We start from the raw sequence: 72,089 nt of genomic DNA on the forward strand, positions 1-72,089 counted from the left end.
GGACCTCAGTGAAACCAACATTTACTCATGTGGATTTACCACTCCACAGTTTATGGTTTGTGATACACGTCATAAATCAGCAGACATTAGAGAGGAAATGTGGATGAAACTAACAGCTAATACTGAAATTTTAAAGATCCACATAGCAGCATGTTAACTATCAACCACTGACAATGGGCAACATCAGTGAGCGCAGAGGCTGAAGTCTGTGCAAATTTAAGCAGAATTCACTGAAACTTCACACCGAATTCAACTAAAGTGTTAAATTGTACTATAAAGTTTTCACGTTGACAATAGCAGTAGCCTTATTTGTCTGCAGGGTACTTGGGAATGCTAATGATAGAATTTTGTCTCTATTTTTGTTCTGGTCTTTAAAGATTATCAACACTCTGAACTCAACTCAACTGTTGAGTGATTAATAGTACTAACCTTTCAAGAGTATGTAGATGCCATATTAAAGTGAACTGAAAAAAAAAAAAAAAAAGTGACTGTGTCCAGTGCTTCCTTTAGTGACAACTTTACCAACACCACCGTGACAGGTTGAATTTTAAGCTCATGATATGTACATCTATTTTCTTTTACTTTGGGATTGTGCAAATGGATAAGGTGAAGCTTAAAAATACAATGAATGCATCATCCTTCGAGCTGGAACTGTTGGCAAATCACTTAAACTTAAGTATTATATATTCCTACAATTTAGCTTTTTATTTCTTTCAGATTAGAAGGGAAAACAGTAGGCAGGTCTTCAATAGAAACAGGAAGAAGAAGCATGAAATGTTGGTTTCCAGTTCCATTCATATATTGCTCCATTTTGACTTCATGTTCTACTGCTGGTGATTAATTCAGTAAATACCAGTCAGGAGCTTCACATAATTTTCACACCATGTATCAGACTTTAGAAAAGGTGAGAAAAAAAGTATACTCTCAGTAATTGTGTTATGATTTCTAATATTGCTAGGACTCTGGATATGTCATGCACATCAGTCGATTGATATTTTTTTAACCTGGTGAGCTGCCATTATGTGACTGGTTGGATCTGATAGTACACTAACATATGCGCTCTTTACTTGCTGTGAAAAGAATATTCTTCTTGTAGCACCCATGGCATAAAAAAAAAACAAAAAAAAAAAAAACACATGCTGTTTTGAAGGAAAATAGAAGCTCAAGGCAGTATTGGTATGGTACTTCATGGGTGCAGCTTTCTCCTTAGCAAGATAAGAGTGTTACCTGTTTCTTAGAATTAGCTCCTTTTTCAGAACAAGCTCTGAGATCTAACAGCTATCAGTCAGGCAAGTGAGCACTTTGCTCCTGCTAACAAATATGTTCCCCTTAAAACCAAGGTTAATATTAGTGTTTTTTACCAAATAGAGGAGAGTTGCAAAACACATGAAATTAATTGTGAAAATGTGACCAGAGACTGAGATACCCTGTTTTAGACCTTAATAAAAGGTGAAGTTCCAAAGATACTGCCTCCTTCACATTCAATAGAGTAAGGAGTCTGTACAGAATGCTTCATTATGTTTAAAAGACACATAAGCTTAACATAACAAACTCCTGTTGAAAGATCTATTTCAGCATAGACTAATGTGTTGGCCACAAGGTCAAACTCTGCTGCCAGGCTACCTAACTAGTATGGTGAACCAAAACTCCAAAAATTCTTTTGGTTACAAAGTCACAAAATAGAGAATTCCTTGTATGAAGAAGTTACTTGACTATGCAGCTTCTCTGCCAATGTGAATACAATATTACTTGTCATTGATTTTATTTTTCCACATAGCATATTTTTTTTGATAGTTTTACTTTGGACCATGCTACAACTCACCACATTTAAAAGAAGCTCTATTCACCACACAATCAGTGCAACTTGAAGGACAATGAATGCCAGTTCACAGACAACATTTATGTTGCTGTGTTGGTTATATATTTACGTACAGTGCTATGGAAAAGTATTTGCCCCCTTACTGATTTCTTACTTTTTTTGCACCTTTGTCACTCAGCCACTTCAATCAAGATCAAGCAAACTTAAGTTTATAAGATAACTCACAAATAAACACAAAATGCAGTTTCAAGTGCCGATTTTATTTATTAAGGGAAAAAAAAAGCCATCTGAACCTACATGGCTCATGTAAAAAAGTAATTGCCCTTAAGCCTACTAACTGGTTGAACCACCCCTAGCAGCAACAACTGCAGTCAAGCGTTTGAGATAACTGGCGATGAGTCTTTCACATCGCTGTGGAGGAATTTTGGCCCACTCTTCTTTGCAGAATTGCTAAAAATCAGCCACATTGGAGGGATTCTGAGCATGAACTGCCTTTTTAAAGTCATGCTATAGCATCTCAATTTGGTTCAGGTCTGGACTTTGACTAGGCCACTCCCAAAAACTCATTTTGTTTATTTTAAGCCATTCAGAAGTGGATTTGCTGGTGTGCTTTGAATCATTGTCCTGCTGCAGTCTCATAAGGTTAGCAGAAGGAGTGAAACTGAGCACTGACTTATGAATCCAGCAACTGTCACAATAACCAAACAATGTTTAAATGATCAATTATTAATGAATTAATATTTAATTAATTAATATATTAATTATTATTAACAGAATTTATTCAGTTATAGTTATTCAAAATAAACACTGGATAAATGGCTGTTAGTTTGATTATCCAATGACACACCAGCTACTAATCTACAACAGGTAACGCACATGTAATAACAGATTATCAAAATTGATTGCCTTGGCGATGGTGATAGCTATAGCGGTAACAGTAGTTATATCATATGCAGCAACGCTAATAAATAGCGATAGCAATGACAATCACAATAGCACAGCAACTGTACCAGACTATCTATGGGTCTTTATCACCTGGGTGGTGTCACTGGGGACCCCTGCTGAGGGCGCTGGCATCCAGCCAATGCCCTCCTGTTCAAACTCAGAACCACAGCTTAAAGGTGGGTCCGCCAATTTCAAACAGGCAGACAACTCTGGCCCAGGCTTCAGGAGGGACTCTATTGTTCTTTTCAGAGCACGTGGGAGGCAATCCCAACACTCTCCTTCCAAAAAGTTCAACTTTTGGGTCATCAGTCCACAGAATATTCTTCCAAAAGCTTTGGGGATCATCAAGATGTTTTTTGGCAAAAGTGAGACGAGCCTTTATGTTCTTTTTTTGTCAGCAGTGTCTTTTGCCTTGAAACCCTTCCATGCATGCCATTTTTGCCTAGTCTCTTTCTTATGGTTGAGTCATGAAGACTGACCTTTACTGAGGCAAGAGAAGCCTGCAGTTGTTTCAATGTTGTTCTGGGTTGTTCTGTGACCTCTTGGATCAGTCATCACTGTGCTCTTGGGGTAGTTTTTGTTGGCCGGCCACTCCTGGGAAGGTTCACCATTGTACCATGCTTTCTCCATTTACGGATAATGGCTGTCACCTTGGAGTCACCTTGGAGTCACCTTCGCTGGAGTCCCAAGGATTTAGAAATGTAACCTTTGCAACCTTTTCCAGACTGAGACATGTCAATTACTTTTCTTCTTATCTGCTCCTGAATTTCTTTGGATCACAGCATGATGTCTTCAATATGGCCTACTTCACCTTTTCAGACAGGTTCTATTTAATTGATCTCTTGATTTGAAAGGTCTGGCAGTAATCAGGCCTGGGTGTGGCTATGAGATTGAACTCAGCTTTCCACAATGGTATGATTAATCACAGTTACCTCATCATTTAAGAAGGGGGCAATTACTTTTTCACACAGGATCGTGTAGGTTTGCTTAGTATTTTACTCTTAACAAATAAAATCATCACAGAAAAAATGCATTTTATATTTACTTGGGTTATCTTTGCTTTGATGATCTGAGACAGTTGAGTGTGACACACATGCAAAAAAGTAGGAAATCAGGAAGGGGGCAAATACTTTTTCACAGCACTGTACATAACACTTATGTTCAGTGACTGTCGATTACAAGTCATAATCCACCATGATGTCACTGGTTTGTGAACTGTCTCATTGAATGAGTGGTTTTGGGTCTTTTCAAACTAGTAAAAGTCATATTGAGAGAAAACGTTGGAGATGAGAAGGAGTGAGGAATGACTTCTTGTGTGCTTCTTCCAGCAAGTCGCAGTATTGAACCCTTGCCTCCCTTTCCTAGTCTGTCCAACATCCCCAAAGTGCAACTCTCCAGCATTCTATTGGGTTGGGTAATTGTAGTCTAGGCTGTTTGTCTCTGACTCACCGTGTCAATTCAGGCTCCCAGAAATCCCTTCAACCTTTTGCTGCCAACAGCAAGATTTGCCTCAGTGTTTTCCGTTTGCATGGCTGAAGGGTGCTGAACAGCTGTTTTCTGGTTTGGATTGATTATAATAACCTTTCATACATTCAGACTGCTGAAAGATTTAATCTAGGCCTGCTGGGCATTATTTAAGACCCAGGTCCTGGAACACTTTGTCTCAGCAGTTCTCCCAGTCTGAGCAGTAGGGGGAGTCCGACACCATACTCCCTGTAGCTTGTACTGGCAATGGTTACCAGGGAGGTGGAGGCCACCTTGCCAGATGCTTATCAGACAGAGCCCGAACAAGGTACCAGCCCCCCTAACAATCCAGCAGTGTGCACTTCCAGGTGTTGCAGTGGGGAGACTTACCTGCCATATGGACTCTATTCTTGGTCAGGTGGAGTTTTTGGTGGCAATACATGGAAGCAGACAGGAAGGAGTTGTCACCGCCTGTTGTATGTGCTCGGGGAGATGCATTGCATTAGGCCCCCTATGGCCTGCTTCAACCACTTATAGTTCCTGACCAACAATTGTCCCTCATCGCCTTGGATTTTATTATCAAATCAAATCAAATCAAATCAGATTTATTTGTATAGCGCCAAATCATAACAAAGTTACATCAAATCAAATCAAATCAGATTTATTTGTATAGCGCCAAATCATAACAAAGTTACATCAAGGCACTTTACATATAGAGCAGGTCTAGACCAAACTCTTTATAAATTTATTTAAAGAGACCCAACAGATCCCCCGATGAGCAAGCACTTGGCAACAGTGCTTGCTCATCGGAAGGTTTCTGCCTTCCTTTAAGAGGCAGAAACCTCGAGCAGAACCAGGCTCAGGGGGGGCAGCCATCTGCCTCGACCGGTTGGGTTGAGAGAGAGAGAGAGAGAGAGAGAGAGAGAGAGAGAGAGAGAGAGAGAGAGAGAGAGAGAGAGACAGACAGGCAGGCAGGCATTGGAGGGGGGGGGGGTGTAGGCAGGAACATGTTGTTGCATGAAGTTCATGGAGTTGAGCTGTAATACAGAATTCATGCTATATGGGACCAGCAGGTGTTGCAGGAACATGGGATGGAGATGAGTCACCACCTGCAGGATGAGGACAGGGAGAGAGAGGAGAGGAACTGGGAGAGACAGAGACTTTGGCAGAACATGGTTAGTAAATGCAGTATAAATGCTTAGAACTGGGTGAAACTGTTGTTTTTTTTTTAAGAAGGTTTAAGATGGTTTTTATCAGCGCATGCAAGGAGGGAGTTAGAGAGAAAGAGGGAGAGGGGGAGAGAGGGTGACAGGGAGAGAGAGAGAGAGAGAGAGAGAGAGAAGCTCAGTCCTTCCCCCAGCAGCCTAGGCCTATAGCAGCATACCTAAAGAGTAGAGGACTTTTTAACTGTACGCTCTGTCATACAGGAAAGTTTTAAGCCTGGTCTTGAAAGTTACTAAAGAGTCCGCCCCCCAGACCGATGCTGGGAGTTGGTTCCATAGAAGAGGAGCCTGATAACTGAACGATCTGCCTCCAGATTTACTCTTGGAGACTCTAGGAACCACAAGTAAACCTCCATCTAGAGAGCGGAGTGGCCTGCTAGGACAGTAAGGAACTATGAGCTCTCTGAGATACGATGGAGCTTGGCCATTAAGAGTTACGTTACGTTAAAAGAAGGATTTTGAATTCTACTCTATATTTTACTGGCAGCCAATGAAGAGCAGCTAACACGGGAGAGATGTGATCTCTTTTCCTAGTTCCTGTTAATATTCGTGCAGCAGCGTTCTGAATTAACTGAAGGCCTTTTAGAGATTTGTTTGGACATCCAGATAGTAATGAGTTACAGTAGTCCAGCCTAGAAGTTACAAATGCATGGACTAGTTTTCCTGCATCATCCTGAGAAAGGATGTTTCTGATTTTCCTAATGTTTCTCAGGTGGAAGAAAGCTCCCCGACTAACTTGTTTTATGTGAGGGACAAAGGACATGTCCTGGTCAAAAATTACTCCAAGGTTTCTTACAGTGGAGCTGGAGGCCAAAGTAATGCCGTCCAAACTGATGAGATGATTAGATAGTATTTTTCTGAGGTGCTTAGGACCGAGTACAATAACTTCTGTTTTGTCAGAGTTGAGAAGTAAAAAATTTCCAGTCATCCATACTTTTATGTCTTCAAGACATGCCTGCAGTCTGACTATCTGACTGACTTCATTTGGCTTCATTGATAGGTACAGCTGAGTATCGTCTGCGTAGCAGTGGAAATTGATGCTGTGTTTCCTGATAATGTTGCCTAGAGGAAGCAGATAAAGCGTAAAGAGGATTGGTCCAAGTACCGAACCCTGCGGGACTCCATGACTGACTACAGTACATGAGGAGGAGCTGTTGTTTACATGAACAAACTGATGTCTATCTGATAAGTAGGATTTGAACCACTTTAGTGCAGTTCCTTTAATTCCAATTTCATGTTCCAGTCTCTGTAGTAAAATATTATGATCTATGGTGTCGAATGCAGCACTGAGATCTAGAAGGAGAAGTATGGAGGCTGATCCATTGTCTGAGGCCATTAGAATGTCATTGGAGACTTTAACCAGCGCTGTTTCTGTGCTATGATGGGCTCTAAATCCTGACTGAAACTCTTCAAACAAACTGTTCCCATCCAGATGCTCGTGTAGTTGTTTTGCTACAGCTTTCTCAATGATTTTAGAAATAAATAGAAGGTTTGATATGGGTCTATAGTTTGCCAAAACATCTGGATCAAGATTAGGCTTTTTAAGCTGGGGTTTGATGACCGCAGTCTTAAGTGCCTGAGGTACATAACCCAGAAATAAAGTCAGATTAACCAAATCTAGAATGAACGGCTCAATTACATAAAAGATCTCTTTAAAGAGGCTAGTTGGTACTGGGTCTAATAGACAGGTTGACGGTCTGGATGATGAAACTATAGAAGCTAGCTCTGAGAGATTTAGAGGTGAGAATGATTCCAGATGTAAAAGAGGCGCCGCAGCTGATTCAGCAGTTGCCGTCTTCAGAATGGGATTTTTATCTAACGTAGGCAAGAGCTGATAAATTCTTTCTCTGATCGTGAGAATTAACTAAAAACTAATAAAATCATTACTGCTTAGAGCTAAGGGGATCACTGGTTCAACTGAGCTATGGCTCTCTGTCAGCCTGGCTACAGTGCTGAAGAGAAACCTGGGGTTGTTCTTGTTTTCTTCTATGAGTGCTGAGTAATATGAACTTCTAGCACTGCGGAGAGCTTTTTTATACGTTTTTAGGCTATCTTTCCAGGCTCTGTGAGACTCTTCTGACTTACTGGAACGCCAGTTTCTTTATAATTTCCTTGATGTCTGCTTCAAGGTACGGATTTGGTAACTATACCAGGGAGCCATCCTCCTCAGATTGAATACTTTCTTTTTGAGAGGGGCAGCATTATCAAGATTCGAACGCAGTGTGGCCATAGTGCTAGTCACAAGGTCATCAACCTGCGTATGGGAGAAATCCTCATTTAAATTTAGATTTAGATATGGCATTGTTGGGAATGATGACCAAATGTTCTCTTTAAATTTAGCCACAGCAGCTTCAGATAAACATCTTCTATAGCTGAATTTATTCCTCAATGCTGTGGAGCCCATTAAAGTAAACTCAAATGTAATAAGGTAATGGTCAGACAGGAGAGAATTTTGGGGAAGAATTGTTAGCTTGTCAATTTCAATGCCATAAGTTAGAACAAGATCAAGGATATGATTGTAAAAGTGAGTGGATTCATTCACGTGCTGGGAAAAGCCAATTGAGTCTAGTAGGGAAAGAAACCCAGAACTAAGGCTGTCGCTTTTTACATCAACATGTATATTGAAATCTCCCAGTATAATGATTTTATCTGTACTGAGTACTAACTCTGATATAAACTCAGAAAACTCTGATAGGAATTCTGAGTACGGACCAGGTGGACGGTATACTGTAACTAACAGAACTGGTTTTTCACCTTTCCAGTCTGAGTGGGAGAGACTAAGAGTGAGGCTTTCAAAAGACCTGCAGCCAGATTTTGGTCTGGGGTTGATTAATAGGCTTGACTGAAATATTGCAGCCACCCCACCTCCTCGACCTGTGGTACGAGGGATATGAAAGTTAACATGAGTTGGGGGTGTAGCTTCATTAATGCTAACATACTCATCCTGCTGCAGCCACGTTTCAGTTATACAAAATAAATCAATATGGTGATCAGCTATGAGATCGTTAACTAGTAGAGATTTTGATGATAATGATCGAATGTTCAACAGTCCACATTTGATCGCAGTGTTATTTGAGACTAAGTTTGTGGCTGTTTTAATTACAGTTAGGTTTTTGTTTTTAGCTCCTCTTTTGTTTAATTTGAGTTTATTAACTTTTCTAAATTTAGGTCGTCAGGGGACAGACACGGTTTCTATAGACCTAAACATAGACAACTCTATTCTATTCTCGGCAGATGACCGCTCTGACTGAGGCGCAGAGGAGCGTGTTAAACTGCGGCTCTGCCTCCTGGTCTCGACCCGGGATTGTCAGGGTTTTGGATTTCTAATAAAATCGGCCATATTTCTAGAAATGAGAGCGGCCCCGTCCACGGTGGGATGGACACCATCTCTCCTAATTAGACCAGGTCTCCCCCAGAAAGACTTCCAGTTATCTATGTAGCCCACGTTGTTTTCGGGACACCACCTCGACAGCCAGCGGTTAAATGACAACATGTGGCTGTACATGTCATCACTGGTCCGATTGGGGAGGGGGCCGGAGAAAACTACAGTGTCCGACATCGTTTTAGCAAAAGTACACACCGATTCCACATTAATTTTTGTGACTTCCGACTGGCGAAGTCGGGTGTCGTTACTGCCGACGTGAACTACAATATTAGCATATTTACGTTTACCCTTAGCCAGCAGTTTCAGATAAGACTGGATGTCGCCTGCTCTGGCCCCCGGGATACACTTCACTATGGCCGCCGGTGTCGCTAACTTCACGTTCCTCAGAATAGAATCAACAATCACTAGAGTCGGCTTTTCAGCGGGTGTGTCGCTGAGAGGGGAGAACCTGTTGGAAACGTGAACTGGTCGGTGGTGAACCGGGGGCTGCTGCCTACGACTATGCCTCTTGTCTCGGACAGTCACCCAGCCGCCCTGACTAGATCCCGGCTGCTCGGGAGCCACTGGGGGAAACTATAGGAAACTATCTTAGCTGCCGTATGAGCTCATCTAGGTTGGTCCGCACCGGCTTCAGGGGGGGGGCTAGCTACACTAGCATAAGTTGGGCTAGCTAAAGTGCGGAGCCGGGATTCTAACTCATTAATCTTCGCCTCCATTTCTACCATCATCCTACATCTATGACAAGAGGTGCTATCATAAAAGGAGGCAGAAGAATAACTACACATGAGGCACAGAGAACAGGAGAGGAGAGGAGGAGGAGAAGGAGGAACAGAGAGTGGAGACAGAGAGCTAGAGGACATTGCTAATCGGGTAGTTTGATTAGCGGAGGAACAGAAATGGTTATAAACTTTGGAGAAAGGGGAGATATTGACTTCTAAAACCTAGTGTTGGTGTGAAAATAATTTTCTGCCTGATTACTCGAGTGAATTAGGAAATAATAGCATAGAACAGTGGAAACAACACAAGCACAATAGAGAGCACAACCGCCAGTGACCGGAAATGACGCAACACGCTTACCGCACGCTAACCACGCTAACCATTGGAATCAATGGAATCAATCCATCGGATTGTCCGGATTGCCTCAATTATCGGCTTGTTAAATTCAAAATGTCATTAAAATTGTACCATTTTATGGAATTATCTGGTTTACCTACAGCTGACCTAATCCAGCAGGTTTTCAGCATTCATGGGATCCCTGCCAATATTGTGTGAAACAGAGGCCCCCAGTTTGTTTCCCAGGTTTGGCATGCTTTTTGTGCAGCTCTAGGAGCCACTCTCAGCTTGTCCTCAGGTCATCACCCCCAGACTAATAGCAGACTGAGCAGGTAAACCATAGCCTTCAGGCAGAGATGTGGACAGATCACCTCCCATGGATTGAGTATGCACACAAGTATGCACATAATTTCCCTCTTACTAACCTCTCTCTCCTTTGAGGCATTCTTGGGATATCAGCCGCCTCTGTTCCCAGACCAGGAACAGGATATCGCTGTAACATCGGTCCAAGATCACAGTCGCCAGTGCAGGGGAGTATGGCAGGACATTAAGGTGACGCTTCAACGCACTCACAATTAGAGTGGCAGACTGACACTGGCCCCCGGCCCCTGACAGGGAAAGCAGGTTTGGCCTTCTTCCAAAAACATCCCTTTCAGGTCAGGTCCTGCAAGTTAGCTCGTTGCTTTATTGGTCCATTTTCTATTGATAAGATTATTTCACCCACTGCCGTCCAGTTCACCAGTTCAACTTACAGGCACTATGAGAATACACCCCACATTCCATATTTCCCTAATCAAATATGTTTTCCCCAGTGCCTTGTGCCCACCTTCGGAACCCACACCCCTCCACCTAAGTGATGTACATTCCGCCTTCTTGGTGCAGTGGTTGGTTGGCAGCGGAGCAGGGGGTTTCAGTATTTAGTTGACTGGGAAGGTTATGGACCGGAGGAGTACTCATGGGTCCCTCTACATTTCATTTTTGACTTTAAGCTCATCCACTGGGCCAAACCTGGCAGACCTGGTGCCAAGGCGCACCCATTGAGGTGGGGGCACTGTCAAGAAGTGAGGTTTGTTTTTCCTCTTCCTGCCTCTTGATCTTTCTCTTCCAGTGGCTTGAGTGTGGGTCTACAGTGGCAGGGAGACGTGGCCTGGTGTTAGCAATTGAGTAGAGAGGACCCTATACTACATACCCTCAATACCATTTCTCCTGCACCTAAGTGACCGGCACCAGACCGTTCCAGGTCCTTGCCTTTTTCATCAGTGAGTTCAGCCACTCCAGGAGGAGGTTTTGGTGCCAGTGACTTTTTCTCAGCTTCTGTTGCATCGCCGTACCTAATTGCCCACCAATAACCTTTTTGCGCTTGCTGTAGGTTTTATCTGTGGCTCATTCTTTGTTATGAACGGCTACCTTTTTGAAAATGGTCAAACAGTGTGCATCGGGTACATGCAACTCTGACACAAGAGGCTGGGCGATGGGGTGTATTTTTTTACCCTTTCTCAAACCACATCTCAACAAAGAAAAGTGTTTCCTATGGATTAAACTATGTGGTAGACCACAGAGACAACTCCACGTGAAAAAGATAAACAAAGATATCTACAAAGATGTCAAAGATCTGTTCCAAGGTAAGTCAATATTGTGTTTGAGGGAACATCTTGTCACTTTGCTTGAAAGAAATATAAAGTTATCATTAACATCTCTAACTAACGGTAACCTAGCTAGAGTTATCGTTAGCTAGAAAAGTTAAAGAAAAGTTAAAGTTAAGCTAATGGTAACTTAACAAAAGTTACTGTTAACCCTCTGGTAAAGCTTTGTAAGCTAAGTGTAGATAAAACTAAAAAAAATAAAAAATTAGCTAGTAGCAAGGTTAGCATATTTTACAAGTCCGGTCAAGTTAGGTTAATTCATTGAAAGTGAATTAAATGCTTACCATGCAGTGCATGAACAATGTTAATCCTCAGTGTTGTTGTCTCTGATGGCTTGTAATTTAAGCTTTTCATCGACCTGCTCAACAATCAAATGATTAATATATCCATCCAATGTGTAGTTTAGTCCCTTTTTGAGACTTCTCAAAGATATCGTTCTGTCTCTAAAAATCTTAACCCTTTGAAATGTGTGAGTGAGTGGAAGGGGCGGGGCTTAGCGATAGGTCAATTGTACCACACTCCATAACCCCCCTGCTCCAAGATTGGTGCCTCTGCTCTGTCTCTCTCTTTTGCCCATGCTTACATGTTTATTTGCAGATAGAGCTGAGACGTGACATTCGACTGATGCAGAGCATTGTGAAGTAAATGGGTATGGACCCTACTATCTGTTTTTTGGCCCATGCCCAACTCACCTGCTCTCCAGATATCCCTGGTCTGTGGAAAGCATCCACGGCCATAAACACAACCTTTTTTTTCTTATATTCCTGATCGGGTTCCTGTTAAGGAAACAACAAAGGCCTTTCCAACTATATCTATCCTGCATCTGGAGCTCACATAGAGCTGGTACACATTGATTTCTCTATCCATTTTCAGGGCTGTGAATGGATATGCGTTCACACTGATAGGCTGACAGGCCATTTGGAGTCACCAATAAGCTGATGCGTGTGTCTTTGTGGGAGGAAACCAGAGTACCTTGAAGACACTGGTGCAGGCATGGCGAAAACATAAAAAACCCACACAAGCATCCAATTAAATCCTTTTTGAAGGTTCATTATGGCAGTGTGGCAGCATAGCGGTTAGCACTTTAGCCTCACAGGAAGAAGATGGTAGGTTGTGGTTTCGGCTCCCGGGCCTGGGGACTTTTTTTGTGCAGTTTGCATGCTATGCCTTTGTGGGTTTCCTCTCTCTGTCAAAAGACGTGTGTGTTTAGGTTAACTAGTGACTAAATTGCCTGTAGGTCTGAGTGTGAGTGTGAGTAACTGTAAATGCCTCAATGTGTTGGCCTGAGACTGACTGGGGGCCTGTCCAGGGTGTACCCCACCCTCACCCGGAATGTTGGCTGCGATTGGCTCCAGCTGGGGTGCTCCAGGCACCCTGAACAGGTCACCAGTGTATGCCAGAGTCAATTAACCTTACATGCATGTCTTTGTAGGAGGATGCTGCAGTACCTGGAGAACATATAAACATAAAAAGCAGAAAAGCAAAAGCGCCATGGTTAAAATCCAAAATCTTCTCGTTGTGAAGAAACAGACCACCCAAAGCAGTTTCACAAAAACCATGTCAACGCTCATCATTGACTGCAGGAGGTTTCACAGTGTTAATCTAAGGTATAACTTTCACCCACTTGATTTTGATGATCAAATTTTAACAAGTACATGGACCCAACTGTTAAATGTTCAAATCTGGATACTTTTACTGGTTTGAAAGTTTCTGCAAAATGCAAGCACCAAACTCAAAAAATAGTGCATAGATCTGGTCATTCTTAAATGTTTAAATGTGGAAAAATTACATATTATAACAGTAAACGCTGTTCTTTCCCCTTCTATAATTTGTTTTAATGGCCCCTCTTTAACACTGTTAACACTGCTATTCCCAATGATTCCCACGTTGCCAATTTTATCATTTTTTTTATTTCTAAAGTTATCATTGGACTGATAACCATTACTGTTTTTTATGAACTTGCCTACTCATAATGATGGGATTGTATCTAGGGATGGAGCTCCAATAAAAAAAAAGGAAAACTTTCCTGACAGCTTTATATCCCTGGCAGCTGTCCAGACAGAGCATATTTCCACCATAATGTCCCCCATATACACTGCTGTCATGCAATGGCTGGTATATATATTCTGTCCACACACTCACCTTAATGTTGCTACCATTCTCTCATCTATAGTTCCAATTCCTCATGAACGAATGAATATTTCACGAGGTTTGGCTAACAACAGTCAGACAGCGCTGTCCCTGAAGGCACCACATGCCATTTGCTATATAGTGGAATATCTGTGAAATAGACTCATCATCACACATAAATATAACCATAAACACTAAGAATGATAGCAGCAGTCATGAAACTGTGCCAATTATTGACATAACAGAATGGAACAGAATCGTTGTAAGTTACAAATTTGCATTTGCTATTGTGGCTGGTCCTGCACTGCACTACTTTCTGCTACACACAGTGTGCTCTTTGTGGCTGATGAGGAATGAGGCGAGAACAATTGCTGCCTCCAGGCTACAGCATGTAAAACAATAACAGAGCAGCAACTTCATATACCTGGATCTCCATCTCCTCTTCCCACTTCACCTGCTACAGCAGCATTGGCTGAAGACAAAGACAGTTTAGAAAATGGAAGTAGATGATGGTTCGGCAGTGCACGCATTAGGGTGTGGCTACTTTGTGATCCTATGATAACAGCAATTTTACACTGCATCAACTTTCACTGTTAAATGAATATTCAACTGTAGTTCAGATTTTCTAAAACTAAGTGACATACTATACAGGATTTTGTTATACTCTTACTTCAATAAGTTTGTGCTCAAAGATGCAGATGGCTGCCTTGGTGTTTCTCTCCACCCTATGGATGATTTGTTTCGATTTTTTACCCTTTTCCCATTACTCATCACAGCTCACTTCCGCAGAGATGGACTCTTAAACATGAGAGACACATCTCTGCTTCCTTTTCCGCAACTTTTCACAAACTTCGAAAGTTTTTCTGAGATTTTGGTTGCAGGCACAGCAGCTCTTTGCAGAATTGCCAGGACAAGCGGGGGAATGTTGGTAAAGCTGAGGGAGTGAGGTCTATGCACTGCGCTTCCAGTGACATACCTGGCTAATGTCCGCCCCCTTGCCAACAAGATGGACGAACTGCTGCTGAACTCCAAGAACTCTGAATTTCACCACTCCACCACCCTGTGCTTCAGTGAAACCTGCTCATTAAGCACATCCCAGGTTCTTCTCTCCAGCTGCCGGGCTTCCAGCTTCTCCTAGTGGAACGTGCTTTCACATTAATGAAGGTTGTGTACCAATGTCACAGTGTTGGGTTAGGGTTAGGGTTAGCCCTCACTTGGAGTCCCTTTTCATAAACATTTTATTCTCTGCGGGAGTTCTCCTCGTTTATCCTGGTCAATGTTAACGTTCCACCTCAGGCCGGTGTAACAGAGGCGTTACAACACCTGGCTGACCAGGTAATAGCAATGCTGGTGCTCAGCTATATTAGAATTAACACTGCTCTCAAAAAGCTGTAAAACCGTAGATATTATGGATTATGTATTTTGTAAGTTTAGCCTGGTTATTTAGCATGTGAGTCTCTATGTTGGAGTGACGTCAGAAGCTATGTTACCGGGTTGGTTGGTTGGTTTGCGGTTTGGATGTTGAGGTGAGTCTGAACCACAAAGGAGGCATTTGTTTTAAGGAAAACCCTAACCCTAACCCTAAACCCTAACCCTAACCCTTTTGTCCCCCAAACCTAACCCTTCGGAAATGGATGACGACGAGCTGGACAGGCATTTTGAGCCCCCCTGTCCCTTTGAGCCCATTCGGTGAGTTAACTCACCAGTAGTATGGAAGGAAGAGGCAGCAGGGCCGCTGATTGTTTGGGGTGACCCTAACCCTAACCCAGGCTGTAAGCATTAAAATTAAAAGCAGAGGGTGCCGCTTCAGCCTTTAGTCTATTGGTCCGGCGGACAATTAGTTTGCCTGACACAAAGGTCTTAATCTCTGTATAATCTTCCTCCAAAAATGTTCACTGTAAACCCTGGAGTCAGCGCCCATCGAAGGATTCTCCCTCTTCATTGCCACTAGCCAGTGCCGCAGTACAGCTCTCCGTTCCAGTGGCAGTTTATGGAAATTGGTGGTTTTGCCCTGAGCTTTCAAATTCTAAATTCTAATTCAAACTTTATTTATAGAGCGCATTTCATGCACAAGGCAGACTCAGTGTGCTTGACAGCATACAACAAACAATACAAAGCACAGAGTAAACAAGTACATAAACACACACACACTCAATCAATCAAACGCTGTTGAGAAAAGAAAAGTTTTTAACCTATTTTTAAAAATATTGACTGACGGGGCAGTCTTTACTGTCTTAGGCAAGCTGTTCCACCTGTGTGGGGCATTAACAGAAAATGCAGCCTCAATTTCCTGAGTTTTTGTGCGGGGAATGACTAGTGTACTAGTGTTTATAGACCTGAGGGTTCTTGCTCGTGTGTAAGTAATTAGCATGTCTGTTAGGTACTGAGGTGCAAGACCATTTAGTGCTTTGTAAACTAACAGGAGGACCTTAAAATCTATTCTTTTTTTGACGGGTAACCACCCTATAAAACTCATTTTGACAACCAGGAGGAATACAGTAGTGGCCTCCCTTTTGTTTTCTGTGTTGTGGCTCCATATTTAACGATCTCTCATAAACAACCTCTGCTAACCAACCACCAACCTGGTGACGTCACAGGTTACAGTGGTGAAAGATGGCGGCGTCCATGCTGCAAAACACATAACGGAACATTCATTTTTCTTCTATATGTTTACATTTTCAATCTTTTTCAGATATTTTTTTAAGAGTGGACTTTCATTTAGCAAATCATATTAACTTGATTCATAGCTTCACCTCCCCTTTAAGTGTCCCACCATGGGCACTAACACTTTGGACCACTGCTACACTGCTCTGAAGGACTCCTACCACTCTGTTCCCTTGCGGCTCTTTGATCACTGCATGGTCCATCTCATCCCAACCTACAGGCAGAAGTTAAAATTTGCAAAGCATGTAGTGAGGACAGTGAAGAGATGGATTGCTGAGTCAAAGCTGGAGTTACAGGCCTGCTCTAACCGAAACCTTTAAACTGGTCCATTGCCTGGGGTGCTTTTGTTTTTGATAGCTTTTGTTGAGGTCAGAAGTCAAACAGTTAACATACTTTTTCAGACCTCATTTAAAGAGATCACGTTCACTTATCTAGAGCTTATATTACCCACATACAGTGGTCAGAAAGGAAGAAATTAGGTCGCAACCAAGCGGTTTTGTATGCTACAAATACCTCAGTTTCTGCTGTTTTAACATAGGAGTCCATGGGAACTGACAAATTATTAGAATTACTCTTGAGTGGTAGTTAGAGGAACTGCAGTTTTTGGCAGTATACTTAAGCCCTCATGACTCATAAACAAATCCCAATGTGAAGAATAGATGGAGTATGCCATAAAAAGATTTAATAATGTGAAAAAAAAAAGACAGACTTAATATCAACTTGAATGTAGCATATTAAAGATTGTATGCAACATTCATTAGCTTTACATTTATCCTCAGTTCAGCAGAGTTAGTAAAGGATTAGTTGGAGGTGTTTCCATAGACAAGCAGTCTGCTCCTGATTAATGCAATTAAAATGCAATCAATCAACCTGTGTCATATCCACCATATGAGAGAAGGGTGGTATTACGAGCTGATATTATCCTAATATACTATAAGACGCATTCAGCCTGATATACAGCTGCAATTCCAATCATATACTATAAAATTCTGAGAAATTGCAGGAGAGAAACAGCTTCTCTTAAATGATGAAATCTTGACTGGCTTTAATCTGGACTAAGGTATAAACCATCAAGGGTCATCTATTTAACACTGATTCCCCGCCCCAACCCATTCAACCATTCATCACCACCAGCACACATATCTGCTTGTGAAATACTTTATATCTCAGCATTTTTATTTTTATTTATTTTTTTTTGGGGGGGGGTCTTGTTCATTACAGTGCTCATCAGCTTCTCTAAAGACCATTTGCCTCACAAATGAGAGCTCTGATAGCAGCAGGAACACATTTGTATGCCACAAAATATCAACAGAAGTGCGGGGCAGCCTCGCAACAGCTAACAGATGTGAATGATTATTCAATGACAAGCTGAATGACTGTGTGTGTGTTTGTGTGTGTGTGTGTGTTTGTGTGTGTGTGTGTGTGTGTGTGTGTGTGTGTGTGTGTGTGTGTGTGTGTGTGTGTGTGTGTGTGTAAGCACGTGCACAATACTGAGTTAGTTTATGTTTTGTTGGAAAGACTATAAATGAGTGGGTGCATGAGTGGATTCTGCATCATCAGTGCTGAATGCTGCTGAGTGACTCATTTCTCCCCCTATCTGTTTGTGGTAAACGTTAACTTTTTCTTCCAGTGTCGCTCACTCTGTGAAAAATACATTTACATGCACACTTTTTTGCTTGCTCAGTGCAAGGATGTGTAAAGATGTGATCAAAATTTTGACACTGCCCAGTAAAAATACAAATTCAAAAGTGTGCATTTGTGAGTGCAAATTCATGAAAACGCCATAATTCTTTTACCTTACCTGAAGCATTTTTGGTGAGTCACAGTGGAGTTGTTAATAATACCTCTTATGTAGTGCCAATTTCTTTCTTTTTGTTCAATAATATCCCCCTGTGAGCTACAAGTAATGCACACAACTATCAGCTTTCCCCTTCCACCAAAGCTTCTCTCATAGAAGCTTCTCTTTCTCCACTGACCTCCACTCATGACACAAATCCACTGTGCACTGTCTGTATGCTCTTCTGCTCAAGAAATCAAGAAGATGGATGAATGGTATCTAAATGTTAATGACCACTTTAAAGTTTTTCACTTTCGTATAGTCAGCATGTCAGTAAATTGAACTTGATGTGAAAACATGTCCACATTCCCAAGAAAAGATGTTTCATTTGCAAAGGTTCAATCTCTGATGTGTCCAGACTTGTTGACAGGAAGCAGTCTGATACAAGTGGCATCAACTGTATTTAATGACTAAAGAGGGTCTTCTATGATTTAGCCTGATGTGAGTTAAAACTAGGTATTGGCTTCATGAAAAATTTATCGTACATAGAAAAAGAGGTCCCACAACAAGAACTGCTGCAATTGCTCCCAATTCTGTGAATGTGTGAAGTCTATGTGTTGCAAATACATGTTTTTGTGAAAAAATACATGCAAGCTATTACATAATGTGGATTTTTTTTAATTGATGCATATACACATATATATGCTTAAAACAGCTTTAATTGATAGATTGATAGATTTACTATGTTACATAAATAAATGACCATCCCAAGTGTTAATACCTGCTGAGGCAGGGTTGGGGCTAAAATATACAAAAGCACATACAATTCATGTTTTTTAATACATTCACATTATATGCACATTAACTATGGAAATGTCATATATATTAACCTTCTGGCTTCACATTTGCAATTGATGGAAATAGGTAATAATATCTCCCCTCATAGGTGACCTTTATGGCTACAATATATAAATGTAATGTGTTACATTTCTTTTTGGAGAAAACCAAGCAAAATATGTAGGAAGAAAAAAGAATACATCAGATTCACTCACATGCCTTATATTTAAATTCATTATAAATATATTTTGTGCAAATTCTCCAGTTGTGTGAAATCGATCATCAAGAAGAAGACCTGCACTGGAAAAAAATAAAAATAAAAAAATCACTATACACATACAGATGGCAACATGTTTAGGTTAATTGGTGACTCTAAATTACCTCTTCATCTCTTTCTGTTGTCTTTATGTTGGCCCAATGAATCCCTGTCCATGGTGTACCCTGCCCTCGCCCAACGTGAGCTGGGATTGGTTCCAACACCCCCCCGATACCCAGAAACTGATAAGTGGTAGAATGAATGAACACACAAACACACACACACAGACACATAGTAATCGTTCATTAAAAGTGACAAATGATGGATTGTAAAATCTTAGTCAGCATTTGTACTTTGTGGTTTCTGTTTGTGGCCTGTGAATGATGACAGTGTACTTGCCTTGGGAAGGTTTTGTTCACAGAGGATCTTCGCAAATTTAACAAGATGTCATAGTATTCAAGTACCTGATTGCTTGTTTATAAGTGTGGTAGGAATAGTAAGATCACATTAAGATGTGGATAACTTTGTGGCGATAAAGAGTGTGGTGAAGGGAGATGATTGGGTTCAAGTGGTCACAATATATACCTGGCTGTGTGACATTTGAATCAACCTCAAATAAAGTTTGTTTTTGAGTGTTAACTGTCCTCTCTGAATAAGAAAGCACTCGAGCTATAGTTCTCATCAACCTTCAAGTGTTAGAGGGTGTTTTCTGCCCTCTGGCCTTGGGGCGCAGTAATTACCCCATTACAGCTTGGTGCACCACAATGAAGCAAAAAAGCACTGAAAACATGATATGTACTGACCTGACTAACGCTGTCTTTTTAACTTGTGAGTCAGTTAGATGGCAGCCCATTCCCTGGGTGCCAAGTTTGTGACCTCACTCATGTCTATCAATAAAAATGCTATTCTCGAAATGGATAAATGTATATGTTTTGCGTAGCTTTTTCTGTGTAAGTGTATCTGAATGTCTCACTCCTGTCCTTGTAAAGGCTTGGTAGTTCACAGAAATGTACAGCCAAGAATGGGCCGTACAATAACCCAAGATAATAATCAGTCGTGTGGAGAGGCTAGATCAAAGTAAGAAGGAGGTGAATTCATTTTCAACACTTTTCAAAGATGCGCTTGAGTAAAAAAAAAAGAAAAAAGATATAGATCAAACCATGTAAGAATTGAATGTAACAAGGCCAAGTCATCCATTTGCAAATGTGTACCATTACTGAAAGAGGAAGTTGAAAGGTCAGAGGAGCTAGTGGCGATAAATCCTACACAAGGGTAACCTGAATGAGTAAGAACCTTCAAAACTCGCCATGTCATTGTTGGTTACAGAAATGCATGGATGTAAACAACTCAGATGAAGAGGATTAGTAAATTCATCTATTTTTGAAATTGTTTCAATATAGCCTATTGTAGTTAATAGATGGTTGTTTCTATATGGAGATAATGTCAGATTATGGAGCTCAGACCAATAAACACTTACCGGCGTAGCCCATCAGACTGGCCATTGTTTAATTAATATCAGTGAGAGCTAAATGCTGATCTTCTACTTCCATGCATCCACTCATCGTATGGTCACACAGATTCCTGGGATAGAATTACAACTGGCTGATGTGGAGATGGAGATGTGGATTTTATGATCAGCTACAAATGCACTGTTTGCCGGACCAAGCCCAACCACTTACAGTTGCTGATGTTTTGCCTGCCAAGCTTTTCATTGTAACAAAGCATATATACATTTCACAGTGATAACAACAGTGGACCGCAATGCATGATGGTCTTTCTGAGTCAATCCAGTGTACAACTTGTGTACACTATACTTATATATACTATACCGTGTACTTAAATGGAATCAAACAGAAAAGTCTGAGGTCAGCCAGCACTTATTATATTTAACAAGGTGTCAGCAAATAGTGAAATGTCCTTGTAAACTTTCCAGATATCAAGGTGACAGAGTCAAAATGATTGTTTTCACAGCCCTTGTGACTTAACTGGGGCAGCACGTACCATGAAGGCTTAGTACTAATGGCAGCAACTTGGGTTTGAGTTTGGCCTTTTGTTGCATTTCATCCCAGAAATGACATGCAACAAAAGAGTCTTGTTTTTCCAACCATAACACAGTTTCTTTTTCGATTTTTATAAGAGCTGATCACTGATTGAAATATCCAAATTCCCTGATATAGATACGGGACGGTGATAAGCAACACAATTGTCCCAAATTAGCATTTCACACCACTTGCACTTATTTAATGTCTAAAAAAACATTTACCCTTTGTGTTGTGTTGTGTAAATGTGAGAGAACAGTAACAGGTCTCCTTTTTTTTAAGGGATTATTCGGTTCTTGCATCAAAAAGGAGGGAGAAGTGGTGGCTCCACTACGGAGGGCCCTTAAAGACTGAAACCTCTTGAAATTTAAAAATTTTGTTTGTCCTTTAACTTTTGTTCCCTACATTTATCTACTACAGTCATTGTCTATGCGCAAAGCAAAATAAACCAGTCAGGATAACTGGCCTTTTATTCCAATACTGTGTACTGTGACAAGGAAGCAGGGATTGTTCTTTCTTGTTCTTGGATTGAATTTACATATATAATCGACAATAACTTTCTCACAGTCTCTTAATTTCTTTAATTTTTTGGTCTGCCTTTCGTTTACATATTATTTATTTTCTACAGTGTCTCTCTTCTCTTCTTCTCATCCTCTTCCTCCTCCGCTGCCTGATGTCCGTATCCAAACGACAAGCTGACAAGATACTGAAAAGATTTTTAAGGCCAAAGTTGCATGGATTTTTTTTTTATTTATTATTATTTTTTTTATTGTTTCATTGGATATTGTATGCGTATATTGCTTCTTTGGCCTTACCAAGTTTCTGCTTGATGTGTGAATGCTGGCCAGAGAAGCGTGAGTTGTGCTTTGGAAGAACCATCAAGGCAAAACAGAACTGCTAAAATCTCAGCAAATAATAAGCTACTTACACATCCAGCATACAGCTGGTTTCTGTTTTTAAGCCTTTTAAATTAATGTGTGGAATCTGTTAGCAAATGTGTTATTCCAGCAATTTCAGAAAAAGAGTTGATGAATACCCTTGTGTCTTTCTTCTTCTTTTACCTTTGATATTTGTATACAAGCCTTTCACTGCTGTTCCTAGCTTTGTCAGTGTAGTTTGGTCTGCTTCTTTCTTTCTAATTACTGTTTCCTCAATCTCTCCAGCTTGACTAATATTTTAGCCTCTGGCTCAGACATGCTATGGTTAGCTACAGTCATCCCAGGAGTCCGACTTAAAACCCTCGTGTTGACTTGCCTGCTCGACCCCTTGTTTCTGCTAACGTAAGCCACAGTGAAATTATATGGTTTTGCCCAGTTTTCTGCAGTTTTTTTTCAGGAATTTAGTAGTTGGTACAACAGTACATAATGACACACTCACTTTTGAACTACAGGAGCCCAAGGGAAGCATCTTCAGCAGGGGTTAAAGAGAAAACCAATTTTCATTTAAAAAAAAATTGTCCTATACTACAAATTCAAATCATTCGATTAAATTGATTTATTGCCCAGCCCTGGTCTCTATCAACTTCAAGGAGAAATAACAGCAGACAGAAATAAAATGCTCCAATATGTTCGCCAGCGAATCTTTAACTGTATCTGTCAGCTGTTTGGTGCTGAGCAGGTTGTGCACGTTCAGTTTACTAGACAATGAGCTGCATATTCAGATAATAATTTTTTGGTCTTGATCTCTGTGTGTCTCTGTGTGTTGGCCCTGTGATGGGCTGGCAACCTGTACAGGATGCATACCACCCTCACCCGGATTGGCTCCAGCACCCCTACGACCCGTAAATGAATAAACAGTAAAAGATGCATGGAGCACTATAACATAAGAACTCCCCCTGAGGTATTAAAAAAGTATTTCTGATTATGATCTTGACTTGTTCTAGGGTTTTATGGACCACTGGGAAGAAAAACTTTGTCAATCAATAATGGTTTAGTGTTATTGTCTATTGGATGTTTGTTAAATTTCATTTACTGTGGGCAAAAATATATTTCTTTCTTGACGCACATTGCTTCAGTGATGAATTCAATGCGATGCCTAATTTAAGTTCAGCTTTGGCAATTAAATTCATCTATGTTCTCACACCAAAGGTATTAGGTCCAGTAAAATACAAATAATACGATGTAATATAAAAGATCTACAATAAATTTTGCCTTAATAAGAAAAACCAGAATCGGTAAGAACAGAACATTCAAATTCCCAGGAAGGGATGATTTATTGCCAGTCTGTTGTATTACACTGCATTAGTTTCATCCAAGTGTACTTATAGTTTGGCAAATAAGTGCATATTCACAGCAATTGTTTTTTGCTCAGCTAACTTAAAAATAAGTACTATTCATAATATAATGTGAACAATTAGATTTGATGATGATGTTTTGATGATTGAATATGGAATGAATTGATTTTGATCAGTTGGTGTGGTTAAAAGAATTCTGTAGGGCGTTGATATTTTGTATAGAGAGAGGGTAACTCTCTCAAACCCTCCTTGCAAATCTGACCCAATCATCAACCCATCTCTACATATTTGTCACGTAATTGGCTGTAATTGGAAATTAGTTGGCAATCAAGCTGTTTAATAACCCAAGCCCCACCCAACATTTTTGACTTCCTTGCTACCTTTTTGCCTGGTGCCATGCTGTGCTTGAATTTTTGTGCACTTAAGATAGAGACATTCAAATTCATAATTGGAAACTTGGCATGGAATACAACACAGGTTTGTTTTGTGCTGTGCGCTGTCTTTTGTGCGCCAGAGCTAAAGCAATATTGATTATCAAATACAATCGTTATTGACCTTGTTGTCTTTGGTTGTTGCTGGTGTGCGGCTAAAATCAGCATCTTGATGCAAACTGCATTCAGTGTCATTCATTTTTGGCATTATATCTAGTCATATATCTACATCCCACTGACACTTAAATTTTATACATTTACCCATAAATGGACAATTATGAGTGTGATGGTAATCATTTCACTGTTTGTCTGTTGCTCCTTCTATTTCCTTAACAGATATATATATATATATATCTATATATATATATATATATATATATATATATATATATATATATATATATACAAATTATGTTGCGTATATATTGGAGAATATTAATTTCTGGATAAAAAAAATCCATGCCACTGCTGGGATTCACAACCCTGCAGGATTAAAAAAGACAAAGCTCTCCTCTACTTATTTATGCTTTGCATTTACTGTCAAGTCTACAATCAGAAAAGCGAACTCAGCAGAAAAAGATTACGGGTCATGATCCTTCGCAAAACCAAAATGTTGTAATTATATAAAAGAAAAAGAAGTAAAGAAAACAAGAAAAGTTAATTAACATGTCTCGTTATTATTTTCCCCTTTCTATTGTGCTGCTTTTACCAAAATCTCCTTTTGATTATTTCTGTTATTTAACTTCTCCTCCCAAATCCCTCTCCTATTACATTATTTTGGGAAGAATAGTCAATGAGGATAGTTCTGGTTTGTTAAAACCATGCAGCTCTGATTACCTTGATATCTTGTTCTTGTTTTGTATATATATATATATATATTTTTTTTTTTTTTTGCAAACTTTCATTATCTACTAGTCTAACCACACAATATCCCCATAGGGTATTTAGCCTTATCCTGCAATGATGACAAATTCAGCCAGTGAAGTACACTAAAATGTTTGTCTGAGTACCCATTTTATTTATTTTATAGGCAAAGTAATCATATGCGACAGAAACTAACTGTACACATATATATATATATATATATATATATATATATATATATATATATAAAATCTTGGAAATTTACATCACACATTACAATCTGAAGGAGAGCATTAGTTGTTATTTTACAATGAAGAGGTATAAAAAGGGAGAGCAGCAGACTAAACAGAGGGATGATGAGAGATAACTATGTGTTCATGAAGTGGTGTAATAAGACAAGTAAAATATATAAGTGCATGCCAAGACATACGCAGGCAATGTAAAAAAATGGTGATGGTCAAATTACAGATTCCATTTATCTATGTCATCCATCCTCTGTCCACTCAGTGATCCACTCATCCATCCATTATTCTCACTGTCAAGTGGATCAGATTCAGATTTCAATTTAAAGCAAAGTTTTAAGTTCAATCTATGTGAAGGCTATCAGGATGCTTTACATCTCATGTTACGTCAAGCATCGGCACAAACGAATTATGAAAAATCTGGCATCTTTATTTGATTGTGATCAGGTATCAGAGAGGTGTAAATCTTACACTTAAACATGTCTGACCATGTTCTTGAGAAAAGAGGTCCACCCATCATATCAAGAAACCTTTCCCGTTGTCTGCGGTCATATATCATATATTTTCATGATCATTATAATTTTTCTGGACCAGACAGAATGTAAGGAAATGTATGATCCTGTATTGTCATAAAAAGGAACAGTACAATGTATATGTTTAGTCACTCTTTGGTTGTTGAAAAGTACAAAAAAAAGTGTATCCAAATTCAAGTTGGATATAATGGGAATCTTTTTTCCACACATGGTAACTACTAATAATATGTAGAAGTTGTTTTCCTTGAGGCATAAACGTGTGAAGAATAAAGCTACACACAGACAGTGCTGGGAAAAAAATGTTTTTGAGTAAACTTTTTTCAGTTGGATCAAGATCATATTATTCAAGCCCCATGGCCTCTGTGCATGCTAATGGTATTACCTATGATTATTTTGCCCTTTATTAAGGTCCCCATCTGGGCTGTTGTCTAACCCCATATCTGGTGAATAAAGCAATTGAACCGTTGGCTAAGGTGATTATATTTCAACAGCAGATTGCAGTCGGTACATGGGACAAATATCCTTTTACAAAGCTCTAACCATAAAAAAAAAAAAAAAATAATCAAATCCTACACTGTTAAAAATGTAAGTCAGCAGATAATTTATAAATCATTTCCCCTTTGGAGTGAAACAGACAACCAGGCTCCAAAAAGCCTGGAGTCCGTTCAGACGTGTTATATATATTTTTGTTGTTGTTGTTGTTGTTGTTGTTGTTGTTTTATACAGGATTTTGATATCAAGATTTCAAAACGATGTGGCTTTATTTTAGGTGTTTCCCATGGCATCTTCTCTATCCTGCTCAGGTTCTTTCTCCATCCCTTTACCGAGTCCTCCCACCCCTGCCCTCATCTCCTTCACACTCGCTCTCACTGCCCCTACTTCTCTCTCTGCCCCCCCACCATCTCTCCCTCTCTCAACCCAACCAGTCGAGGCAGATGGCTGCCCTTCCGCTGCCTTGTTGCTTCGATTCGATTTTAACATGACATACTTTGAGAGTCGGACTTTAACAACCTAATCAAGGACTTTTCTCCAAACTAGACTAGAAGAAAGCACCTTTAAAAAGGTAAAACTATTCTATTTACTGTTTCCAAGTGGATTTTAAGATTTCATTACTTTTGTTGTGCACTGTGAGGAATACTTAACTGAAGTAATACAACTTAGATTTAGACTATTTTGTTCAACTGTAAATATTTATTAGGGTCATTTTAAGATGCCTGGCATGTAGGCCGTCCGTCGTTCCTCTTATATATGTTGTTAGTGCTCAGTACAGATAAAATCATACTTTCATTATGCTGTAGCTTAGCCTGCTGCATTTCTGAGGGTAAAAGCTTTGATGTAGTTAAGCTGCAATTAATGTTAGAGTAGCTACGCTCACTACACTTTCCAAGAAGCTTGCCCAACACTGGAACCTGTAGATACACCGGGTAGTGTGCATATCTATAAGGTTCAGGCCTGTGTTTGACCCTGTGTCCCTGAGCTGCATATCACCCCTTCTCTAAGTCCAACTTTTCTGTCACCTTTGTCATCTTGAACAATAATCTTTGCACCAACATTGACAGTCCACCCCATCACCTTCAGTGCCACCTTGCTTCAAAGCATATAGTAGTTTGAGAGCAAAGTCCCAGGATGCTGCAATTGAGAACTTTCACCATATACTTACTGCTGCTTTAAATAGTCTCACACTTACAACCAGCTGTTTAAGGGCAACAATAATGCTGGTGTGTGCTGGGTTAAAAAGGACTGACACCCCTCTAACCCTAACCCTAACTCCCAACACATCTGACTTATGGAGTCTGTGCCTCTATTTTTTCACACAAGTAATTGCACTTGTACTGTTGCTGTACTTGAGCGCAATTTTCCAGTACTCTTTTTCATAGCACATACACTTTGTTTTGTTTTGGGTTTTTTTGTTTGTTTGTTTGTTATCGTGGCAGCGGGAGTTAGCTTTTTGAGAACAAAAAAAATCAAACTTATATTAAATATCAAAATATGTATTTTTATAATTCTCCAGTCATTTTGTCACCTTTTGATGTTCATCTGTCTATACCCACCTGCCCCTGCAATCAAGCCAGCAAGCAGACTGGCAACAGACACACACACATACACACACAGTCATATACAACACAACCAATTTAAAACTGTTTTCACTGACAGCCTCTTTAAAAACACATTGGCCTCTTTGTTCTCCTTTCTTAAATAGTATGGCAGACTGAAATGTGACGGGTGGCACTGCTGAAGGAAATAATTTTTTTTTTTTTTTTTTTTGCTTCTTCCCCAGAGATAGAGGGAATAGGGAGGATGAGAGAGAAGGCAGGAAGAGAAACAGCAGAAAAGCTTAAGCACATAATGTGTTATTAAATGGCAAATAAAAGACAAAAGCAGAAGCAAAAAAAGAGGGGGAATTAGTGCAATTACAGCAGCTTGCATTTAATTCAAATATATTTTTGTGAATACTGCAAGTGAAGAGACCCAGTGGAAATATCACAATTTCCAGAAATATTAAAATGTCACTTTTTCTGATATCCATATTCAAAACCCATTTTATCCCAACATCATTGCTCATTGAAGATAAGGTATACTTAATTTTCCACTTGTGGAAATTTGTCTTGGCCTCAATATGCATCACATTTTTCGCCAGACAGGCATCAAAGCATCTTTATTCATTACTTAAAAACCCACATACAATGAGACCAATTAAAATTATAAAACCAAAAACTACAACTTATTAAACCAAGAAAAAAAATTTCACTGGTATTGCACATAAACTAACACTGTGAATGCCATTGCTGCGACTCTATCTTGGAAAGTGCTCCCAGCTGAAGCGTAAAACTTGTTCCTCTGAACTAAAGCTTTACATTTATCTCTGATTAAACTCAAGCTTCTAAACTTGTTAAGGTGTCCATATGGAGTTTTTCTATAAGCTATAAGGTAAAGGAAAGTAATAGTAAACACCTTGACTGAGTCTTTCCATCATGGAATGCCCAACAGCAGTCAATTTCAGACACTCATGAACTAATACCTCAAGATACAGAGGACCCAAAAAATAAATGCAAAACCTTGTGCAGAGAGTTGGCATTAGCACAACCACAAACACTGCTTTAACTCCTGCCAGATGCAAGGTAAGAAAGTGCATAATCAAGAAGCTGACTAGGCTAACAGCTCTGCCAGACTGCTGAATCCAAATCTGGGTCTGACTGAGCCTCCAACATGTGACCGAGTCCGGTTTATTTCACCAGTTACCTGAACCATCTTACTAGAGATTTTGCATTAGCCCAGTCTAGCAATGTGTCACCTACTGCAGGCTTACAGGCTAACAAACAACATGAGCAAATCCATATGTCTACCATTCTGGTACCTCAAGTTGCTTATTTTGGTGCACAGTGGACCGTGCTCTTCACCAAACTGTGCTCCCAACTTTGGATCTGAGAGAGGCTTAAACATTTGTCTCCTGTTTTATTCGCGATCTTGATATGTACTCCATGTCATGTTTGTTCAATCTTTTATTATAGGTCCTGTTGTGCATCTGTTGCCTTTTTGCAGTTTTTCATCATGCTCTTGTCTTCTTGGGATTTTGTGGTTTCTGTTGTGGCCTTGTTTTACCGTGCTTCATTGGCCAATCGACGTACATTACAAGAAAACCCATAAAGAAATTCTGAGGTATCATTAAGAGTCGCTATCAAAGCTATTGTGGGTTCAGGAATGCCTGACAACAAATGCCAACAAAATCATAGGCTGATGGCCCCCCACATTGTCATGGTTGTGTGCTGGGGTGAGGCCCCAAGTGCAGGAACAGGCGGAAGCGTGTTGAAGGTGGTGGCAAAAATATTGAATGAAAAAAACCAAGACTCGGAACACAAACATACAACTAACAGGACTCAAAACAGGGAGGACTAGACTGGAACAAATACAAAAAACATGGCAGGGCTCTCAGGGATACTGAGGTCAGGACTCTCCAAAAAACAGGCTCTCAAAAATACAGAACAGGGAGAACAAAGGGGACAAGGATAACAAAGGACCTGGTCGCAAGGATTCATCTTGACCACTGCTGACCTGTGTGTGACTCCTCTCGTCCGGACGTTTTCGCGGGCTGCCTGTAAGAAACTCCACTGCCTTTTCACCTGCCTTCCTCCATCTTGGCTGCTTGTAAGAAACTCCACCGCCTTTTCACCTGCCTTCCTCCATCTTGGCTGCCTGTAAGAAACTCCACCGCCTTTTCACCTGCCTTCCTCCATCTTGGCTGCCTGTACTTCATCGGTGCCTGACATTAAAGACCTGGATCAGGTAAACGGCTGTTCTTTGCAGTTGAGCTGCACTGGAGGTAACACTTTTTCTATCACTGTTCCTGGATTAAAACTGTGGATTTCATCGCTCTCAAGCCACACATCAGGCCTGCAACAGGGGTTATTTTTGGTTTTTGCCAGCTGTGTGTGCGTGTGTGAGTGTGAGCCCATTGAGTGTTTGAGTTATCAAAGAGGTATTTTCTAACTTCTAAAAGGTACTGGTTATACTTAAAAGGTATTTTCTAACTTTAAAAGGACTGTGATACCTAAAAGATATATTTTTCAACTTAAGAACTAACCCTAACCCTAACCCTAACTTAAAAGTATTAGCAAACTTAAGTATTTGGTGTACTTAAAAAGTATTCATTAACTAGTATTACAGAGTATTTGTGGTATTTGAAGGTTATTTGAGGGTTAGGGTTAGTTAAACACTATTTAAAGTGTTTTATTTTGCAACTTAAAGGATAACTTACTTGATAATTTTTGATAAAGCTTAAAGGGTATTTGATAATTTTCATTGAAATTTAACGGAGTATACTTTTGTTCACTGAAGTGTTATTTGAATAGAAAAAGCAACTTTGTGACATTTGAAGTCATACTTTTGGTTAAATTGCGTAGTTGAAAGATAACTAAATCTGTGATTTGATTTTTGTGATTAAAATTGAAAAGAAGACAACTAAGTTTATTTTTATTTTTTCATATGATGATATTAATGTGTGAAATCATATTGAAAGCTAAATAAATAATTGACTTAACATTTTTTCTAAAAACAGTTTTGTGTATTTCTTTGTGGCACTAAGGTTAAAGGTGAGTAATGTATCGGCCCATCATTCAGTTGTCATGAAACTATAATTACAAGGGGTTTATTTAAGTTAAAACTAGTTGTTTTACAACTAGAGACAACAAATACCATCTCTGCGGTATTTGGGAGAAGTGGGCTACACACACACACACACACACACATATATAGATCGAAACAAACATTTTTCTCTTCGTTAGTATGGGGTATTGCAAATCTTGAGGGGAAAATGAATGGAATAATGCCGTAACATAACAAGATGAGGAAAAAGTGAAGCACTGTGAATACATCCAGATGAACTGTATGTCACAGTTTTGTGAAACTGCCTTGTATCCTGGAAAAAAATTGCCTCTATGCTGGCGAAAGGCTTCTTTTTATGAGATGAACAGATTGTGAAAGAAAAACTTTCATAAAGGTTTTTCTGCTACTCCACATGATTGCAAAATAAAATTTTTATTTTCCTTTATCTTAAAATTTGTCAACACAATAAAAGGTGCTTTTTAAAAAGCTGTAGAGTCCTGTGTTTGTATTTTCGTCCTGTTTGTTTTCTCCTCCCTGTAAAATATTGTGCTATTTAGTGTATTAGACCGTCCTCTTTTTATCAGTGACTTTGTATAACAAAAAAATAAGTGTAGCCACAATACACAAGGTTATGTAAAATGGTTAGGCATTAACAGTAAAAAAAAAAGAAAGGAGGCAAAACTGCAATTATAGTGATTTCTTTACTGGTTTTGTGAGATAATCATATGTGTTTTTGCAATCATAATTCATCCTTCAGTCTGTCTTTGTTGAAAGGTTTAGGAAAGAGGGTGATGAATTAATGATGGACATAAATTATGCAATATAAATTTTAACATGGGGAAGGTATGTCATAAAAAGTAAATGATAAAAAAATATAATATAACAGACATGCCATTATGGTAAAAATGTTTGCCTCTGAAAAAGAAAAAAAGGATGTAATAAAACATCTTTTCACAGAGTAAGTATTGCAAAAAATAAATATTCTAATATATAAACTATGGTGAAATAATAATGCAGTGTTATTGTGACAGTATGGCATGCACTATCTATGTAATATGATACAATAAACATGATTTGTTACAATAATGTGACATATATATAATATAAATGTAAAGTTAACAGTATCTGACTGTAGCTACTGTTGCAAGAGCTTTAAAGATGCAGTGTCATAACACATGACACAATCTGCAATGGGCCATTAACGAATTGTGAGTGGTGCTTTTTTATGTTTTTATTTTATTTTATTTTATTTTTTTTTTTAAGGTAATGCCTCATCCAAAGCACTAACACTGCATTTGTCTAAAATTTTGTTATTCTTTGTGTTGGTTTTTCTTCTGGAAGACTTTACGGTGTATCTGTGGTCCTCTTGGGCCCAGTCAGGTCCAGTTAATATGATAAAATTTGAATTAAGTGGAGATTTGTTCAAGTACCTAGAAATACAATACAGTTGCCTTAACATGACAAACTCAACTTCTTCAGCACCACTTCAACTTCAGTACTAGAAAATAAAAACTCACTTAACTCACAATCTTAAAAAAGAAGAACTCAAATTAAAAATAAGAGCCACTGAAGTCTGAACCCTTTTGCCATGACTGGCTATTGAGCATGGACAGTAATGGATGACAGATTGACAAAGTTGTCAGAGCACCATCAGAATTCACTAAAAGCTACACTCTGGCAGTGAGTCATCGTGCAAGCTGAGGCTGTGTAAGCTGTGGATTGGCACTGTGCTGCTTACTTTGTTGAGAGACTGCTATTATCATATTTGATTTTATCCAAAAAATCATCTTAGGTCATAAAGTAAGATTATGCAACACTTGTCTCAAGAATAGAATGTCTGGTCTCCAAGTCAATATACATAATGAGTTAATGGTTTAACTGCCACAGTATTTACTCAATTTATTAGAATGCAGTGCAATTCCCGCAAAAAGTTGGTGTTAGCGGTTGGCCGTTAGTCTGGTCTAATGAGACGTTTTTATGAGGAAGAGCTGATCTCATAAGCTGGGTAGGAGTCCTTTCCAAGAAGCTTCAGTGTCTGCCTATTAATTGTCAAGCTGCAGACGATGCTGTCTCCACACACCTCAACTCAATCTCACCTCTTTGTCCAACACTCAACTCTTCTCTCTTCATCTTCCCCTCACCCATTAGAATGTGGAGAGACATCGGAAGTTGCTTAGGTTGAGAGTAGGCGGCAGTGCTCAGGGCAAAGATGAGAAAACAGTTAAGCTTCCACTACCCTCTCCAATGTTGTAATTAAGAGGAGGACAGAGCATCACACATCACATTTCCCACTGACGGCACCTCTTTCACCTTTCTGTTTCTTCATCAGTTCAATCATGAGGTGAGTGGAAGAAAATCAAGACATATTTGCCAGGCTGCAGTCCAAATATTGACTTCTATCTGCACTCCAAGCAAACCAGATTCATTTGAGTTGATTGACTTAAATGTTTGCTGGTGATGTGTTTGCCAGCGTTCAAAAAGTTATCAGACATAAATTGAGTGTGCTGAGGTTAGAACAATGCTGTCATCTGAAAGGAAATACTCAGGAGGTATTAAAAAAGAAAATTGTTCATTTTCACAGAGGACTCAAGGCTCTGAGATATTGAAATATCCCTTCTCTCATTACTCCCTGCTTCTACCATTCTCCCTGAATAGCTGTAATGTCATCTGTGTTTTTATGGTCAGCATGCATTCTTTCCCTTTCCTTCATTTCAGCAGCCCTAAAAAGTGTTTCAAACTCAATAAGGGGTTCAATATATCAGTGTGGGGGAGGAAATGTTCCCTTACATTTTTCATGGAAATTTAATTTTGTCTGCATAGCTTTTGGAGAAAATTAGATGTGCATATGCTTTAAAGTCAGCTGACGTGATTGGGTAAGTGCCAGGCATAGCTCAGCATGTACCGCTGAGCTGTATGTAGATTTTAATTTTACAAGGACAGATACAGCCTCAATGACAGATTACAAGAAAGTACAGGGATCTGTATTCAACAAACCCGCCCAAAAAAACTGCGCCTGCAGCAATACTGAAGCAATCATTCCATTTGTAAACTGCAGGATCAGAGCCATTTTGGGCAATGGTTTGAGCACAACCTTGACTGTGAAGTCACTGGACTTTACTGAGTCCAGCAGAGTAGAAGCTAAAAGAAATTTCTTCATCAAAACACTTAGTATGTGGGAGGCAGTGCTCTCTGGTGAGCCACGTGTGATGTAAGACTGCAGAGTCCCATTGTAGCTTCCTTCTAATGTAGACTTTCACAGCATGTGCAAGACATTACATCACCATACTTCCTCCTTTGCACCACTCATGTAGGGGTCAACAACATTAAATGTAAGTATAGTTGGTAAGAACACGCACACTGAAATGAGCCAGAGGTCGTTTTAACACTTAGTCAAATTTACTCTATTCAGTGAGTAGTCTCGTGTATGAAAGGAAACAGGGTTTAAGGTGTTCTCATTCTCTTCCTTCCACACTCAGTGGGTACAGCCAAGAGCCAAAGTATGAACGCCTTTGAGACTCCTCTGTCCAGTAGCCACTGTCCATCCTAATATTAAAAATCTTGTCTCATTTCTCTATATGGTGGTAGGTTCTTTCACACCACTCATCACCTCATACAATCACTTTAGCCAACACCTCAGTGTAACTATTGTGATCCAGACATAACCTGGACTTATAGGAGAACTTTGTGATAAAACCAAGTAGGATCAACATCAAAGATCCTCGAGCACCAAAGAGGAAAAAGTACTAATATTTAGTTCACCCCTGTTTTGCTCGACACCTGCTGATTTCAATTAATTAATTAATTTATTTTTGCCTAAATTTGCACAACACCCAACAGTCATTTTGTTTTCTGGTTTTACGTCTGTCTGTTCCAAAAATGTGGACATGATATCTCAGCAATGCAGTGATAGAGGTTGTACTCAAGTCGTGTTGTGTCAGTTTACTTTGAGTCCTGTTCAAACAGTAAAAATTAACTTATTTACAGTCAGAGTTGACAATGCCAAATACAAACTAGTTCACATTAATTTTCCCTTTTTTGGCAGGGAGGGATATATTAATTATGACTCTTCTTGGTTGAACACATCCATCATCAGCTGCAAATATTTCTACTCCAAAATGTAACAAATTATTGTTTATCTATTAAGAATCAGAGACAGGAATTACTTGTTTTATTCTATCTGAGTGGTCATTTGTTTGTAATTTGTTTAACATTCAGCTGAATACGACGTCCACAGTTCCAGTGTGATTCCCTCATGCCCTCAGAGTTTTCAAAAAGTGAAAAAGAATGTCTGTCACTATATTGCTCATATTGGCCTCAAAAGTCATTGTGGCAGCATTTTGAACTTATAATTTGAATTCATTCAAATTTGGCAGAAGGTTTCATAAGGACTTAAAACTGATAATGATGAAACATTTTGGTTAAGGTCATGGTAACATGGTTTTGGCCTTGTGAATGTGACATGGCATTAACACCACAGAGAACCCTGTTGAAATTTTGGCATAAATTTGAAGAATGTCTCTCTAAAACCTTGAGGGATGCTCTTCAAAATTGTTCAAATCAAATCAAATCAAATCAGATTTATTTGTATTGCGCCAAATCATAACAAAGTTACATCAAGGCACTTTACATATAGAGCAGGTCTAGACCAAACTCTTTATACATTTATTTAAAGAGACCCAACAGATCCCCCGATGAGCAAGCACTTGGCAACAGTGGCAAGGAAAAACTTCCTTTAAGAGGCAGAAACCTCGAGCAGAACCAGGCTCAGGGGGGGCGGCCATCTGCCTCGACCGGTTGGGTTGAGAGTGGGAGAGAGAGAGAGAGAGAGAGAGAGAGAGGGAGAGACACAGGCATTGGAGGGGGGGGGGGGGGGGGGGGGTAGGCAGGAACATGTTGTTGCATGAAGTTCATGGAGTTGAGCTGTAATAGAGAATTCATGCTATATGGGACCAGCAGGTGTTGCAGGAACATGGGATGGCGATGGGTCACCACCTGCAGGATGAGGACAGGGAGAGAGAGGAGAGGAACTGGGAGAGACAGAGACTTTGGCAGAACATGGTTAGTAAATGCAGTATAAATGCTTAGAACTGGGTGAAACTGTTGTTTTTTTTTTAAGAAGGTTTAAGATGGTTTTTATCAGCGCATGCAAGGAGGGAGTTAGAGAGAAAGAGGGAGAGGGGGAGAGAGGGTGACAGGGAGAGAGAGAGAGAGAGAGAGAGAGAAGCTCAGTCCTTCCCCCAGCAGCCTAGGCCTATAGCAGCATACCTAAAGAGTAGAGGACTTTTTAACTGTACGCTCTGTCATACGGGAAAGTTTTAAGCCTGGTCTTGAAAGTTACTAAAGAGTCCGCCCCCCGGACCGATGCTGGGAGTTGGTTCCATAGAAGAGGAGCCTGATAACTGAATGATCTGCCTCCAGATTTACTCTTGGAGACTCTAGGAACCACAAGTAAACCTCCATCTAGAGAGCGGAGTGGCCTGCTAGGACAGTAAGGAACTACGATACGATGGAGCTTGGCCATTAAGAGTTATGTTACGTTAAAAGAAGGATTTTGAATTCTACTCTATATTTTACTGGCAGCCAATGAAGAGCAGCTAACACGGGAGAGATGTGATCTCTTTTCCTAGTTCCTGTTAATATTCGTGCAGCAGCGTTCTGAATTAACTGAAGGCCTTTTAGAGATTTGTTTGGACATCCAGATAGTAATGAGTTACAGTAGTCCAGCCTAGAAGTTACAAATGCATGGACTAGTTTTTCTGCAGCATCCTGAGAAAGGATGTTTCTGATTTTCCTAATGTTTCTCAGGTGGAAGAAAGCTGCCCGACTAACTTGTATTATGTGAGGGACAAAGGACATGTCCTGGTCAAAAATTACTCCAAGGTTTCTTACAGTGGAGCTGGAGGCCAAAGTAATGCCGTCCAAACTGATGAGATGATTAGATAGTATTTTTCTGAGGTGCTTAGGACCGAGTACAATAACTTCTGTTTTGTCAGAGTTGAGAAGTAAAAAATTTCCAGTCATCCAGACTTTTATGTCTTCAAGACATGCCTGCAGTCTGACTATCTTACTGACTTCATTTGGCTTCATTGATAGGTACAGCCGAGTATCGTCTGCGTAGCAGTGGAAGTTGATGCTGTGTTTCCTGATAATGTTGCCTAGAGGAAGCAGATAAAGCGTAAAGAGGATTGGTCCAAGTACCGAACCCTGCGGGACTCCATGACTGACTAGAGTACATGAGGAGGAGCTGTTTTTTACATGAACAAACTGATGTCTATCTGATAAGTAGGATTTGAACCACTTTAGTGAAGTTCCTTTAATTCCAATTTCATGTTCCAGTCTCTGTAGTAAAATATTATGATCTATGGTGTTGAATGCAGCACTAAGATCTAGTTATAAATATAACTTTGTCAGACGTGATTATATTTTTGTTGTCAAAGTTGAAAGCCTTTTAATTTTGTCCTGGTCTAGGTCTCAGTGTGTCCCTTTCGTCCTTTTGTTGTCACTGTTTTTACTCTTTCTTTGTGTTTGCCCTGGTTCCTGCACCTCGTCATAGCAGTCTCAATGAATGGACATCTGCTTCCCCATCCTTGCATCTTACGTACATTCTGGCACAACAGCTGACTCGTACCATTGTGGTCCAGTTTTGTTTTTGGGCCCCTGAACATTAAGTTGAGTTACATGATTTTTAGTCATTTAGTCATCAACACTTCACACACAGATTCTGATGTAAAGGCATAGAGTCGCATGGTTTAACGCTTGAGTACATTTTTAAAACACAAACATGACAGTTTGTACAACAGTGATTCCAAAAAACATGTACATTTATACTGAAAACATTATATGTAGAATCCTTGCAGTTCCCCTTTCATAGAAAATTGATTGTGATGTCCAGCTTCTTTTAATCCAAGTTCCAAAAGTTAGCATTAATTATTGTTGTGAAATGTGCAGCCACTTAATGCAAAAAATTAAGAAAGCCATAGTGGTTTGTGCTGTTGCCCCTCAACAAGAAGGTCATGGGTTCACTTCCCAGGGCTTTTCTGTGCAGAGTTTGCGTGCTCTCTCTGTGCCTGCGTGGGTTTCCTCCCACTGTCCTAAGACAGGCATTTTTGGGTTAATGGGTAATTCTAAACTGTTCGTAGGTCTGAGTGTGAGTGTGTACGATTGTTTGTCTCTGTCTGTCTCTGTGTGTTGGCCCTGTGATGGACTGGCGACCTGTCAAGGGTGACCCCGCCCTCACCCAGTGTGAGCTGGGATTGGCTCCAGCACCACCCAAGACCCAGAAACGGATAAGAGGTTGAAGATGAAAGAATGAATGGCATGTTACAACAAACACATTTGTCCCTGATTGCAATCAGTGCACTGATTAGGCCCCTGATTAACCCTTTGTGCATAAGAAAAATTTTCATTGAGTCAAAGCTGAAGCTGGAAATAGATCTGTAAACTAGGATGGATGTTTACAGATCATTTACAGTTTCTCCTTTCCAGGTGAGTTTGGATGAACCTTTGGTGTGTTTCCATCCACAATGATCAGACTTGGTATATTTGTTGTTTGCATATATGCACATCAATACACTCATCTGTTGCACTCTCGTATGCTAGAAAAGACTGTGTGAGTGTAAATATTTAGAGCAATTTCTTTTTCAGCAAAGACAAGATAGGGATATTGGACAATCAATTCTGTTTGGGTTCTCACAAGAGAGGAAGCCGACTGATCCCAGTTGTTGAGAAGAGGAAGCGAATACACATATGGGAGATAAATTAGAAACTAGTAATACCAATTACCTTTATCATGGGAACAATTCATAATTTATTTTTACTGAGAAAAAAGAGTGACAAGAAATGAGCAAGACATGAACTAAAACAGTACTGAAAAATCTGCTAATCTGCCATTTATTGGCAGTGCCTGAGTGTTATGTGGAACCTGCCCAAGAACTGAAGTGGTGGCTCAACATATACAGAATGAAGTTGTGTTATTCTATTGTCTATCACTGATTTGTGTTCATTGAGGCTGATGATTAATCTGATCACAGTATCATGAAAAGGATTTCTACTCCATTTTATTTAACCCTTGTGTGGTGTTCGGGTCTGTGGGACCCGTTTTCATTTTTTATTAAAAGAAAAATGATACAATGAATTAATTTTTCAAACTGAGACTCACTGGCTTTGGCTCATTTTCTGTGAAGAACATATATCAGAATACATATTTAATGAACACACACCATACACCCCCCCTACACATTTCTATTACATGTAAGATGTCCGGGTCCACTGGACCCGGGGCTAATAGAAGTGTGGAAATTGATGTTTTGTATACCACACGCACCCACGCTCACACCCACGCGCACACCCACACACACACACACACACACTCTGCACAGAGGGCCCTGGAATTGATTTTGGAAGTTTTTGATGATGATGTAGAGGGAGAGGATTGAGAAGAAGAGGTTTCAGAATTTGAGGATCACATTTCTGACAGTGACTCTGAAGAAGATGATGAGATTGAGCATCAGCTAGTTCCAAAACAAAGACGAGCCACAGGACCAAGCAGTCAGCAGCCAGCCCCAGGCCCAGAACAAGCCAGTCAGTATGGAGCAAGTGAGGAAATATGGATGTCAAAAAAATCTGAAATTGAATGGTCTTCTCGCCCCAAGAAAAGAGCCACCCCGCAAGGCTGCCAATGTGATAAGGATGCAACCAGGGCCAACACGGATGGCAGTTACTCACACACAGGACATCAAGTCTTCTTTTGAGCTTTTCATCCCAGATTCCATCCAGGAAATTATTCTTGACTGCACTAATTTAGAAGGAAGACGTGTTTTTGGAGAGAGGTGGAAGGAAATGGACCAAACCCAATTACATGCTTACTTCTGAGTTCTCATCCTTGCTGGAGTTTTCAGGTCCAAAGGGGAATCTGCAGAATCCCTGTGGGATGCAGAAACTGGCAGAGAAATTTTTCGTACAACAATGTCTCTGGAAAACTTTCACATCATTTCCAGGATTATCTGCTTTGACAACCGAGATGACAGACCAGCTTGACGGCAGAGAGACAAACTAGCTGCCATCAGGACAGTGTGGGACAAGTGGGTGCACCGCCTCCCCCTGCTGTACAACCCTGGGCCAAATGTCACCATTGATGAACAGCTGATGCCATTTAGGGGCCGCTGCCCCTTTCGGCAGTATATACCATCTAAACCTGCAAAGTATGGTATAAAGATCTGGGCTGCCTGTGATGCCACTTCCTCATATGCTTAGAACTTACAAGTCTACACAGGGAAACCTGATGGAGGAGCCCCCGAGAAAAACCAAGGAATGAGAGTTGTCCTCGACATGTCTCAGGGACTCAGTGGACACAACATCACATGCGACAATTTTTTTACCTTGCACAAACTGGGACAGGAGCTCCTGAAGAGGAAGCTGACCATGGTGGGAACAATAAGGAAAAACAGGTCAGAGCTCCCACCTCAACTGCTGACTTCAAAGAACAGGCCTGTCAAGTCTTCCAAGTTTGCGTACACGGCTGACACATCCCTGGTATCCTATGTGCCAAAGAAAGGCAAGAATGTGGTACTCATGAGTACACTGCACGGGGATGGAAGAATCTGTGACCAGGAACATCACAAACCAGATATCATCATCATCATCATATAATGCCACAAAAGGAGGGGTAGATAACATGGACAAGCTGGTGACGGCCTACAGCTGCAAACCGAGGACTCTACGCTGGCCACATATTCTTTGACATGTTGGACATCTCAGCGTACAATGCCTTTGTCATTTGGATGGCACTGAACCCAGAGTGGAAACGAGTGAAGCTCCAGAAAAGACAGCTCTTTCTTGAGGATCTGGGAAAGGCAATGGTGAGACCACAAATTGAGAGAAGAAAACATATCCCCAGAACCCCAGCCTCTGCAGCCATGGTGAGGAGGATTCAGGAGGAGAATGCTGGTGCCCTGTCCACCCAACCGGCAGAACCACAATCTGCAGAGCCTGAAGTAAGTGTGTGATGCTGTTGCAGTACATGTCTGGCACTCATGTCTTGTGAGAGAGAGAGAGAGGTGTTCGTAAAATTCCTGATCTTTTCATTATTCTAGGTTGTGAACACCAGCAACAAGAAGAAGCAGTGCGAAGTGTGCGGACCCAAGATGGACAGGAATTTTTTTTTTTTTTTTTTTTTTTAGAGAAACACAAGAAACTTGTGCGACAAAAAATGGACCAGACTCAGTGATCACCTTCCTAGCAACAAAATTTCACACTGCTCTATGTTCCCTACAGATAATATCCAACTAGACCAGTGAGCGGTGATAGCTATCATGTCTTTGGGGTCATCAGGTGGGAACCTCCTTTCACCGGTGTTTCGTCTAGTTAGGCCCACAACACCTCCAGAAGGCTAGACCGTGAACACTGGCTTCCCAGAGTCACCCCCCTAATGCCAGCCATCACCACTTCTCACACAAAGACAACTATCTCAAACAGCACTACTATCACCTACTCTGACCTCTCACCAACTGCACCAGTGAAAGCGGGGTAGGGATACAGACCCTGGTTCGGGTAGGGGGGAGAAATAGAAGAGGTGGAGATAAAAGTAGGGATGGGATACAGACCCTGGTTCGGGTAGGGGGCATGAAAGTATAGAGGGCGCAGGAGGTGGAGGCAATACAAGCTGCATTAGTAGATTCAGCAACTAAACTCACCTAAATGGTCCTATACTCAAACGACACTCCAACACAGGCCAGCTTACCTGTACTAACTACATGGTGTCAAAGAGGCACAAACACAAAAGGAACACAAAAGGAACTATCTCAAACACCACTGTCAACTACTCTAACCTCTCACCAACTGCACCAGTGAAAGCGGGGTGGGGATACAGACCCTGGTTCGGGTAGGGGGGGAAAATAGAGGAGAGAGAAAAGTAGGGATGGGATACAGACCCTGGTTCGGGTAGGGGGCATGAGAGTATAGAGTGTGCAGGAAGTGGAGGCACTACAAGCTACGCTAGCACACCAGCAGATTCAGCAACCAAATTCACCTGAACAGCCAAAGCCAACACTCCAACACAGGCCAATTCTCCTAGGCTAACCGCATGGCGTCGAAAAGGCACAAACAAAACTATTTCAAGCAACACCACTGTCAACTACTCTAACCTCTCACCAATTGCACCAGTGAAAGCGGGGTGGGGATACAGACCCTGGTTCGGGTAGGGGGGAGAAATAGAAGAGGTGGAGATAAAAGTAGGGATGGGATACAGACCCTGGTTCGGGTAGGGGGCATGGAAATATAGAGGGTGCAGGAGGTGGAGGCAGTACAAGCTACGCTAGCAGATTCAGCAACTAACCTCATCTAAATAATCCTAGTAAAATCAACACCAAGTAAAATCAACACACCAACCCAGGCCAACTCACCTGGACAAGCTGCGCTAGCAGATTCAGCAACTAACCTCATCTAAACACTCCTATATTCATGATGACATGACAGAGCAAACAGTGGTCTCAGTGAGCGTTTGTATATTGTTGAACTGTCCCACCACAGAATTAAGAAATTACCAAAATTTAAGATTCCTCTGGATAAAACAAACAGTATGATGTGGATCAAATCTGAACTGCATATGGCTCCTAACTGACCTCTACAACTGATTAGCCTGATTGTTGAAGGCCTATTTTGTGAGGGTCCTGTGGAGATAACCAGGAAATGGCGTTTGGCACCTGAGGTCATAAACATGACCACAGGATGGGGAACCTCATGATTCTCTCTCAGGGAAACAGTTGGCAAAGGATTATCAACACCATTTGTTCTCCCAAGAGGTTACAAATATAAAACTAAAGTCACAGGATAATTGGCAGACTTCTCTAACCCACTTAGGTGAAAGATCTTTGTATCTACTCAGCTGACTAGTTAGATACGACTCTGACTTAGTGCTTTCTTGTGATTGATTTATGTTGTAATCTGTGTGGTGTTTTGTTTAATATTTGTTGTATTACATCTTTAAAGCTTGGCTTCATTCTCTCACCTTGGAACTAGAAAATTGCCACCACATATGACTGTTTTTATAGTCACCACAATCATGGACATTGTGTTTCCTGGTTAAATTAATCTAGTGGTGCACCAGCTCGCTGATGGATGACCTGAGTAAAACTGAGAAGGGAGACATCGCGAAAGGCATATAAGTGAGGAAGGCAGAACAAGAAAGAGAACCCAGATCTTACCCACAGAAATTTGGGGTTAAGAAGAAGTTTAGTCATTCCGGTCAAAGTTACGTGTGCAATTGTATAAAATATATGTGGTGAACAATCACCAGGAAGATCTTTTGTAGAGAGGGTAATATCAGAAAGTTCCATTGAAACAAGTTAAGCAAACAGGAAAATTTGTTGAGCACAGGGAGGCAGTGTGAATATACAAATCTGTTTTTTTGACAGTTGACATTCTGTGCTCTGCTTTTCAACATGACCCCCGATAAACATTCATGCCAATAAAGCAACAGAAATGAAATGAGAGAATGACGAGGCGTGTAGGGCGGTGGCGACGTCTCTCACGCTCTGACTAAGGGCCATGCTCCTCCTTCACATTTAATGTTGCTGCAATCTATCAGAGTATCCATTTGTCCGCTGTCACCCTGCCATCTATCCATCAGGACTCACTTCACACACATTCAGACACACACACTCAGACACACCTACATTAGGTAGACAGTCGCTGGCACTGCTATAAATGACTCCATCAACTCCACTATTTTCATTGTAAACACGAGTCCTCCCTGTTGTTTTTTTTTTTTTTTGTTTGTTTTTTTAAATGAGATTTATATTATCTGACATGACTGATGGAAGCCTGTGATTGGCTGGAGGAGAATGATCAGCTGTTTCAGCTTTGATAACAATTTTCTTTTCACATCATTCTTTTCTTTTTCACATTGGAGTCCAGCTTGTGGCATCAACCAGAAAGACTGACTGACTTTCCGTCAGTCTTACTTGATTTGCTCATCAAGTAAAAATATTCCTGTGTGATCTAAGGCGTTAGTTGTCAGCCATTTATTTTTAATGACCAAATTTTATGTAACCTTTTTTAGTTGTTGTTGACTACTTCATTTTTATGACTAATTTTGTAATATTTTTTACCTTCTTCATAATCATATTTAACGGTTTCTATTCTTCATTTCTCTTCTCCTTTTAAAGATATAACTAAAAATAAAGCAACCTTATGGCCATGAAGTCGATATGATTCCTCCTATTTGTGCAGTGATAAAATGCAGAACACCCTTATCTGTTCACGAATCAATCATTTGCAGAATATCACACAATTATTATTATTATTATTGGCCAATGAAATTAGGCAAGTCATCACGCCATTGTTGTCCACTGCTGGAACTTCCCAGAATGGATCTCAGAGACACTGATCTATTGATATCGCCAGGCTTTAATAATGCTGTCAGGTTTTGCAACACTAGCATGAATGATGTGATGGGAAGACCCATCCACAGAGCTTACGACAGTAAATATTGGATGGGTTGGCATTAAATTTGTGCAGACATTTAAGTCACCCAGGAAATAAAGTTTAATGACTCTGAGATACTAAATGTGATCTGATTGTGGATAGTACTAATTTTCTGCTGGGCTGTGTGTGATCACAAAGGCACAACACAACAACAATTATTATAAGATGTCCGGCTTGTAAATATGGAATAAGCAATTATTCATGATGGAATAGTTGCAGTAAATGACTGGCCTCGACCCCAGGATATACTTTTATCCCGCAGTATCTTATTTTGAAAAGAAACAAGTTCCTAACAAATCAAGTAGAAATGTGTATTCATATAAGCCTGAAATATTTCATCAAAACAATCAAAATAAAGTGTACAAAAATGGGAGCTGCCACAAAGGCAACACAACAAACCTCACTGCAAACAAAACGGTGTAGTCTGTATGTGATCCTGTGCACTTCACTCACATGTGTAGAGACCTTACAACAGTTGCTGAAGCACACAAATAAGGGGCTCTCAATGCTTAATGGAAGCTGAACAGGGATATTACCCTGCAAAATCAGCAACAGCAACATCACAACATCAACAACTGTGGAAGCAAAGCCTCCTCTATGCTAACAGACATCGACAAGAAGGTGAGACTGGGCTGCATTCACAAGAATTCAACCACTATATAAGGTTCAGTGATGTCAGAAACAAACCTTTCGGCGTTGCATAGTTGATATTACTACACACTGATATTTACACTAATGACAGCTTATGTTGACTGAAAAGCAAGATCAACTTTAGCAGAAACATTATAATACCATTCACACATAACCTACTGTGTGTGTATGTGTGTGTGTGTGTGTGTGTTTCATGCATGCCTGCGATAGAAGTGATCAGCAGGATTTATTGATTCCCATGCTCTCATTCTCATTCCTGGGCATGCTTACTATTTATGATTTTTTATTCAGTGAAATATCAAATCCGGCATTTCAAATGAAAACACAACTATCTCTGGAAGTAGAAAGATCTCAAAATATTTTATTTGCTTCATAATACATTGGCAAATAATGATCCAATTCACATTTTTATGAAAATGAAATGCAATCATTTTCAAGAACCTATCTAACAAAAACTAAAAAAGCAACAATTAGCCAGGTGTGGATAGTGTGGCAAGACGTGGCATTAGGAATTTCCCTTTCACTTATCTTTCTGTTGATTTGAATTGCTGTTGAGACCTCCCTGGTCACCATACCCTTTGTGAAGATCAGTGGTCCATCGTTGATCCATCTCATGATTTCAAACACATCCATCTTCCAGAGAGATCAAGCTGCCCTCAGAAGCTGTACTTCTGTTTGACAGGGTTTAACTGTGGTTACAAAACAAGAAAAAGTGTTGAGCATGAGGGGTTCAAACCCTACGCTGAACTTCTGTTGGACCCAGTCTTGGCAACTGTGTACTCTTGGGATCCAGGGTGATTGTTGTTCATAAAGAATGGTCACAGGTGATGGATGAGCTGCATAATGCCCAGAAATGTTTGAAAGCATCTTTGCCACAAATAAGTCACCAACTACCCCTTTTGTGACTGGCAATGGGCACTCGAGAGGCTTTCCACACTTGAAACTTTTCTGTTTCTTATTAAAACACTCAGCACACAAAAGTGAGACGATGCCAGCAAAGTTATTGGTGGACAGAAAGCACTTACTGTATATCAGCTGGCAGGAGTAGCATAGTCACAGAAAACATAAAATGTGAAACAAGACCAACATGCTGAATAGAGGTTCATTAAGCCAGGGGTTCTTTATCCCAGAGGGAAACCCTCTGGGCCTTCAAGGTATTCAGTAAAGGCCTAAGAAAAAATACTGAAAGAATATTTGTACTACTAATGATATGTATATATATTTATTTAAATATTTTTTCATGGATTTTCATTCAGTCAGTATTAGTAATCATTTCTTGATCATTGTTATAAACTTGGACTAATATTTCTTGGGAAACAATGGGTTAGTAGAATAGAATGAGAAATGGACCAATCACATTTTTTCTTCCAATGGTATCTGGGTAGGCTATCAAATCAGCAATTCCTCCTGTTATTCAAGTCAATGTGGGCATGGATTTGAAATTGACAGGTGTCTTGGCGGGCAGCACGGCGGTGTAGTGGTTAGCGCAGTTGCCCCATAATAAGAAGGTTGCGGGTTTGGTTCCTGGCCTGGGTCCTTTCTGTGCAGAGTTTGCATGTTCGTTGCATGTCTTAATGTTGTGAAGCCAGTTGGGGCACTGCTTTACCCTACCCTTTCAAGTGTGTTAAGCTGTGCAATTTGGCCTTGTACAGATACAAACTGAATAGATTTAATTCAGTCAACCAACATTGAAAATGTTGGTTTTTGATCACCCACCTGCAGCTCATCTCCACCAATTTAGCCCTGTATATAGACTCCAGCATCACACTCACCCAGTTGCCAGATTGCTCTTAGCCCTCATGCAATACTCTCAAGCACTCAATTCCAGACTGAGTCCCTGTCACCAACCCTGCCTGTACCCGACCACGTTTTCAGCCTCTGTGTCTCTGGAGTCTGTCTTCCCAGAATTGCTTGGTAAGCTGCGCCTGAGGATTCTTTACCTTCTCCTACCCTCCACTGAGTAGGAGTATTTATTGCTCTGGTCTGCACCCTTGCCCTCATTACACCTCTCACAAAGGACCCCTGAACCCGTCCACGAATTCTGGACATGCCCCAAGGCCTTTTGTTCCTGCTTACCCTTCATCCGTCTATTTTTCTGCTGTGGTCACTAATAACGGTCATTACCAACTGTCCATCGATGTTTGTGCTGCAATTGGGTTCATAAACAATCCTGTTACATTGGGAACTTTAAATTGCCTGAAGGTGTGAAAGTGTTCATCCATATGTATCTTAGCAGTGTGATGGCAATGCGCTCAGTATATGTTACTGTACCAGTCAATCTGGGATGCTATTCACTTCCTTGTGGAACTTGATGGAATAAAGGACATAAGTAATAGCAATCATCATATCATATATTGATTAATCGCTCAAATGATAGATAGATAGAAAAAAAGAACCCTCAACAAAGATGACCAATATTGTTTTGTTAGCTTTGCAAATTTGTATATTTACATTTTTAAATTCAGTTCCTTTGTTTGTCCCACAGTGAGGCAATTGCAACAGCTTCAGCAGCATGGAATAAAAATCAAAGCAAAAATATGAAATGGGGTACAAAACGGACTGAGGTAAAGGAAGGGTCAAAGTGAAATAACTAGGTAATAAGGAGTTATATATAAGGGTGTATGGGTTATTTACTTTTATATGTATCTTATTTGCAGATGTACATGGTCTGCTTGGTAACAGGTTGTGAAGTCTTAGAACTGCAGCAAGGCATGATCCCTGTGATTTTAAGTTATGTTTTGTAGTGTTGTTGAAGTGTAACTGTCTTGCAACTATGTCTGATTCATCGGTCTACCGTTAATGTTTTACTATATACTGTATATCAATGTGCTCAGCTGGCATTTCAGAGGAAATGTGGATGACGCTAACACGTATCATGTCAGCTAAATGTCACCAATTATCAGCAGCCTCTTAACTACCAAATAATGACAACAGACATATGACTGGAGGCTTATGACCCAGTCAGTTAAAAGAGAGTCAACTGAACACCTGTGACACAATGAAGCAAACAGGAAGCAGCTTTGGCTTTGCTATAATGCCACCACCTCACATGAGACTTGTGGTGAGTTTGATGACACCTGACCGGTGTTGTTAAGATCATTCAGTAAGACAAGACTGATGTGACAAAAGCTCCACTGTTGGCTATTTGTGAAGCGCAGGGCCAAACATTCACAGCAGCAACAAAAAGTGGAAGTGCCATTTCCCTCTATTTTGGGATTCCAGTTTTATTTTTCAGTATGAACAAGTCTTTGCTGCTTTCCACATCCAAACGTGTTTCATTTTCATATGTTATAGACAGTGATGGGGATAACGGAGTTATTATTATTATTATTTTTTTTTTTTTTTCAGAAAACAGTACTTTAGTGTGACTTTGGTAAGCGATGAAGCCGCACCGATCGATGGATTGTATGAGCATTCCACCTGACACAGGGACGTTATATTAACGTTGGTCCTTGGTTGGATATGGGTTGCAACGACAGCCTTAGAAAACTAATTAGTAGAGCTGGCAAGCAACCATCATCCAGCATGTAGTCAATGTTAGCTTACTATAATTAGACGTCAAGCCAACATTAGGTTTTTAACGTAAACCCAATTTTCAAACCCAATTTTTTTTCTTCATCAGACCAACTAGATCGCTAAGTCGACGGGCAACAGCTGTTTTCACTATTCTTCCTTGGTTAATGGGCATGAGACAATCGCATAAATTATGATAATTGGCAGAAGTAGAGTAAAATTTCACGATGAGCCAATCACAGGTAGAGATGGGCAGGCGTTGTTTACATAAATTCAAAAGCACGCATCATCAGACACAAAATGAAAGACACGAGTGAGTCAGTCAACGAGAAACTGGAATGATGAGCCCAAATAATCCAAAAGTAGCCTTCTCTAAATGGAAGTATAGCCATTACTTGACCTCCAAGAAATTAAAGGAACAAATGGAATGGTGGCTCTAAATTCAGACACATTTGAACATTTAAAAATGTACTTGAAAGTAACGCAATAATTACTTTCCACAGTAACTAGTTACTTTTATAATTTGTAACTGAGTAACTACTGTATTTATCGGACTATAAGTCACAGTTTTTTCATGGTTTGGCTGGTCCTGTGACTTATCCTCAGGTGCAACTTTTATATTAAAATATATAATTTCACATGCTTGTTATTTTCACACTGACAGCAGCTTGAGGGCGCTCTAGGCTTGTGTGCCAGTATCTGCTACTCCTATTACTCCTGTACCACTGAAAATGTAAAATTTAAACAAACTCAGAAAGACTAAACAAACTCAGAAAGACTGAATAAACTGAGAAAGACTGAACATCAATGCCCAAAAAAAGAAAATCATATTCTGCAGGTTACAAGCTCCAAGTAATGAAATATGCAGCCGAAAACAGTAATCGAGCAGCAGAAAGAAAGTTTGGAGCGAGTGAGAAATTTGTGAGGGACTGGCAAAAGGCGGAGGATACTCTAACTGCAATGAAGAAAACAAAATAAAGCTAATTGTGGGCTTTAAGCTAGATGGCCCCAGCTAGAGGAATAGGTTCCCAAATGGGTGCTTGAATAACCTGCTGCTGGGAGAGGCTTGTCAAGGTTGCAGTTATGTCTCCATGCCCAGGTAGTGGCCAATATGAATATGAATATGAATGACTTTGCAGGAGGACTTAATTGGTGTTACCGCTTCATGCAACGTAACCGCCTCTCGATCAGAGCACGGACAACGATGTCACAAAAACTGCCAGCAGACAGCCAAGGTCCACAGATTCCGTGAGTTTGTTGAAAAGCAAGTAATTCAGCGCAACGTGACACCGGTTCATATTATTAACATAGACGAGGTCCCCCTCACGTTTGACATCCACATGGGCCGAATGGTCACAGTGAAAGGGCAAAAGAGTGTGAATATAGTGACAACTGGTCATGAGAAATCACACTTCACAGTGGTGCTGGCATGTTGTGGAGATGGATCAAAATTGCCACCAATGATAATTTTTAAATGGAAAACCATGCCAAAAATCCAACCTCGCTCAGTTGTCGTGGCCGTGAATGAGAAAGGGTGGATTGATCAAGAAATTATTCACTTTTGGCTTACCAAGTATGACACTAAGCGTCCGGATGTCTTCTGTTGAACACGTAAAGCCCTGCTTGTGATGCGAGCACATCACGCCACAGTTCAAAGATAAGTTAAAGGTTTTCAACTCCACCCCTGTCATCATCCCTGAAGGCTTAACCAAAGTACTCCAGGCACTTGACATCACGGTGAACCCAAGCTTTCAAGGCAGTCTTGCGTCATCTGTGGGAGGAGTGGATGATGGATGGAGAACACAGCTTCACGGCAGCCGGGAAGTTGCGCCATGCAACTGGATTGATCGACAACCGAAACCATCATGTCGGCACTCAGAATTGGAATTGATGCTGAGTCTAACGCAGAAGAAGAAGCAGCGCGCCGTCTACCTCCGGAGTTGGCGGAGTTGCTCTGAAGTGTCACTGAGGATGAAGAATTCAATGGACTTAGTGATTTGTTGTGAGATCGAGAATTTGGTAAACTTGTTATGTTATGTTGTGTATGCTATAGTTATCTGAATAACTTAATTTGTTACGTTAACATACCAGACACCTATTACGGCTGTTGTTCTCTATTCTATTGTTATAACTTTAACTTGGCTTTTAACATGAAATGTCTGTTCTTGGTCTTTGATTTTATAAAATAAATTTCCCCAAAAAAATGCGACTTATAGTCCAGTGCAACTTATATAGGCTTTTTTTTCTTCTTCATTATGCATTTTGTATACATTTATTTATTTATTTATTTTATGCATTTCTCCGGATCAACTTATAGTCTGGAAAATACAGTAATTTAGTTACTATTTGGGGAAAATAACCAGTAACTAATTACAGTTTTAAAGTAACTTGTGTGACACTGGTTATAGACCTATCCAATAAAACTATCAAAACAGAAAAGGGATTTTTTAGCCCTAACCCTTTTCCATGCAAGCCCTGCACAACACAACTGAAGTACTATCTATGTTTTAAAGAAAAAAAAAGGTGAAGCACTGCTCTAGACTTTTAAATTGATAAAGAGGTTGAAGAGGATGGGTAAAAAAATGGAAACAATCTATAGTGAAGAATGAAGTGAAGAGTTGGAAGATGGATGGAAGACAGGCTGATGTGTTGCTCAGCCAGGACCTATGACCAGGCCATGCAAGACACACAAACACAGAGTCAGAGGGAAAAAGAATCAGAGGGGTATAAGCCCTAACAGTTAAAGTAAAACACCGATTAACATTTCATCTCAGCATGGTCGAGTCAATGTTCACTCATTGGGTCTGCCTCATGTTTTAACACAATCTTTTGAGAGATACCACACATCTTCAGCAATTTCCATTGCACTCTCTGACCTCCTCATTACTCTCCAGTCTTTCCTCCACATTATACAGTAACCTATCAGTTTGATGAGAAAATGCCTCTTCGGCACAGGCCTGATGAGAAAATAACTCAATCGAATGAGAGCTGATCTGGTTATAATGAGAAAGGATCAATGAAGGGAAGATCTTGATAATATGGGTGATAACAGGAAAACATCTCATGAGAGGAGATGTAATGTTACAATGAACTCTCTCTATAACTAACTCTATAGTATTCAGGGAACTTGGATTACAGTGCAGATATTTACATTGCCAGAGAAGCTTATTTCCTTCATGCAGCCACAAGGTAAACAGTCCTTGCGCTGAAGACTCCCCCGCTGCACCACTCACACTAAAGCGTTAAGTGAGATGAGGTGATTCCATGAAATTTTCACATTTTTTTACATTTTTTTTCCACACAGATGCCTTTTGTGCTGCCAGCACTGTACAACAATTTAAGATGGGAGAGGCTGGAATAGTCCATAGTTATAAAATGTTAGCTCCTTCAAGGGAAATGCTATTCATAACGGCCACACCTTTAAACAAGTTTTTCCATGACATGGAAAGGTCAGTAAATATCTTCAGTTTGACGGTCTGTCTAATGTAGTTTGTGGTAGAGTAATTGTTTCAAAGAACATTTGAGATTGGTCTTAGAAATTGTTTTCTTATGAGGTAAAGTCATTGTGCCCAATGCAATCCTGTGATCCAGAACAAAGTAAGACAGCTACTGACTCGATTTTGTTTCTGACTTTTTGATTCAAGATACTCCACAATTTCATGTTTGGGATTTAATATTATTGTATTTGATATCCATCCATCCATCTGTTCTTCATCGCGCTTATCTGTGGAGTGCTGCAATTAGGCTGTAGCCCAGCTGTTGTTTGGTGAGGACTGGGACACCATGAATGGCTTGACAGTCTACCACTGACATTGAGAGACATATAACCATTCAGTCTCACATTCACACCTATATGTATTAGATATGTCATATCAAATTCCTTTTTTAAAATATATAATTTAAAAAAGTAAATTGTCAAGTATTTTATGATGGATCAAATGTGTGAAATCTTGTAAAGTCAGACTATATTGATGTCCATGGGAAAATGACACTACTTCTCACTTTCTTTATTATCTCAGTAAAGATCTTTCTGATCATTCATTGTCCTTAGTTCCAAGTCTTCTTCAATACGAAATTATATACATATATATATACATATTTATTTATTTATGTTTTATTTTGTTTATTTGTTTTTAAATAGTAGCCACATTTAGAGGAAAACAGAAGAAATCATAAAGCAGAGAATGTATTAGGGGAATACTCTGAATGACAGACTGAATCACACACAGCAACCTCATAGTGGGTTGCTACTTTTGAAGCTTAAGGCTACTTTTGAAGCTTAAGGCAACAGAATTTACTACAGAATTTTACTTTACGGAGTTTACTTTAGGAGTTTACGGAGTTTACTTTAGTTTACTTTAGTTTCAGTCTCCAGCTGTAAGTGCTGTAAGTCCTGTTAAGGCATAGTATTAAATATTGACTATGAAATATTATCTATTATGGACAAGGTAATTTTGTATAATTTGATCTATCATAATAATTATTTCAATTATTTTACAACATTATATCCTCATATGTGAAATTGAGTCAGAATTAAACATCAAAATAGTAATTTATCAAAATGCAGAAAGTGAAAATTAAATTGATAATTTAGACAGCTCCTAAATGAAGCAAAGGAAACTGAAGGAAAGAAAAGGAAAAGAAACAATGGAGCATGTGGTTTTGTCAATGCCAATAGATTGTCAGTGGCAGAATGTGGATGATGCACTAATGTTTGTGAAATATATTGACATTCTAAATTTACCGTGAATGCGAGCAGGTTTTTTGTCTGTGTGTTGGCCCTGCAATGGAATGGCTACCCGTCCAGGGTGTACCCCGCCCCTCGCCCAATGTGAGCTGGGATTGGCTCCAGCAGCCCTGTGACCCGGAAACAGACAAAGCAGTTGAGGATGAATGAATGATTACTGAGGAAATCAACTGCATCAAAAACATTTCTTCCGAGTTCTAGAATTGGTCAGGCAATTGTGCTGGCATAAGTGCACGTTGTTGATGTGTACCAGGAAGCCTTTATTTGTAAAATTCCTAGTGTCCTTACTTGTCATAATAATAAATTGTTATTTTCCCTGAATAATTGGGAATAACCTTTTTACAGTTTTCTTCTATAATCCCAAATATTTTTTTCAAGAGACCAAAATAATTTTCAATTGTAGAAGTAATTTTAAAATTAAAACAGAATATACCTCATAACTTGACCAATATTTTTGTGGCATGGTTCCTTTATTTCAGGTTTTTATCACTAGTCTTCTTTGACTGACTTAAAGGTAACCACTAAAATTGCAGCTCTCTTTCGCTCTCTGTGTGTGAATATGGCCCTTGCCAAGCAGCTTAACTTGAAGCTGTTGTCAGTTTTAGTCGATCAGGTTGGTGTCATTCCAAATTTGTTGCTATCCTTGTGAGAGGCATTGCCTCTGGGGGTACTGAGTCTTTCTCGTGTGGCATCTCTCCACATCAAGGGACTGCCATTCTTCATACATGAGCTAATTTGAATAGACTGAAGCGATGGATTCTTTTATTTCCTACACACGCATTCCCCATGTGAATGTTATGTTTTGCTCTGGAAGACAAAAGCTGAATTTCCAACTTTGTTGCTTGCTGCAAAAAGGTGTGGATATGTTAATACAGGCCTGTAGACAAGAGATAAGAAATAAATACTCACTTTGATGTTGATTGCAAATTATTTCAGGCTTCGAACAAGTGCATGTTCATGCTTAGATTCACATGCACACACTGGACTTACTGAATGAAAATTATAGTCACAGTATATATCCAAAGACGCCCACTCTCTCACTCATCCCCTCACTCATCTTCGACTGCTTATCCATTTCCAGGTCGATCGGGGGGGAGCTGGAGCTGATCCCAGCAATGCTCCTGGCGAGGGCAAGGTACATCCTGGATAGGTCGCCAGTCCATCGCAGGGCCAACACATGCAGACAGACAGAGATGAACAACCACACACCACTCACTCTTGGTGTACCTGGAGGAAAACCCATCCAAGCACAGTGAGAATATGCAAAAAGGCCCCAGGCCCAGGAATCTAACCCACAACCTTCTTGATGTGAGGCAAAAGAACTAACTACTATGCTAACGTGCTCCCTCACAGAGGTCCATGGTGCAAATATAAAGATTGTAAGTGAATTAGAATTAATTAGACATGAACAGTACAAAGCACTCCCTTGGTGGAACGTAGCTATTTCCAAGCTCTACAATGACTATAAACTTACAACAGACGTTTCACGATATGCATCCCTATATCCCAGAATACATGGGAATAAAACCTGACAATCAATTGTCACCTCTGGCATTAACCTTCTGAACAAGCAGTTCTTTGACTCTAGCAGAAAATTACATTATGTTCCTGTTCAGCACTGCTGGATTTGTAAAAGTAATGTCCAGGATTATATTTGCCAACATATACCAATGTTATTGATATAATTATGGTGCATTACAAAAAAATAAACACAAAAAAAACCCTCTTTAATCATGCCCAGCATCCAGTTTTTACTAATGTTTGCTGATTATGTAATTCCAGGGGGCAGCCACCCAGTGATGTCATAACATGCTAATTAGATTTGAAAATCTACTCTGTTAATAAACCTTAGCTTATCTTCAAGTTGTTTTTTATTTCATTCACAGTCACCCCTTTATCTTTAACCACTTTAATACCAAAGCCTTTTAAAAAATTCTTGATGTCAATATCCATGATGTAAGGGGGAAAAAGAAAGAACAAAAATAAAAATAAAAACAGAATAAAAAAACTGGCACAGAAGGTTTAACTTGCCTTCATCACATGAAAAAACAAAAAACATTTTTTTAGACAGAAAATTCAATAGATCACAAACTGATAGCACCTGTCCGAGAGCATTTAACTCAGACAGCATTTGATATCTCCTCCCTAAGCTCATTTGCATGCATGTATCCGTCTGCACTCATTGATGTGTTTAAGCACATTAAGGCTTCGCCCAATCACTGTGGTCCCTGCTCAGACTCCTCAAGGAAAATCTGTCCATTATTGGCTCATTTTATCTTCTGTGGCTTCTTGCCTGTCTATTCTGAAATTGCTCCAGTTGAACCTCTCTTTATCATGACGGCTGCGAGTGTTCAAGCACCCCATACAGACGCCACGGCTGTGTCATATCTAATTTCATTGTCTGGTTTCACAAGCAGTGCTTTGAAGCAATAAAAATCTGTACAAGGTCTTTTCATTCTTTATATCTTGTCAAGTCCACGCAGGGGGTATATTAAGTTGAAATATATTTGATTATTGTACTAATTGTGATTAATCATAACTAAATGTTTCTGCTGTAGTTGGATAGTTTCATATTTATTTCACTCACTCACAAATCTTCTTCCACTTTTATCTATCGCGGGGGGTGCTGGAGCCAATCCCAGTCAATACTCTGGGTGAGGGTGGGGTACACATTGAGAGAGACAGTGATAAACAAACACTCACACTCACCCTCAAACTACAGGCAATTTAGAGTCACCAATTAACCCAAACATGCATGTCTTTGGATGGTGGGAGAAAACTGGAGTACTCGGAAGAACTAACTAACTACTAACGACTATGCTGCCATGCTGCCATCATATTTATTTAACAGTTAAAAATATCACAAATGTAAAAGTAAATCGTGGAAGTAGAAAGCTATAGCATGCAGATTATTCATTTAAAAATAAAAAAAATTATATTTATTAGTAATGGAGAAAAATATAAACATCAGAGCATAGTGTGATAAAATTCACCTTTTGCAGGTCAGTCAGAAATACCACCTTACCTGTCTTGCTGTGAGGTTAGAAATGTATTATCATGCTTCTATAACCTCTTTGATAAAAGATATTTATGTAGCATGAAGTTATTACAGATGGAGTCTGTGGAGAGGGGTGTGGTTTGGTGCGAGCTGCAGGAGAGAGAGTGCTGTGAAATAGAGCTCAGGAGACTAGTGCCAGGTGAGTCAAGTAGCACAGGTGCAGCTGCTCAACTCATTGCGTTCTCCCTCTCTCTGTGTAGTAGTATGCCAGCCCCTGGAGTTAAAAGGAGGCGAATCTCTGCCTGTGAGGGGAGCTGCGGACAGAACGGCAGAGTGAACAAATGCTGCAAGTGCCGGGCGGCTACGGACATGGAGTCGCAACACCTATTATTGTATTTGTGTTATTGTATTGCTTTGTGAGCAGAAGCCAGAATAAAAGAGACCGAGTCCGTGTGTCTCTGCGGGAGAATCCATGGGGTAGCAAGGCGGCTACAGAGTCTAAACCAGGTCTGAACCAACCTCAAGCCCGCCATCTAAATAAAGACAGACCATTCACTACATGATTAGATGGGGGAAGAAGACTTAATAGATCCTTGTGGATTTGAGGATTAAAGCTGATCTCCAATCTTCATCAAATGCTCTGCTGTGGAGAAGCCCAGTGGTGCCAAAGTTCTCAGTGTCTACATCACTGAGGATCTCCTGGATAGTCAACACTTCTCAGGAGCCGGATGCACTTCCTCAGGCCGAGGAATTCCCTCTCCCATAGCTACCGGGGCACTGCGGTGAGCATCCTGATGAGCTGAATCACCTCCTGGTATGGCAGCTATAGAGCCTCTGATAGGAAAACCCTCCAATGTGTGGGGAGAACGTCTGAGAAGGTCATCTATGTTTCATTACCACCCTGACAGCATCTATATCAAAGGAAATGTGCAGGAAGAAGACCATTTGTATTTTGAGGAACTGTGCTGATGTTTGTGCTGCTCCTATTCAGCATTGATAGAATAAAACAGGAACAATACCAGGTTTCTCTCCAGTACTGTAGACAGGCTGACAGAGAGTCATAGCTCAGTGGAACCACTGATTCCTTTAGCTCTTAGCAGTGATGTTTTTTTTAACTAGGAAATTGTAACAATCAGAGCCAAAATTCATCAGCTTTATCGGCAACAGTTTTTTATGCCCAGTGAAAATGCAAAGGCTACTGAGGCATCATACAAAGTGTCTCTACTCATCACAAAAATGGGAAAACCCCACTGAATTCGAGAGACTCTAGTTAAGCCTGCTGCAGAAGTTATGGCAAACATAATGCTAGGGAAGAAAGCCAGTGATGACATGCGCAAATTACCTCTGTCCAATGACACTGTCAATGACAAAATTAAAGGGGCGTACACCAAATTACAACTCTGGTGTGCACGTATCGATCACCATGAATTTGACTGTTTCCCCACTCTAGAGGACTTTCTTCTCGAAACTGAAGAGACCCTGGATGAAGACACCATCACAGCCATAAAGGCTAAAGGCCAAGCTCTCAATACAAGAAGGCAATAGTCTTGTGGACATTGCATCAGATGGAGGTCTCAAAATGTCATTCAAACAACAGCACTTAACAGACTTCTGGGCTCATCTCCTTCCTGCACATCCAAAACTTGCAGTCTGCCCTCAAAGTGTTCATGCCCTTCCCAACTACATATAACTGTGAGGTTGGGTTTTCCACACTTGTTGGTTTGAAAAAAACAAAAAACAAAAAAAAAAACAAAAAACAGTGCAACAGATTAGATGTGGAGCCTAGTGTGAGACTGAAACCCTCCTCTTTGGAGGTGGACATTCAGATACTGATGTGTGATAAGCAGCACACTCATTAACATTCACATTGAGTTTTTGATGGGAAGCTCAAAATACAAAAGCCACAGATCTATTAGTTTTGTAATGTACTAGTTTTTGTATGTAAAATTCCAGTCATTTCAGTAACATTGGACATTAAGGGCAGCATTTTTCAACATTTTATTGTTACTATAATTACAAATATATACTTTCTATACCCACCACTTTAGTTTCAAACTATTGGCTCTTTAGAATGACATTAAGTGGGACCTATAGGCTGTATAATTGCAGTTTTTTTCACATGTGCAGTTCAGTTGTTCAGTTTTTTGTTATTAAGCTGCAGCTCGTGAAATGAAATTCGTATAAGAATGTCTGATCATATCATTGCATTTGTGTTTGAATAATTGTTTTTTTTTTTGTTGTTTTTTTACTTTAAACGGTAGCATATTAAACATAAATTTAGCTTGTTCTCCATATTTTGTTTGTTTAAAGTGGAATTCTGTTTGGTGGTCCTCAGAAAAAAATTGGAAGATAAAGTAGTTCTTGGGCTAAAAAAGTTTGAGAAACACTGCTCTAGACTATACTACTCTCATTTATTATCATCAGGGTGTAACAACAATTCTCTAAAAACTCATCAGTTGATTCTGCACGCTGCTGCACCAAAAATAACAGGAACTCGAAAGAGATCACATTTCTGCTGTGCTAACTTCTCTTCATTGGTTCTCAATAAAATTCAGAATAGAATTTAGATGGCAGACGGCATCAGATCCAGGCTCCTCAAGTCCTGTGCAGATCAACTGTTGGATTATTGAGCACATGTTCAATCTGAGCCTGAAACTGGGGAGAGTGCCGCAGCTGTGGAAAACATCATGTGTGGTTCCGGTGCCCAAGACACCGCACCCCAAGGACTTCAGCAGCTACAGGCTGGTGCCACTAACATCTCACCTGATGAAGACCATGGAGCAGCTTGTCCCGGCTAGTCCTTGTCCATCTCTGCCCCCTTGTGAGCCAATCACTGGATCCACCCCAGTTTGCCTACCAGCTGGGAATCAGGGTGTCATCTTACTCCAACACCGGGCTCTCTCTTACCTGTAGAAACCTGGGAGCACTGTGAGAGTCATGTTTTGTGGTTTCTCCAGTGCTTTCAATACCATATAGCCTACACTTCTGAGAAACAAGCTGGAGCACACCAGGGTGAACTATCACCTCACGCACTGGATTCTGGACTATCTCACCAACCATCCACAGTATGTGAGGACCTGGGACTGTGTGCCTGGCTGCGGGGGCCCCGCAGGGGACTGTCCTGGTTCCGTTCCTTTTCACCCTCTATACTGCAGACTTCTCCTACAACACACCCAACTGTCACCTGCAGAAGTTCTCAGATGACACTGCAATCGTTGGGCTCATCACAGATGGGGACGAAAGAGAATACAGCGGACTGACACAGGACTTCGTGGACTGGTGCCAGTGGAACCGTCTCCAAATCAACTTGGGGAAAACTAAAGAACTGGTGGTGGATCTCCGCAGAAGGGCACCCTGCCCTTCAACACCGGTGAACATCCAGGGGACAGACATGGAGATGGTGACATCCAACAAGTACCTGTGCTTTCACCTAAATAACTAACTGGACTGGACCCTGAAGACAACCGCACTTTACAAGAAAGGCCAGAGCAGAGCTATGTATAGATATATATATATATATATATATATGGATGATGAACACTTTGACATTCTCCAGTCAGAATGTACTACGGACACCTTGTTGCCTAGTAACCCTGATCTGTCAGTCACTCAATGTGATGGGACGTTTTCAGGAAGTGGCTCAAAGCTGAGAGGCTGTTTACACAATCATATGTCAAAACTAGAGAGAGCTGAATGAATACAAAAATGCAGCTTTCACTGCCTTTCTGCCAGCTTTCTGCCTATGTCATGTGTTTTCTCACTGATTATCCTTTTTCCATACACATGCATCAGCAAACCAGGCGCCAGAAAGTAGCGTGACGCCATCCACTGTCTCCATCTGTCTTTGGGGACTCCTCACGGTTACCGTCCTTCCGAATATCCTGTTTGTCACCAAACTATTCCTGATGTAAACATCAATCAGCCATAGCCCTTTCGCACAGACCATAATTCATACCATTTATACAAACATACACACACACTTCTGAGAAGATATGAGCATATGCTAAAAAGCTCAGTAAACACTTGAGCTCATAAATACTTAACTGCCATTAATTTCAGTACTGCTCTATAATTTTTAAATATCTCTTTAACTTCATTGTACTGCAAGTGAAAAAAATTCTTAAATCTTTTAATCTGAATTTTTTAAATCAAATAAATAAATTAACAAATAGATTCTTTCTCTGTTGTATCATGCAGTTACATGTTACATATTACATATCAATGCATTCATCTCCTCCTGTTATTATTTCACCGCTTCCTGGAGAGTGGATTGAGCTGCATTAGACAGGATGGTATTCAGTATTATTTAGTTAAATATTAATCTCAAATCTCATTTTGGAGGATGAACAGTTTGACAGTATTCAGACAAAAATATACTGGTGAACTGCCTATACCTAAATCAAAGATTTCAGGCGTAATGTCATTATATATGAGGCATTTTGGGAGCCAAGATTGGGTGGTTATGTGTTTTATAGACTGCAGTATAACAATTATCCCACACAAAAACACGTGTGATCGCAGTGAATTAGATGGCATTGCCCACAGGGACACAACTAATCCTCACCATTTCCATTTATCAGCTATGGGCAGAAGCTGCTCTCAGTGGATCACGGCCCATCACATCTAACAGTGTTTGAAAGGCTGTCGACCTGTTTCCCAACACAACAAAACCCTTTCAATTTGTTCAATCTCCCTCCATTAATAGCATCTTATAAGGCCATGGGCTAACGTGTAATGCCTCCCAAACATATTCAATTTCATAATAATTAAGAATAGATTATCTATCCAGCTAAGAACAATTTATTATAATCATCATTTCAACCTTTTAAAAGGTATAAATAATCTGATGCAGGGATCCATAACTCCTTGCGACACCACAATAATTTGTTTATGGCCACATCTATTTGTTGTGCCATCCTTTAATCAATAGCAGTGAATCTAAAGTCAATTTTGTTGCCCATTTCTTCCCTTTGGGGCGGGAGGGTTAGAAGCTGCTTCAGGAGTGCACACATACCTGTCCTAGCTCATGCTCTCATAAACTGGAATGAGATTATATCAAATTATTATTTGTAAACTGTGTTGAGTATGGTAGGCCAGCCCATGGGGCATTGATGGATTAAGATAACACAAGTAATGGTGTCATAACCGGAGATAATCTCCTGATTCATTAAGATAAGAGGAGGAATAAAAACGAAGAGGGACCTATATTCCACAGCATTTCACTCATTACATGGAAAAAAAAAACAAAACAGCAAGCTGTTGTATCAGTTTGGCATTCCATAATTAATCCTTCTGGATGTTGACAGGACATCATCAAGCTGCCAAACATCCAGTGGGAAGGTAGAGAGAGATGGAAGCCATCAGCATCACAGAGCATCAGGGAGGCTGTGATTTTCAAACATGCAAAGAAGCCAAGTGGGTGTTCTCACCAAGACGTTATTCTTGTAATTTGATCTCGTAAGTCTGAATCAGCAAATCACATATTTCTCCAGATGCTGCCTGAATGAACACGAATGATGGACAGAAGAACCCTGATTTGGCCCGCAGCTAAATTTAGAAGTGAAATTTTCACCAGCTGTTTTATTCATGTCCTGCCTGATTAACCAGCCAAAACAGTAGTAAAATCTCCTAACTACAACTTGTCAAAAATAGCAAATTTTGTGAAACCTAGAATGTTCAAAGCCTTGCAGGGGTACATTATAATCTTCACTTCTCTGTAGATCATACAAACCCTGCTGTCAATGTCTTTTGGTTGGCTGCAGGTCACTAGTTTTGCTTTTCATTCAGAGTGGACCTATACTACAAATTAACATTTCTCTTACACCATATTTGACTACACAAACAGCTTGTTTGAAAAAAAAAAACAAAAAAACAAACAAAAAAACAAAACAAAACTTGCCTTGTCAAGCCATGCAATGTATTTGAAATGGGGTTTTGTGACTTTATTTACAAGCACTAAAAGATCCTGGTAAAGTAGCCTATGATGATACATCCATATTTATGAATATATTATAGATTTTATAGTTCCTTTACAAGATTACATTACAAAAATGCCTAATCATTATACATATTTGTACAACTTTTTGCGTCTAGAAAGCAAGACTGGACTGAAGACATGCCTCTTGGAGAGAGATAGGACGGCAACGGGATGTAGCCAGGAGGATGCTGCAACCTTGAAGTACGTCCATTCAGAGCAGCTATGACAATGTTTTGCCTTCAAGCAAAATAAAGTCTGTCATCTCAAGAGTTTTTTGCAGGTGTATTTTTTTTAAATGGAACCAGGTTAGCTGTTAAAACGTTCCCAGTCTGAAGTGCTACAGTAAGCGCCATACTCAACACTAGTGATGAGATATATATTGATATTCTAATGAGAGAGCATATTTCAAAAATGTTGAGCTCTTTCTGGCTTTATGATTGTGCAAATTTTAAAATTTTATTTTATTTCTGTGATGTTTAGATATCAGCATCAAATATTTGTATTGAGTAGTGTTTGTGGATTTTTTTCCTGGCTTGCATCAAAGGCTGCTATTCATCTGATATTTGTTTGCAACTACGCACTGTATGTCCCAGTTCATGCCTAAGCTGGCCTTGTGAAGATGCTGAGATATATGTTGGATGGATATATTGATTGATTGCGACCCAACTGTCCATGTTTTTTTCTTTGAAAGTTAATAATAGTAAAATCAATGTCAGCTGCAAGGCTGTGATCTGTACCTTGGGAGGATGCACAAGGAGGAAAATCATTTTCTTCTTCAGTCTTGCCTCCATTTTTTCCCATTATCCCCATCTCCTTACAGGATTTGCACTGGTGTTGTTAGAATTTACCCAACCCTGCCATGGACCTCAGCATGCTCCACAGTCAACTGCAGATCAATACTGCCTACAAAGATTGAGGCATGTGTGTATCAGTGAATATGTGGGGGGCAGGGAGGGCAAATGAGTTTGAATACCTGTGAGGAAAGGGAAGCTTTGGAGGATGCAACTGCATTAGTGTCATCTTGTTGCTTAGTGCGCACAGAAGATAGGGCTTATGCACACATACAAATGCACAGACAGAAGATTTTCGCACATGCACGCTATGGCACACTGCCTTGCAGCACTGCCAAGTGCAGGGTTAAAAAGTGGGTGGACTCTAGCTGGAAAACCTCATTAAGTTTTAATTCCTATCTGTATCCTATTTCTATAATGGGGAATTGATTTTTACTTAGTGCACTGGACCAGAAATAATTCTATTTCAAATCATTTTACTCTCCACTGTTTGTCTTTGCGTCAATGTGTGCATGTGTGTGTCTGAATGTGTGTTTTCCCACATTTCGAAGAGATGCTGAATTTTTTTCTGAATCTGTTTGGAACAGAAAAGTTTCTGTCTTTCTTTTTGACGCACAGCATTTAATTGTTTCAGGAGATACACGCATGTGAATACTTCCATAGAGTAGACTCAACATTGACTTTGTAGTTTTACCTTTATAACATATCAACAGTGAAAAGGTTACTGGATAAGAGAAAGGTATCTTTCGCTTCACACAATGATAGCAAAATGTTGAACTTGTATTAACTATCAATTAAGTATTCTTTTAAAATAACTTCCTGAAATCAAAGCCTTAGATACTGTTGTCAGAAAATGTGGGGGGATGGCAGGCGCAAGACAATAATGATGGTCAGAGAGGCCAACTCCACTAACACTCAGTGGTAATGTAACTATGCAGCAGCAACTTTTATTGGAAACATTCCTGCCGCAAGAGGCATTACTTCTTTTCCTCTAGTGAAGTATGGTGCAGTTTATCCTGTGCAAAAGTAGATAAGAAAAGAAGCACTGAAACACCTTCCTTTAGCATTTAGAGAATTTAATCAGCCCTTATCAAATATATTTCAGGATCATTTCACTCAGCAAAGAAAATCCTTGGGCAAAAAAGACTTTGTATCATTGCTGCAGGAATGAGGTCCAAAATCTGGCAACAAGTTGGTATTTTTGCACTTCTGCTTCCATACATAAAAAAAAAAAAAAAAAAAAAAGTCCTGTTGAATCGGTCTACCCTAGTTTGTTTTTTTTTTTTTTTTTGTGGGCCTTTAAAAAAGATGGTTGTTCACAAGAAGGTAATTGTTAAAAGTTGACTTATAATGAATACATGTATGGAGACAATATGTAGCATCACTGAATAGCATCAATGTATTGCTGAAGATTCAACCACCCAAAAGTAAAGAATGACCTCAACCGCACACACATCCACACGCAGAACAAAATGCAATGGACATATTAACACAAGAAATCAATAGTAACACACTGACAGGCACCATGTTTTTGCACAATTTATGCATTTTACTGAAAATCAAACACACTAATGTTAAATGATAATTGGGGTTATGTGACTCAGATCAATCCACTCTTGTTTTGAAGAATCATCTGGCTCTGATGCTCACTTACCTCATTTTTGGCATTGTCAGGGAGGACTATTGTGTGGCTGTAGCTCTTCTGTTTCAGATCATGTGGTACACTTTCCATAAGCCTCTCAGTGGTTCACCAGTTTTCCTTCTTTGGTACACTTGGTGGACACTGACTATTTATTGACCACATTTTTTCTGCCATTTTTTCCACTTCATTGTAACCTGATCATCACTGTTATTCACTTTACCTGTCATTGGTTGTTATATTATGACTGATTGGTGTATTCTGAGTACCACCTCTAACACATGTTGGCCTGAACCAGGAGAATTATTTGACCTTATGTAATGTTAAAATGTACTAAATGAATAATTAATTTTAAGTGAGTGTGAACTTATTTGATGTGAAACTACATTTAAATAGGATCACAACTAGCAGAAATCTGTTCTAGTACTCGTGTTTTCAAGTACTAGCTCCTTTGTGAATTTGTCTGAAATCCCCACGTGCTTATGTCAACAGTGAAAAAAAATATGTATATAAAAAAAAGAAGGTAATGATTCCTCTTTTTATACTGGCCACCAAAGTGGCTCCAAATAAGAATAATTACTTCCTCATAGAATCATGTTTGTAGTGTTAGCTATCACTCATATGGGAAATAACAAGCTAATTGCAGGGATCCTGGAATGTAACAATTTGAGGGTAAAAATATCCCCAGGTTAGTGTCAGGAAAGGAAAGCAAAATTAAGTCAGATGGTAAAATTATTACCCATGACTGTCAGTCGCAAATATGCTGTCATTCATTTTACAAAATGTAGTTAACAAGATTTTTCCTTCTGTGCTCAGCGTAATATAAGTGCTTTAAGCTTACCGTATGTGTATTAAAGTGGCACTGCTTACGGGTATGATGAAGAAGATCACTGACACAATCAATCTTGATAGAGTTAAGGAGACTTCCAGCTCCTCGTCAGACATTTACTCTCTGTGGATGAGAAAGTCTCTGTAGGCTGCAGCTCCCGCCCAGGAGTCTTCACTGGGTTCAATTGCTAAAAGGACTAATAGGCTGCTGCTCTGGCACATTGCATTATGATCGATTGGGACTCATAGTGTGCAGTTATAGCCAATTCACAGTGATGATGGTCCTCTCCTCCAAGAGAAGAAAAGTTGCTTTGCCCTTTGACATTAAAAACAGTCCTGCCTGTGATTATTATTCAGAACCTTTGCATTGTTAAGGCAAAACACAAAACAAATATAAAAACATGATGAGAAAGGAACAACTGGAGTTAAGACATATTTGCAAATCAAACCACTGAAATGTCACATTGACCGGAATATTTGCACATATTGTGATGGCAACTAACAGTTATGCTCAAATTACTCCTATTTCTCCTATTTCAACTGAATGATATGGATGGGAAAGGTAGTGTCGCTGACCTTTCTCAAAGCTGATCATGCATACCAGAGCTGGAACCTGGCCGTGCCCACCCACAGACATCAGAGACAAAACTGTGTTGGAAGAAACATCCAGAAAAAGATCATCTGCATCCCACTGATCTGGCCTTGACGAAGAGAGGAGACTTTTATTCACCACTTTGGAGAAAGCCTATCATTCTGATGGGAAAAAAAAAAAAAAAAAAAAAAAAAAAAAAAAATATATATATATATATATATATATATATATATATATATATATATATATAGGTTGTAGGTTCGGTTCCATTTCCAGGTCGCAGGGGGTCCTGGAGCCAATCCCAGCTCACATTGCGTGAGGGCGGGGTACACCCTGTCACCAGTCCTCACAGGGCTAACACACAGAGACCAACAACCACTCACACTCAGACCTACAGACAATTTAGAGCCACCAGTTAACTTAGACATACATGTCTTTGGACGGTGGGAGGAAACCAGACACAAAGGTCCCAGGCTGGGAACTAAACCTTCTTATTGTGGGGTGACAGAGCTAACCATGATGTTTTTTAAATACATTTTTGCTTGGTCAGTATATGATACGCAGTCAATGATGGAAAACAATGAATGCAACAGTTGCATGATAGCAATATCTGAACACAATTACCGTATTTTCCGCACTATAAGGCGCACCTAAGAGCCTTCATTTTTTTCAAAAGCTGACCATGCGCCTAATAATCCGGTGCGCCTTATATATGGATCAATATTGATATTGATCCATATATATATCTGCCAGTGGATCGTAAATGCCTGGGCTGATATATCAGTCTCAACTGTGGTCCGAGCTTTCAGGAAGGCAGGAATTGTCACTGAACTGCCAGACAACAACAGCGACACTGACTCGATTAATGACGACTTTGATGAGACGGAGCCGGGCGTGTTGGATGCCGCATTCGCCCAGCTGCTCAATTCGGACACTGAAGAAGAAGAATTCGAGGGATTGGTAGATGAGGAATGAACTGATAAAGTGAGCTTTACGTGTTTCTTTTGTGTGTTTACAGTTGAACAAGGTTGGTCATATTGTGAATATGGACATTAACGCATAACGTAACGTAACGTAACGTAACGTAACGTAATCCCAGCCTCTACTGTAGCGCCTTATAATGCGGTGCGCCTTATATATGGAAAAAGTTTTAAAATATGTCATTCATTGAAGGTGCGCCTTATAGTGCGGAAAATACGGTACTGGTCTGGACACAGTCTGACTTTGCTGTATACCCGAAGATGATTTTTTTCTTTCCTAGCTCTTCTCCACATTTTCTTCCCCTTGTAAGCTATTTGTCTCCTTTCTCTCTCACCTGGTTTACCTGCTACTTTCTCTCTTTCTTTCCAGACACTATTATTAAGGCTGAACTCCTCCAAGGGCCCTGTATCTTTCTCCCTCTGTCTCCACCTTGCCCTCATCTGCTCCCACAGCTTCCTCTTTGCTGCCCAATTTCACATACCTGAGTTTCTGACTTAAACCTTTGGTACAGAGATCACTTCTCTTTGGACCCCAAAGCAATAATACTGTGTCAAAGCCAAAAGCAACAATCAAATAAAATGCACTTGCTGATCTGACTTCTCTAACTTCCCTTATTCCTTAATTTATTAGATGTGGGAAAGGGGAGGTATCCTGGAATTCAATGCATCTCATTCCGAAGATGCTTTTGGAGGATATTTTATTTATTGCTTTGGGTTTTTACCTGGCATAAAACACTTCAACCCCCCCCAAAAAAAGATCTTTTGAAGACTTGCATCATGCCACGCAACTGTCAGAAAAGATTGAAAGCCTCAACCAGATGACAATCTGATTGTTAGCTTGTGATCATTGTGTCGATAGACACAGGGACATACTGTTCTCAAAATGTTTATCTGACAGGACTAAGGAAATGCTGCATCATGAGATGAAATGAAATCTTATGCTAGAATGATAGAAATAAATTACTAAGCTATGATAAATACAATTTCATCTTACATATATGTAGTTATATTTATCTTGATATATTGGCTTGTCAGACAGTTAGAAACTCATCCATCCCCATCTCAGGACTACTAAGTTGTCCTTCCAAGTAGGATTTTCTGTCCATGCATCAAGCTGCATCTCAATGTGTCCACATGGACTTTGCTATCTGTCAAAGCTGTTTGTCAGTCTAAGTGTTTCTCCTTAATGGCTAATTCAATAAAAAAATAATTAAAAAATTAGCAATTGTTAATAATAGACAGAAAATGTAGTTTATCGATAACAAGAGCTGGATGAGATACATGTTCTTGGAAATCTAGCATGTTTATGAACATGACAGGCTGACATTTTTTGCAAAAAAGAAATAACGTTGCTCAGTGGAGCAGCGGCTATCACTGTCATCTTACAGGAAGAAGATTGTTTGTTTGAGCCCAATTCTTACAGGAACACTTGTAAGTAGAAGTTCAGATGGGCTTTTCATTGCCTTGTGGCCCTCTCCTAGGCACTGCTGCTTCCACACACAGTGCAAAGACATAAGGAGTCAGGTTCGCTGAGAGCTCTACATCACCTATAGGTGTGGCTAACTGTGAGCACGACTGCTTCTTTGTGGCCACTCCAAATTCAGGTCCGTGTCAGGTTTACCCTCACTTGGCAAAAAGAGCCAAAGTAGGTAGTGTGTGTGTGTGTGTGTGTGTGCGTTTGTATGTTTAATATTAAATTGATCAGCGTTTTAATTTACGAAAGCCTTTGTTATGAACTAGTGTAACCTGAATAATGCAGAACCTGCATCTTGACAAAGACTCACATAATCTCCTATAAATGTAAATTATGATACAAGATTTTCCTGAATATATGCTTGTACTGTTTGGCTCATCTTAAAGACAAACAAGGCAAGATCAAGAGTACAGCTTTTTATTAAGACATTAAATTCATTATTGTCTACATTAATCCAGATCTGACACACACACAATGTTTTCCTGCAGTAAGCCTTGGGGGAAAGTGCTGCAGTAAGAGAAATAATGCAATGTAATAAGTCTCTGTGTAAATGGGTCACAGCAAATTATGAGAGCAATTGGCTGGTATCCAGAAAGGTAGCATCAGTCGTTGAGATACAGATGGATGAATGATACATCAGTACTCATCATCTGACACTGCTCAACCGCTCCCCATTGCTTCACTGGCTGCATGGCTACTCTGATTCCGGGCTCTGCTGTGTGTCCCACCCATCAGATCCTCGCCCCATTCACATCCTGAGTTTTTGGAAATAAACCTGTTAAACTGTGCTCCGTCTCCAAGTCTGCATTCTGGGTCCAGAAAACACACCCCACCAACTCCTGACAACTCCTCCACCAATGAGCAAAGGGCAAAATGAGCAAATCCCCCCTACCTGAGTAACAAAGAATTTTTTTTTTTTTTTTTTACATCCAATGTCCCTGAAAAGTGCTGAAGGATCTTCCCTTCAATTCTTTTGTGTCTCTACAGTGAAGTTTAGTGGACCTTTGGCAGGCTGGTATGGCATCCTCATTTGACTTACCTCCTCCAACACACTCTCTCGTGCTTCCCCCTGAGACAGAATATGCTGCTCATCCTCCTCTTCTTATTGTACATTTTCCAGTTCTTTGGCTGTGCCTTCCTGGATGATCCTCACCACCTGATGAGTGCTCCTCAACTCCCTCTGCTTCTGAGGACAAGAAAAACAGAGAAAAACTTTTGGGAAATAGATTTTCCTTCCACACTCAGTTTCAGTCTGTCTATGTGTGTGTGTGTGCACCTCTTTGTGTTGGCTGAAACCAAACTGTAAAGATGTAGTATTGACTGTTTATTTATTTAATTAAACATATACACACCTTGTTAATTATTACAGTTTTATTATTTGAGTTCTGTAACTGATATATATGAATTAGCCCTCGCAATTAGCCCTGAATTGGTTAAGTGAATAATATTGAACACGTCATTGTGCCAGCATGTGAACATTTTGTCCTTAAATTGATGTTGTTCATCATGTAATAGGCAGTTGGTGATAATGTTATGGCTTGTAGGTGTATTTCCTCTAATACAGAATGCAATGTTGACATAATTCACTGTTAATAAAAGTGACAATCATTTCTGCTTTGTTAGCCTTTACTCTATCAATTTCTTCTAGGTGTTTTGTGCAACTCTCTCTTTTCAAAATATAGCAACACGAGATTTAAATGTTTTCATTTCATTTTATATATATTTTTTTATTTAATAAAGGACAGATGCTCTGAAACAGCAACATACTGCAACACAAGCAAATTGCATAAAATCTCCTCACCTAGACAATGCACGTCCTAAAACCATGATAAAAATCAATGGGCACACCAGTGGCTTAACCTGAAGGGATTGTCCAGACTGCTGGATTCAAGTTGGATCTGCAGAATATATATATATATATATATATATATATAAAATTGATGAAAACCAATAATTTTAAAAGTCACGGAGAATTTGAACTAGTGTCTCAAAGCCAGGTTCATTACTTTTAATTGTTTGTTGTAAACACTTCAGTTGTCAGTGTCTCTTCTTAAGCTGCAGGGTATTGAGCTCTCAGGATCGACATATGAAAATCTATCTCAATATGCAAAATAAATATTTGCTACACAACAACCAGATAAAGACTAGATTTTGATCTTGTTTTGTTCATATACGATAGACTTAGAGAATATTATTGGTTAATTACACTTTAACGTTTTAACATGATGTCAATCAGGCTCTTGACAGATTTATAATTCAGTCAAATAAAAATATGCAGACATTTATAGACACCTTCAGTCTTCTTTACAAGCAAAGCATTGTACATAAACTGTCTGCACTTGTCCATTTGCAATATAATTTCCCATCCTTATTTTTGTGATAATGTGCACAAATTGATAAGCACTTCTGACCATGCATATAAAGATAATTTCAGGATACAGGCACATTGGAGAAAAAAAATAAACTGCCTGTTTTGATTTTTTTTTTTTTTTTTTTTTTTTTTTTCATTTTGTCAGCCCACGATGATGATGCTATATTTCCAAATACAGCAGCAGATACAGGGTGATGAATTGTACATTTCTGGTGTAAGCCCCTGTTACTAGACTCCACATGGCCCATCTTTTGTTCAAAGGGTCCGATCTCAAGTTCTGGCAAACTTTAGCCTGGGTAGAATTTCTAGAGATCATTTAAACAGGTGTCGAAGAAACTGACCTCGCTCCTCACTGCTTTCATCTGGGTGTCTCCCCTGCTGCCTCCAGCAGCCGGTTCACAGTAGAGTAGCTGTGCTGACTGAACTGTTCTTTGACTGTGTAAATCTGAGCTGAGATTTATGAAGGGTCCTTTTCTCATTATTTATAAGTGGACACAGAGTTAAAAAAAAACCTATTAGACAATGAGCAGACAAGTCATACCTTTTTACATTCATGGAAAAGATGTTAAAATGACAATTGGACAGTCATTAATTCTTTCTTCAGTCACTGCTTTATGGCAGGCTTTTAGCAGGGCTCAAGTAGCAGTGTCATAGTCAATCATTCAAAAATCCAAATAAACACATTAAGAAGAATCTGTCATGGCTCAGTTCCCCGCCATCCTCAGTCGGAGTCCCTCGCAGCTCTGGAATCTTCCTCTTTGTCCAGTAATGTCCTCATGTGCCTCTTGACCTCTCATGAACTCACTGATTCTCACACATTCCCTTTTTATATCATAGATAGCACTCTTCCACACCCAGTTTTCTATGGTTTAGCATCCTATCCTACTGCTATACTAATTATAATCAACACGATTTCTGCTTTCCACAGGATGCTAATATTAGGACATCACACAGAGTTCATCACACAAAGATTCCTTCTGTCCACCCTGACTTTTTGCTGATTTTAACTAATAACTGGTCAGAAAGTGTCCAAAGAATCTTTTAATGTTTAACAACGAAGGAGTGGATTCCACAATTTCTGGCCACAGCACAAGTGGAATTACCATAATGACCCTATATTAGCTATGCAGCACAACTTCTCAGCTTGCAGAAACTACTGGAATTTCTCCGATAGAGCAGATATTCACAAACTTACGGTAATTCAATGTGCGGTGGTGTCAGTGACAGACTCGGTTTGGAAGGGTTAATCATTTTTCACAAGTTTGATGATCAGACTTAGGGTTAGGGTACTTATAAGTGCTTCCAACAACATTTACATAACATCAGACAAATTCATTCCATACATTAATTATCTTGCATCATATTTCTGCATATATGATAAATGAACACAAAATCCTACCATCACTCA

The 72,089-nt window shown here is 39.9% G+C and overlaps 1 pseudogene; it reads left to right on the forward strand.

Moving 5' to 3' along the window:
- The first annotated feature begins 15,292 nt into the window (after nucleotides 1–15,292).
- On the forward strand, nucleotides 15,293–59,471 carry LOC115049618 (piggyBac transposable element-derived protein 4-like; annotated as a pseudogene).
- Nucleotides 59,472–72,089: the final 12,618 nt, after the last annotated feature.

The sequence above is a fragment of the Echeneis naucrates genome, chromosome 10 (genome assembly GCF_900963305.1).
Source record: "Echeneis naucrates chromosome 10, fEcheNa1.1, whole genome shotgun sequence".
Taxonomy (NCBI): domain Eukaryota; kingdom Metazoa; phylum Chordata; class Actinopteri; order Carangiformes; family Echeneidae; genus Echeneis; species Echeneis naucrates.